This window comes from Aethalodelphis obliquidens, unplaced genomic scaffold, assembly GCF_003676395.1.
Source record: "Aethalodelphis obliquidens isolate GAN/ISIS:26980383/991018 unplaced genomic scaffold, ASM367639v1 scaffold24, whole genome shotgun sequence".
NCBI lineage: Eukaryota > Metazoa > Chordata > Mammalia > Artiodactyla > Delphinidae > Aethalodelphis > Aethalodelphis obliquidens.
The window spans coordinates 14,872,339-14,944,427 of NW_020837968.1; positions in this window are offsets into that span (position 1 = coordinate 14,872,339).

Here is a 72,089-nt window from a genome sequence, read left to right on the forward strand (position 1 = left end):
GTCTCTGTGTCACATTTTTAAAATTCTAGCAATATTTCAGTATTCAAATAATAAATTTTTCATTATTATATTTGTTATGGTGGTCTGTGATCAGTGATCTTTGATGTTACTACTATGGCCCACTGAAGGCTCAGGTGATGGCTAGCATTTTTAACAATAAAATATTTTTAAGTTAAGGTCTGTTCATTGTTTTTCTAGACATAATGCTATTGCACCGTTAATAGACAATGGTGTAGTATAAACACAACTTTTATACACACACTGGGAAACCAAAAGAAATTCATGTGACTCACTTGACTGCAATATTTGCTTTATGGCTGTGGTCTAGAACAAAACCTGCAATATCTCTGAGGTCTGCCCTATAGTCATTAGGCTGATCTAAAGGTATCAAGTCAACTAAAGAGTCAGGTAGTTAATTTATCATCTGAATTTGATTTCTATAAACAAGTAGTTTCAGTAAGCCCAAATACAAAACCCATTCTTTATATTATTCGTGTTACTGTTCTTTTATAAGTAGACTATGCTTTAGAAGAGTTTCAGATTTATAGAAAAATTATAAAAATAGTACAGAGACCTACCATAAACACCATACCCAATTTCCCCCATTATTGACATCTAACAATCTGGTTCATTTGTTACAGTTAGTGAATGAATATTGATAGATTACCATTAACTAAAACCCTTAGTGTATTCAGATTTCCTCTGATTTAATTAATGTCCATTTACTGCCCAGGACACCACATTGTGTTCAGGTGTCATGTCTCCTTAGGCTCCTCTTGGCAGTGAGAGTTCCTCAGACTTTCCTTGTTTTTGATGACCTTGACAGCTTTGAGGAGTACCTGTCAGGTGTTTTGCAGAATGTCCCTATATAACAATTTGTCTTATGTTTTCCTTCATGATTAGACTGGGGATTTATGTCGTTGATTATCTGGCTGAGGTGATGTTTGTCAGGTTTCTCCATTGCAAATTATTCTTTTTTCCCTCTTTTCCATACTGTACTCTTTGGAAGGAAGTCCCCAGGCCCAGCCCACAGGTGAGAAGTCAGGATTTATCCTCTCCCTCTCTGAGGGTGAAGTATCCACATAAATTGTTTGGAATTCTTCATGGGAGATTTGTCTCTTTTCCCTTATTTATTTACTTCCTTATCTAATCCTTTATTCATATTAGTATGAACTCATGGATATTCATTTTCCACTTTGGGTTATAATCCAACACTACTTCATTTATCCTGTTCCTTAAATTATTCCGTCTTTGGATACTACACACCCCGGATCGATTATTTTTGGAGCACTTCTTTACCTCTGGTACTACAAAATGCTTCAGGACCATCTTCTGTATTTCCTGCCCCAGTCTTACAATGAACCATTTCTTCAAGGAGCACTGGTTCCTTTTATTGCAGAATGATAATAGAAACCAGGATATGGGAGCTGGGTGTATTCCTTGCTATTGGAATGTCTTTGCTTCTAGGCTCTCTCACAGAGTAAGGGAGTAGATATATATGAATAGTAACCCATGTGTAGATACACACCTATAAATATTTCTATATGTAACCCCTTTATTTATATTAAGCTAAACGTGAGCACACACTGATGTTTCCAGTTCTAATCATCACAACATAGATTATTCTAGCCTCTCTTACTTATCCATAAAATCCCACTCCAACAGTGAGATACTTGGTTCCCACCATCAATCACTCATTTCCTTAATTGTTCAGTTCCAGTATACATGGATGGGAGTATCAGATTTGTAGATTTATACCCCCATGAAAAACAAGTTCATTTAGTAGAGTTCAGTGATTATATGCAGTTCCTTTTGTCTCTAGTAATATGGACTCAAATCATTCCAAAGTTGCTAGGTCAGCACCATTTTCCCCATCTTCTACAGTGAGGTTGTGTCATACATTTGTAATTCAATTTCTCTTATCACAGTCTGCAGTCCTTTCTAAGATCTCCTAAATGTTTTTTTTTAAAAAACTTGCCTACCTTAAGGTTTACTCTTTGTGCTATGAAGTTCTATATGTTTTAGCAAATGACAATGTCATATGTCTACCATCACAGTATCACACAGTTTTTAATAGTTTCATTGCCTTAAAAAACCTGGGTTTCACCTATTCAGCTCTCTTCCCTCCCCTCCAAATTGCTTGCAACCACCGCAGTTTTCACTGTATATAATTTTGCCTTTTCTAAAATGTTATATAAGTGGAATCATGTGGTGTGTAGCTTTTTCAGATTGCCTTCTTGTAATTAGCAATTTAAATTTAAGGTTCATCCATGTCTTTTCATAGCTTAATTTCACAGAATAACATTCCATTTTTTGAATATACCACAGTTTGCCCATTTATCTGTTGAAGGGTATCTTGTTTCCTTCCAATCTGGGGTGATTGTGAAGCTGCTATAAACATTCACGTGCACACTTTTGTGTGAACATAAGTTTGCCAATCAATTGAGTAAATACCTTGGAACTTGGTTGCTGGATCATTTGATAAGACCATGTTTAGTCTTGTAAGAAATTGCCAAACTGTCTTCCAAAGTGGCTGTATTGTTCTGGTAACAAATGAGAGTTCCTGTTGCTCCACATTTTGCCAGCACCTGATATTGTCAGTCTTTTAGATTTTAACCATTTTAATGTGCATAGTGATAGCTCTTGTTGTTTTAATTTGCAATTCTCCAGTTACAAATGATGTTGAGCAACTTTTTGTACATATTTTGCCATCTGCGTATCTTCTTTCGTCATATATTGGATCTTTGCCATTTTGAAATTGTTTTGTTCTGTTTTCCTATTTTTTTTTAGTTTTAAGAGTTTGTGTGTGTGTGTGTGTGTGTGTGTGTGTGTGTGTGTGTATTTATTTTAGATACAAGACCTTTATCAAGTATGTGTGCTACAAAACTTTTCTCCAAGTCTGTGGTTGTCTTTTCATTACTTTCTAGAAATTTTACAATTTTGAATTTTAGATTTAGGTTTTTGATCCATTTGGAGTTAATTTCTGTGGACAGTATAGGGTCTGTGTCTAGATGATAATTTTTTTTCTGTGGACAGTATAGGGTCTGTGTCTAGATGATAATTTTTTTTTTTTGCATATGGATGTCGATTTGTTCCAGCTCCACTTATTGAAAAGATTATACTTTCTCTACTGAATTTCTTTACTTTTTTTTGTCAAAGATCAATTGACTGTATTTGTTTGGGTATATTTCTGTGCTTTCTATCCTCTTTCATTGATATCAGTATCTCACCTTTTGTTAATACCATACTGTCTTGATTACTATGGCTTTATAATATGCTTTTCTTCTTCAGTATTTTGTTGATTTTTCTGGCTTTTTGCCTTTTTATGTAAGCTCTAGACTCTGTCAATATCTACAAAATAACTTCCTGGGATTTTGACTGACATTGTGCTGAATTAATACATCAAGCTGTGAAGAATTGACAACTTAAAAATATTGCATTTTGCAATCCATAAACATGGAATTTCTCTATTTAGCTCTTCTTTTATTATTTTAACCAGTTTTATAGTTTTCTGAATAGACCTTTTACATATTTTGCTAGATTTATACTTAAGTATTCCATATAATTGGTGCCATTATAAATAATATTATGTTTTTAATTTCAACTTTCAAATGTTTATTGCTGATATACAGGAAAGCAGTTGAATTTTGAATATTAACCTTATATACTTTAACCTTGGTATAATTGTTTATTAGTTTCTCACCATTATATATGATGCTAGCTGTAGATTTTTTTGTAAATATTCTTCATAAAGTCTAGGAAGTTTCTGTCTATTACTAGTTTGCTGAGAGTTTTTATCATGAACGGGTGTTGAATTTTTGAAATGCTTTTTCTGCATCAATTGATATGGTCACATGATTTTTTCTTTAGCCTGTTGATGTAGAGATTACATTAGTTAATTTTGAATGTTGAATAATCATTGTATATCAGGGATAAATTCCACTTAGTTGTGGTGTATAATTCTTTTTACACATTGTTGGATTCAGTTTGCTAATATTTTATTGAGGATTTTTTATTTTTATTGTCATGAGAGATATTGGTGTGTAGTTTTCTTGTAATGTCTTTTTCTGGTTTTTATATTAGGGTGATACTTGCGTCAAAGAATGAATTAGGAAGTGTTCTTTCTGCTTCTTTTTTCTGGAAGAGATTGCACCTAGGTTATTTGTGAACATAGACTTGTTCATAGTGTTCCTTTATTATCATTTTAATGTCATGCACATATTCTTCATTTTTTTCTTCTCTTTTTCTACCTTCTCTGGTTTTGACTGACATTTGATATGATTCTATTTTTTCCCCTCTCTTCGCATATTGGTTTCACTTTTTAAAATTTTATGGTTCCCCTAGGGTTTGCAACATACATTTTACAACTAACCTAAGTCCATATGCTGCTTCATCTGTAGTGCAAGTACCATAAAACAATGGTAATTTTAATTCCTCTTCTTGTCCATGTCCCTTAAACTTTACTTTAAATCATTTCACTTATCCATATGCTACAATTAACCAATACATTGTTACTATTATTTTAAACCTATATCTTTTATATCAATTAAGAATAAGAAAAATAAAAGGTTTTATTTTACCTTTATTTACTTCTCTCTCATGCTCTTTCTTTATGTAAATGTTTCTGACTTACGTTATTTTTCTTCTCCCTAAAAAAACGTCTTTTAACATTTCTTGCAGAGTCCACTGCTGGCTTTGAATTCCCTATATTTTTGTTTATCTAAGAAAGTTGTTATATTTCCTTCACTTCTGAAGGAAAATTTCATTGAATATAGAATTCTAGGTTAGTGGTTTTTGTTTTTCAACACTTAAATATCTCACTTCACTCTCTTTTTCCTTGCCTGGTTTCTGATGAGAAGTTCACTGCAATTCTTATTCTTGTTCCTCTGTAGATAAGATGTTTTTATTTCCTCTGGTTTATTTTAAGACTTTCTCTTTGTCTCTGGAATTTTGCAATTTGAATGTAATATGTCTATGTGCAGACTTTTTTTTCTTTTTTTTTCTGTATTTTTCCTGATTGTTGTTCTCTGAGCCTCCTGGGTTAATTTTGGAAAATTCTTTGTCATTATTACCTCAAATGTTTTCTTTTGTGTTTTCTCTTTCTTCTCCTTCTGGTATTCCAGTTACACAAATGCTATCTCTTTCAAAATTGTCCCACAATTCTTTGATGTTCTCTTCTTCTTCTCTTCCTCCTCCTCCTCCTCCTCTTTCCCTTCCCCTCTTCTTCTCCTTCCTCTTCTTCTTCCTCTCCTTCTTCCTTTTTTTTCCTCTCTCCGTTTCAGTTTGAGAACTTTCCATTCGCATATCTTCAGGTTCACTGATTCTTTTCTTGGCTGTGTCCAGTTTCAGATGAACCTATCAAAGGCATTATTTATTTTCATTTCAGTATTTGTTTTGAAAAAAAAAAACTTGGCTAACATCTCAGGAGCAATCTGCAATAATGAGGGACAGGATTTCTAGCATTTCCTTTGATTCTTTCTTAGAGTTTCAATCTTTCTGCTTATATTACCCATTTCTTTGTGTACATTGTCATTTTTAAAATTAGAACCCAACATATTGGGCTTCCCTGGTGGCGCAGTGGTTGAGAGTCCGCCTGCCGATGCAGGGGATGCAGGTTCGTGCCCCGGTCTAGGAAGATCCCACATGCCGCGGAGCAGCTGGGCCCGTGAGACATGGTCGCTGAGCCTGTGCGTCCAGAGCCTGTGCTCCGCAATGGGAGAGGCCACAACAGTGAGAAGCCCACGTACGGCAAAAAAATAATAATAATAATAATAATCAATTTAGAACCCAACATTTTAATCCTAGTTATTTATATTTTATATATATTTTTCTTTTTCCAATCTTCTGTTTTTAAAAGATTTTTTATATTATTATTTTTTATTGAAGCATAATTAACTTACAATATTATATTAGTTTCAGGTGCACAACACAGTGATTTGATATTTTTATAGAGTATTTTAAATTCTCTGCTTGGTAATTCCAAAATCTGTATCATGCCTGAGTCTGGTCCTTGATACTTATTTGTCTCTTCAGATTGTGCTTTTGTTTAGTTTTATTTTTGTTTTTGTCCTTTGTTTGCCTTTTTAGCATGTCCTGTAATTTTTGTTAAAAGTCAGATATGATGTATCAGGTATTAGGAACTTAAGTAAAGAGGCCTTTAGTGTGAGTTTTAAAGTTAATATGGCTAGAAGTTGGGCTACGTTTAATGTTTGCTGTCTTTGTAGACAGCAGAGGCTTTGAATGCCTCAAGTGTCCTTATTTTTGTCTCTTTTGTCTTCTTTGAGCTTCACTAAGAACTCCTCCTTAAATAAACTCTGTATCTTGCAGTTTTTTCACCTGTAATCAGTACTCTACCAGAGCCCTGCAAATGTGCTGGTAAGGTGGGGGGGAGGGGAAGCATTCTATAATCTTATGATTTCATCTTAAAATTTTTTTGTGTGAGGCTGTGACCTTGGGCTCTTACCGTCACAAGTGTTTTTTAGTGCCACCTCCACCCCACCTTTGGTAAAGCAGGAGGGATTAGGTTTAGGTAAATGCCTTCTGCCTCCTCTGCTTAGGTGGGATAATGTTCTGTTAATTCTTCTTCCTTGGAGAGTAGGTTTTTTATTATGGAGCATGTTCTAAATATATTTCAAAATGGTCACTTTTCAACTCCTCCAGCCAGAGTCAGGGCACGTATTTCTTAGCTCTTCACTATGAGGCCTTGGATTCCTGGAGGTAAAACTCACAAATGTGTAGGGACCTCCTTAGACTTCGGCCTCTAGGAGTTTCTCACTCTCATGAAAGTCCACACTAAGCCTCCAGAAATTCTTCAAAATTACCACCAATGAGTTCGTACCAATTTATTTGCTCCAAGTACGCAGATCTTGGCTGTGATTCTTTAAATTCACCTGTCTCTCCTGCAACCTCAATTCTCTAATGGGTCCAAGAAAAGTTTTTGTTTCCATTTTTTAAATTTTTTTTCTTGTAAGAATGAGAGTGATGATAAGCTTTTCACACATTGGAGTTGAAACTGGAAGTCTTCATGCTACTTTATTTTTGGAAGTCCTAATTATTGATACTTTAAACCCTGAACTAAATAATATTCAACATCTCTAAGATACAGAATAAAGTTATACCTCCTTACCATATTTTACTGTATTATATATAGAACTTGGTTCAGAAACACGAAGTAACTTGCTCAGGTGTCTCACGGTCAGTCAGTTCCTATTTTGGAGACAAAGGTATCTAGTCCAGTGCCATTCCACTCATAACAACATGGTGTATGCTTAAATTGAATTAAATTAAATACAGCTTATTTAAAACATAGATATCTATATTGTATGCTCAGATATCTAAAATATAAAACATAGATATCTAAAATATAAAACATAGATGTCTATGTTATATACTGGTATTCAGGTCAGGGGAGTCAAGACCAAAGTTAGGGTCTCAGCTAGGAATAGAGTAATCCTAACATCTTTTCCTTCTTCCATGCCTATTCTAGGCTTTCCCCTACTTGCTTGGCAACAGCATTGTCCCTTAAGAAGAGGCCATGTGGCCCAAAAAGGAGAAGTAAAAAGAAAAGAATAAGAGGAGGAAAGGTCTATAAGAAGTGTATTTTTTGGGCTTCCCTGGTGGCGCAGTGGTTGAGAGTCCGCCTGCCGATTCAGGGGACGTGAGTTCGTGCCCCGGTCCGGGAAAATCTCACATGCCACAGAGCAGCTGGGCCCTTGAGCCATGGCCGCTGATCCTGTGCGTCCGGAGCCTGTGCTCCGCAACCGGAGAGACCACAACAGTGAGAGGCCCATGTACCGCAAAAAAAAAAAAAAAAAAAAAAATAGAAGTGTATTTTTCTACCCAGAAATAAGAGAGAAAAAGTAGCTTGCAAATATTGCCATGTCCACTTGTGAGTCCATTTTGATGACACCTTAGCATGCCCTTGCCAAAAAAAGTGACACTTAAATGGTCACATCCTTCACTGGGATATGGATATATGTTTGGTCCCTACAGTCAGTAGAGTATAACCATGGGGTGTCAGATTGTCTGAATTTAATCTTGGCTCCCTCATCTAACTGCTGTGTGACTTTGGGAGAGTTACTTGAACTCTCTGTGCCTGAACTCTCTCATTGATAAAATATCCCTCAAAATGTTCTTGTACTGTTTAGATGAAGGTATCTATATCTGTATCTGTTAGAATAGTGCTTGGTATGTAGTAAGCACTCGAGAAATATTAATGATTATTGTATCCATTCCTTCTCCATTTAGTACACTTCATCCCTATCTGTATGAGATGAGTTCAGTAACTTGCTCCCTAGGGCTCATTCTTAGCTTTCCTGACCATAGATATATAACCACAGATTAGGGGAGAGGAATGATTTTTTGGCCAGCTTTTTATCTCACTTAAACTACTGACATATAAATTTAAATCCAGTCTCAGACTTCTAAGGGTTTTGCTAAGTTACTGAGTCCAGCAAATAACTCCTTGTGCCTAGTGCCTACAGGGTGTGGTACAAGATGTACCTTTCTGTTTTGGCATTGGCTCCCCTGATAAAGTCTTTCCACTTCCTACCCACGCACGCTTCTCTTATAAGAAATTATAATTCTTTGGCCATTGCATTTTATTAATTGTGGCATTTAGCTTTGAACCTGTGCCCAGAGACCTGTGGGCTATGGGGATATTCAAGAAATCTAATAAATGAAGAGAAATAAATGTACAGAATGAAAAGTAAATGGGCCAGTACTATTTGGAGAAAAACCCCAGAGTGAATGCCTGCTTGCTAGAACAGGAATAATTTTAGAACAGGTCAGTAATGTGAACAAAGTTAATGAAAACATTTTGCTTAATGAATACACTGGGTGTGTGCTTTCTACCTTTCTCCTGAGTCTTTGCTTCATAAGAGGAGTCTTATGACCCTCTTCTGGTGAGTAAAGTGCCTTGACCAGAAGCCAAGGAAAGTCAGCCTTTGCTCCACTCAGCTCTCAGGTGACCAAGACTATGTGGAAGCTGTAATTTTCTTTTACTAGCACCTTTGAGAAAAGTAATGTGCATATTGAGTCTACAAAAATGGAGGAGCTCTCAATCTGCTTACAAACCTGTCTTTCCTTTGGCTGGCTTTGTCCCTGGATGTGCCTTGGTGGACTTAACTTCTGTCCTGCTCCCTCCTTGATGTAATTAAGTGGCTCCTAGAGAAGCTGATCATATGAATATACTTGTATCCAGCTAGCCACACCAGGGTCAGAAAGCACACATACTTATGTCCTTCATTCATTTTACTAATGGAGTTTAAAAAAAAAACACTATCTTTTTCAGTAAGTGGGACTGGGAAACTGGACAGCTACATGTAAAAGAATGAAATTAGAACATCCTCTAACACCATATATAAAATAAACTCAAAATAGATTAAAGACCTCAATGTAAGACCTGAAACCATAAAACTCCCAGAGGAAAAAATAGGCAGAACACTTTTGACATAAATCATAGCAATAATTTTTTGGATCTGTCTTCTAAAGCAAAGGAGATAAAAGCAAAAATAAACAAATGGGACCCGATAAAAGCTTTTGCAAAGCAAGGGAAACCATCAGCAAAACAGAAAGACAACCTGCTGAATGGGGGAAAATATTTGCAAATGATATGACTGATAAGGGGTTAATATCCAAAATATATAAACAGCTCATACAACTCAATATCAAAAAACCAAACAACCCAATTAAAAATGGACATTTTTCCAAAGAGGACATGCAGACTGGCATATGAAAAGTAGCTCAACATCACTAATCATCAGGGAAATGCAAATCAAAACCACAATGAGATGTCACCTCACACCTGTCAGAATGACTATCATCAAAAACAACACAAATAACAAATGTTGACAAGGACGTGGAGACAAGAGAACCCTCCTACACTGTTGATGGGAATGTAAATTGGTGCAGCCACTGTGGAAAACAGTATGGAGGTTTCTCAACAAACTAAAAATAGAGCTCCCATATGACCCAGCAATTCCATTACTGGATATAGGTCTGAAAAAAACAAAAACACTAATTTGAAAAGATACCTGCACCCCAGTGTTCACAGCAGCATTATTTACAATTGCCAAGATATAGAAGCATCTTAAGTGTCCATCAACAGATGAAAGAAGATGTGAGATATATATATATATATATATATATGTATGTATATACACATACATATATATAAAGTGAAATCTTGCTATTTGCAGCAACATGGATGGACTTGGAGGTTATTATGCTAAGTGAAATAAGTCACCGAGAAAGACACATACTGTATGATATCACTTATATGTGGAATCTAAAAATTACAACAAACTCGTGAATATAACAAAAAAGAAGCAGACTCACAGATACAGAGAACAAACTAGTGGTTACCAGCAGGGAGAGGGAAGGGGGAGGGGCAAGATAGGGGTAGGGGATTAAAAGGTACAAGCTATTAAGTATAAAAATAAGCTAAAAAGATATATTGTACAACACAGGGAATATAGCCAATGTTTTATAATAACTATAAATGGTGTGTAAACTTTAAAAATTGTGAACCACTATGCTGTACACACATTATTTATGTAATACCGTCCATCAACTTTACTTCAACAAAAAATGCTGTCTCTATCTATCTATCTATCTAGATAATAAATAGGACTGATTTTTATTTATGGGCTTATTCCATTGGTGTGACTCCTCTTGAGGGATAACTATGCATTATATTCTTAGAGTACTTTGTACTTAGCAAAGAACATTCAAATATTCAGTGGTGCGAAGAGCCTAGAATTGATAGTTATATACCTGGTTCAAATCCCATCTTTGTTGGTTTCTAGTTCTGTAACGTGAGGCAAACCATTTATCCTTTCTGAGCCTCAGATTTTCATGTGTTACGCAGAGATCATCAGTATATGTATGTACAGTTGACCCTTAAATAATAGGTTTGAACTTCATGGGGTACACATGTATGCGGATTTAAAAAAATAAATACATACTACAGTACTATGCAACCCACGGTTGGTTGAATCCCAGGTTGTGAACCATGGATGCAGAGGGTCAACTCTGAAGTTATATGTGGATTTTTTGACTGCTTGCCAGTTGGTGTCCCTAAACACCACTTTGTTCAAGGGTCAACTGTATAGCATCCTTAACAGAAATATGTGAGGAATGTATTACAAAATGCCTGTGAAAATACATTGTGAGCTATAAAGTGGTGTATAAATATGACTTGTGATTAATTTTTTCAACCACGTCATTCGGTGACTGAGGCAAACATTTTTATCCCCGTTAAAAAAGGAGAAAACAGCATAGCAAACTCTGTTTGTGCTCTATCCAAATGCATTTCATTTCGGTGGGATGTTACCTGCAGATCGTTCTCCTGCCCTTGGTCATTTTCCTGGGTCTCTTTCCGTGTGTGTGAGGGTGTCCTTTGACCTTCGGGCAGGCCAGAAATGCCACAGAGCTAACATGAATTAGGGACAGGAGTAGATGGATAAATACCCCAGTGGGACAGTTCCGAGCTAAGTACTGTAGCCTCACAGTGAGTTCTGGGTAGGGTGGGAGGGTTTACTGTGAGTAAACCCTCACTAACAGTCCCTTCCCTGTCTCACTTCTCCACTAACTCATCGTACTTCTGGGGATCACCCACCGCTGTCACCACCTCAGATGAGTAACTTGCACCAAAATCCTTGTCTCAAACCTGATTTGGGGATGATCCAGATAAGACAGTGAGACTCTCAGAAGTTAGAACTTCACACACAGTCACATAGTACTTGAGGGGCAGAGGGGGTTATAAGCATTTTCTGCTGAAATACACTACAATTTTGTTATGAGATTACACATGCAGAATCCTAGGAAACAATTTTATTTGATTTTTTTATTGAAAAACATAGTGATTTAAAAACATTTTTATTTCATAGTGGGGTATAGTTGATTTACAATGTTGTGTTAGTTTCAGGTGTACAGCAAAGTGAATCAGTTATACATATATCTATTCTTTTTCAGATTCTTTTCCCAGATAGGTTACTACAGAATATTGAGTAGAGTTCTCTGTGCTATACAGTAGGTCCTTGTTGGTTATCTATTTTATGCATGGTAGTGTGTATATGTTAATCCCAAACTCCTAATTTATCCCTCCCCCCACCCCCCACATCTTTCCCCTTTGGTAACCATAAATTTGAAAATATAGTGATAAATGATTAAACAAACCAAAGTTTTTCTTGTTTGCCTTTAGATTTATAAAGCATATTTTGAAAAGACAGGGACAGAAGTACAAAACTTGGGTGAATAAATGAAAGTTGCACAGCCAATACAAAGGAGACCTGGGAGGCAAGGATGGAAAATGAGTTTGTATTTTTAAGAAATTCTGAAGCCATAGAAATAAATTTTAAAACAATTATCTTTATAGTAAGAAGAAAAATAAAAGAATGGCATTTCTGCTTGAGGAAGATGGTCTAAAGTCAACCAAAGCAGAGAAGGCAGAAATGTTTCAATTTTTGTTTCTCTTTCATTTTTTTTTTTTTCCCTTTGAGGAGAACAGTCTTTAAATGATAAAATTTGGCACTCACTTGCTTAAGATTAAATTGGCACAAGTTTTGGGGAGGAGCTACTAAAAATTTATTTAGCAGCTCACAAGGCATTCCTGTCTCAGACTTACACAGAACTCAACTTTGTGTACTGGAAAAACTAGGAGATATGATAACAGAATCATTTCAATAATTATCAACTTACCGTGAAGACTTGGAGACGTGGCAGGAGTTCTCACACATAAATCTGTAACACAGGAACTATGGGTAAATATATCTGAATTTTCTAAATTAAAACAATTCTAAAATAGATGATTAGAAACCAGTTGTTTAATATTTAGACAAAGTAATTTGTCGTCAGGAAGAACCAGGAAAAGTTTACTAAGACAGTTTATTACAATTACACTTATTCTGAATTTGTGATTTCATTATCAGATGTAAACCAGGGATTGTATTATCATATGTGTAGTAAATACTGTTATACACAACATTGTATGTTGATTCACATCTTTGTGTTGATTTGCAGTTTTGTTTATTGATTTGTGTATTAAATAAAGAAATGTCAACTGATTGGCATTCTCTCTTGATGGATTCAGAGCTCATCAAACATGTTCTTAGGCTTATTGTTCAAGGTAGGCTTGCTATTTTTGCCATCATTTAGCTTTGGAACAGTGAGGTTTGTATGGTTTTGGTGTCAGGCCTGAGTTCAAATACTGGCTCCCGTGCTTTCTGAGTAAGTCACGAAACTCTTTGTTTCCTCAGCTACAAAATAAGAAGAAGAAGAAGAAGAAAAACCCAGCTATTTCACAGTGTTTTTTGATATTTGGATGAAATAAAAAACGTCAAAGAACTTTATAAATTGAAAAGCCTTATATAAATGATCATGATTATTTGCATTTAGCAAATGTGTTTAAATTTACAATCATTAAGAGACAACCTAAATCCAAAATACATCTCTGCTTGCTTGTTTTTGTTGAAATAAAAATGCAAAACAGCTTCTATTTAGAGAGAGTTTCATTTGTTAAATAGAAACCCAACCCATTTTTAGATTAGGTACAAAATTACTTGGACTGGTTGTTTTATGGAAAGGCTGCCAAGACAAGGGGTGGACAAACTACAGCCCATGGACCGAACGCCTTCTAAATAAGGTTGTACTGGAGCGCAGCCATGCCTATTTATTGATGTATTTATTGTCTGTGGCTGCTTCTGAGCTAGAATGGCAGAGTGGAGTACTTGTGACAGAGACATTATGGTTCACAAAGCCAAAAATATTTACTATCTGGCCCCTTATAGAAGAAAATGTTTGCCAACTCCTGGCTTACACTAAAAAGTGTGTGTGTAATGTGATATAGCCATCTATATCCATATATACACACACATATACACACACATATATATACACACATGCATACACACACACACACTTAAGGAGGATATTTAAGCAAAGATAAGGGAATTCTGGAGTTTATGCATTTCAGTAATCAGAATGGGAGTCCAAATATTATATACAGCATGTGCATTTTATCTATTAAAGTCATTAGAGAGTTATTAATATCTCTAAGCTTGTAGTTAGAGACAATCACACAAAAATCATGACTTGGAAGCATGGATTTAAAAATGTCATTGGTGTTGGAAATCAAGGAGTTGGTCTGAAGAACCACGTGGGGAGAAAGACTCCAAAGAGAAACTGAGTGTGCTTTGGGACTGCTTGGCTGAGATTTTCCTGTTTAACTTTGATGAAAGTACTGGACCAGTGCTCTCACGAATCCAATCATTTTTGTGAGAGCTTAGGAAACTCTCTCTGCGGCTTCCAGAATCTACAAGCATTATGTTGTTGAAAAATATATTACTTGCAATAATAGTTGCTTTGTGCTAAGAGCCTGGCATACTGAACTTGGTGTACCAGTTCAGCTTAGTCGTATTTGAAACAGGCAGTAGCCTTTACTAAAATAGGAACTAATGTCATCCTATGCCCCAAATTTACACTGAACCCAAAACTTCTTTAAGAAGTTTCAAAATAATTCAATGTATTTCCAAGAGCATTGCCAGGCAAGCAGCCTACTCTGATTTCTGGTTCATTGGTCAAAGCTAAATGAAGACATTATGAAAGGTATTTCCTAAGATTTCTGAACTGGCCAGAGATGGTGGTCTGAATAATGCTGAGAGCTTAGCCATAAGGAAGGTTTTAATGGTAGATTCTGCTCTAAGTTGAAGACGGTAGATTGCTAAATTATGACAATAAAAACTCTTAAGTTAGAATTTATTATGTGTTTTGGGGGTGGATAAATCTTTGATTAATTTTTTAAGTATATGATTTTGTGCTGGTGAAAATTATCTATAGGGATGTGTAGCTACACTGCTTGTTGGTGTGTGAGATACACTGAATTGTAGGAGTGGAGAAAAGGACAGCTTGAAGGAGTCAGTACAAAGTGACATTAACTAGTCTAGAGAAATATGTGGGAGCTTAAGTCAAGCCTAGATAATCTATGTATGCTCTAGAGTTTGGAACATTTATAATGATTTATATTAACCTTTCCAATTTCAATCCCATTTTGTAGGTGAAAAAAAAGGACAATAAAGTGATTTTGCTAATAGTCATGCATCTAGTTTCTAGAAGAGCCCAGTTTACAACCTGACCCTCAAGTTTTGTGCTGTTTCTTCTACACAACTTTGTGCTGTTTCTTCTACACAACTAAGTTAACTGAGAGGGAGAGTGCCTGTGAAGGAATTCAGTTAACAGGGTACAAATTGAGAGAATCATTGTGTATTAAGTGAATATGACCAATTCTGAGGAAGCTTGAACTTAGGACTGAGGAAATGATAGTTTGAAATGGTTCTGAGAGGAAAATTATTGTCATATCAGAAATAATGTTGACAATTTTTTGCCACTGACTGATTGGAAATAGATTTTTTAAAAGTCACTTCAGATAGCAAATTTTTAACAGGCTAAAGTCAAAAGTGAATGCTAATAAACATGTTTGATATCCTCAAACCTGTCAAAATCCTGTCAGGAATGCAGCCAGTGGAGCTCTTGACAGGGAGGCAGTGACTGATTGACACAGGCTGACAAGGTTAGGATGTTAAAAACATGGACTTCTTAGGGATGGATTATTTTTTGAACATCTTTATTGGAGTATAATTGCTTTACAATGGTGTGTTAGTTTCTGCTGTATAACAATGGATCAGCTATACATATACATATATCCCCATATCTCCTCCCTCTTGCATGTCCTTCCCTCCCACCCTCCCTATCCCACCCCTCTAGATGGACACAAAGCACCGAGCTGATCTCCCTGTGCTATGCGGCTACTTCCCACTAGCTATCTATTTTACATTTGGTAGTGTATATAAGTCCATGCCACTCTCTCACTCGGTCCCAGCTTACCCTTCCCCCTCCCCATGTCCTCAAGTCCATTCTCTACATCTGTGTCTTTATTCCTGTCCTGCCCCTAGGTTCTTCAGAACCATTTTTTTTTTTTTTTTAGATTCCAGGTATATGCATTGGCATATGGTATTTGCTTTTCTTTTTCTGACTTACTTCACTCTGTATGACAGACTCTAGGTCCAACCACCTCACTACAAGTAACTCAATTTCATTTCTTTTTATGACTGAGTAATATTTCATTGTATATATGTGTCACATTTTCTTTATCCATTCATCTGTTGATGGACACTTAGGTTGCTTCCACGTCCTGGCTATTGTAAATAGAGCTGCAATGGACATGGTGGTACATGACTCTTTCTGAATTATGGTTTTTCAGTGTATATGCCCAGTAGTGGGATTGCTGGGTCATATAGTAATTCTAGTTTTAGTTGTTTAAGGAACCTCCATACTGTTCTCCATAGTGGCTGTATCAATTTACATTCCCACCAACAGTGCAATAGGGTTCCCTTTTCTCCACACCCACTCCAGCATTTATAGTTTGTAGATTTTTTGATGATGGCCATTCTAACTGGTGTGAGGTGACACCTCATTGTGGTATGGATTTGCATTTCTCTAATGATTAGTGATGTTGAGCATCCTTTCATGTGTTTGTTGGCCATCTGTATGCCTTCTTTGGAGAAATGTCTATTTAGGTCTTCCACCCACTTTTGGATTGGGTTGTTTGTTTTTTTGATATTGAGCGGCATGAGCTGCTTGTATATTTTGGAGATTAATCTTTTGTCACTTGCTTCATTTGCAAATATTTTCTCTTATTCTGAGGTTTGTCTTTTCATCTTTTTTATGGTTTCCAAGTGGGAAGTGGTGTTGCTGAGGAAAGAGGAATGAATTTGGAATAAGTAGATCTGGGTTCAAATCTGAACGGGAAATTATTTTGGGTGTGAATGAAAAATGTTGCCTGCCCAATCAGTAAACAAAGGATGTTGCAGCCCTCAGCCACTGCAGCTACCCCCAGTGGTGCACCCTGAGGGGACCCAGGATGGGAAAGCACAGGATACTGGCCCTAGATAACAAAGGTGCACATCAAAAGAATGATTTCAGTAAGTCCAGACTCTTGCATCTTCCCATACATAGAAAAGTGCTAAATTCATTAACTTGAGATGTCTGGTTTTCTTTAATTAATGGTAACCTTTTGATGTTCAGACTACCTGGTCTTTGTTGCAAAAACCCATATGTATCCTGACTCCTCTCTTACCTCTTCGGAGCAGTCCCTCAGAGCACTCTGAGAGGCTGTCTCCCGGGCTTGAGGCTTCAGAATATCTGCCTAATAAAACATAATTCTCAACTTTTAGGTTGTGCTTTTTTTTTTTTTTTTCAGTCAACAGGGGCAAATTGCTTAGCTTCTTTGAGTTTTAGTTTCCTCATCTTTATAATGGACATAATAGCATCTATTTCAGGGCTGGGGTAGGTTTGTGTGAACTAACAAATGTAAAGGAAGTTCAATTGATGTTAGTTCTTTCTTCCTTTGGTAAAAAAAAAAAAAAAAGGTAGTTAAGAATTTTGCTCTTTTCCTACTAGCCTAGGAATCTAGATTCTCTCCCAACCTTTAGTTGAGAGAGAGGATGAAAAGGGTAGGGGATGAGCTGCTCTGTTCTCAGTGCTACTCTTGGTGTCTGCCAGATTGAGGAAGACAGATTCTCTTGGATGTCCCTGTGTGCCATGTCTTTTAGGGTCTCCTATCTGCTTAGGTCCTTGAGGGAAAGCATCTGCTACTATTGCTGCAGTTTCTACACTGTCATTTGTCTTTAAATTTGCTTATGTTTATTTGAAACTTTTGTGGATTATTTTATAGCCTCCCACTTGACTTTTTCTATATCCTCCTCCTCCCATTTTACTCTTCACTTCTCCTATTTTGTTTTCATATCCTCATCATTTATCTTCTTATCAGGTGTTTTGTTGGGGTAGAGATTTTGACAAATATGTTACCTGTTGCTTCCATGTTGGAATTCCCAGATTTGCACAATGAAACCACATCAGGCACTGGGCATGGTTTCTTTTTCTTTTCTTTTTCTTTCCTTTACTCCATCACTCCTTTCTTTTTTCTCTGGCCCTGCATCAGATTTTTCCTTTTCTGGAAGGAAATGTTAAATGTTGTCATCTTTCCCAATGCTGTCTCCAGAAAGTACTCTTGTTACCCCAAAATTGTATCCCCCTCTTGGTGGGTGTTGAGCCAAAAGACACAACCAAGGCAAAGATTAGGAGAAGGAAAGATTTGTTACCTGCAGCGAGCAAGGAGAACACCAGGGAGATTTCCCAAAGCAGTGTCTCCCCAAACAGCAAAATTGGGGAAGTTTTTGAAACCGAGCAGGGCCCTATGGGGCTCCTGGGTACACAAGCCTTTCCATGTCCCCCGTTGTTTGTAGGGAATAGACTCCAGCTTCTGTGACCTTCCCTGAGTTCTGAAGGGCAGATTGGAACAGTTGCTAAGCAGGGAAGGGAGGGGATGCAGAGACAAGAGAGCAACAGCCATGAAAAAAAGTGCAGCCTTGGTTCAGAGTCCTGGTTCCGCCTCAAGGGATACACATAACAATATCTTTAAGCTCTTCATAGAACTAAGACCCCCAACAAATGGAAGATGTCAGCATTCTTCATTCCAGAGAAGACCACCTGAAGCCAGATTAAAGGAACCAAAGAAGTTCATCAAAAGATTACTTGAGACCAAATTAAAGGAGTGCAGGCCCTGCACACACCCTAATCCTATCAGCAACCCCGTCCTTGTACCATTGCTATAAAATTCCTCACCAAACTCCCCTGGGTTGGGACACATAGTTTCAAGTGCAAGAGCCCACTGGGTCCACTTTTGCCTGGCAAAGCAATAAAGCTATTCTTTTCTACTTTACCCAAAACTGTCTCTGAGATTCGATTCGGCACTGAGGCACAGAGGTCAAGCTTTCAGCATCAGCTTAAGCTAGGGTACATGCATATTCATGAAGGGACCTGTGCAGTAGGCAGAGTCCAACCGTTAGTTGATTGAAGTCATGAGGGTCAGAAAAGGTTAACATCATCATCCCTTAGGTTCCAGTTGATCAGGTGGTTGAGCACTTCAGGTTAATCTTTACTATTGAAACAGAACTGGGGGTCTTTACAACTGATATGTTATCTTTGCTATTGTTACTTCTCTTGCCTGATAACAGTCCTTTGTTTCTGCATTCTTTCATTCCCTTAAGATCATTAATTACTGACACCTGTTCAAGAGCAAGCACTGTGGCTAGGCTTAGATCACAAAATGACTTAGGCCAAAAATGGCTTCTCTTATGTCAAGAAAGCCCATGCCTGGTTCTCTTTCTCCAGGGACTCCCATACCCTATCTGCTTACACTCTGGCTTCTTCCTCCTGGGGCAGTTTTGTTCTCATTGGCTTTCTACCACTGACAGTCCATAGGACTATTGCCCTTTTCATTCTTAGAAGGCATCTCTAGCTCACAACCATTGCAGGGGACACTTTTCCTTTTTCTGTGGACCATCAGTTGATATTGCAGGAAGATTTCTTAGGAAGTAGCACTTAGGGGAGCGAGGTGCCACAGAAGAAGTAGGACCTCACATATTTAAATGTGATAATGTATGTATGAAGCACTTCACAGTTGCTGCCACATGTTAAGTATTTAATAATCAGTACTGTTCGGGACTGGTTTATTATGGGATGGGATGGTATTTGGTATTTTGGGAGGTTGGGTTGGGAATACCTTACAGCATTTGGAAATTGTGAAACAATAGTATGCTGATCTAGTCAGATGACATTTCAAACTCAACTGTAGGAAAACAGAAAGAAATATGATTTTGATGTTGGAAGTAGAAAAAGGAGTGCTTTGCTCACTACGATTTTCGATTAGTTTGGGGCAGAATCATCCCACCTCAGCTTTTGGGAGATTTGGTTAAAAGCTTTATAAACCCGCCTTTTTCCTTATTCCTTTTGACAAAAGTTCTACTTCTATTTTTTAAAAAATTCATTGACCATCTTGAGCTTGATCTAAAACTATTAGAAATAGAGGTACTTTCCTCTGCACCGTTTGCACGGTATTTCTTCCTCTCCTGTTTTCCTATTTAAATCTGTGCTTTTAATATAGCACTTCCCATGGTCAGATTTGTATTATAGTTTCTTGCGTATTGTCTGGGCTTTCTGAGGGACTGTGGGTTTCTGGAGGTCAGGAATCAGGTTTGGATCTTTGCATTTCCCCCACAACCAGCATGGAACCTCATATAGAGCAGGCATGCTTTCATATGAAATAAATTAAAATAAATTGTCTGTGCTGTGATTAAGGACTAAATGCCAATTAGGGTCCACCGTAAGGAAATAATTCACAGTTTTCCAGGTGGTCTGCAGAAAAGTCATTGACAGAAACTTCTGCTGATGTGCTGGAGCCAGTTTGTATGGATTTGAAAGAGCAGATTATTAAATATTCAGGAATTCTTGGAGCCAGTTGCTAAATCATTGATAACTTGAAATTGGCTCTGCTGGGAATATTTATACCGTGGAAATCAGCACACACTATAAATCAAGGCTCTTTCTTTTTCCTTTGAAAGTCATCTTGCCAGCAATCTATTGATGATAATTGCATTGGATACCTGGTGAAAAAGGCAAACCTTGAGGAATTGAAATAACTTAATTTAGTATTGGCTATAGTCAAGACTTTTTAAAAAAAACAACCAAACTGCGAAAGAAAGCTAAACACAAGTGCAATCCATGAATTGTCAGTGGGGCAATTAGACAGTTTTCTAAATTGTGGGGTGTGAGGGCAAGTGGGGACACCATGCTTAGAGTGCCTTCATGAAGAACACTTCAGAGCTTCCTCAAAAACAAAAACAAAAGCAGACCACAGCTGAAGAAGGCAAGATAGACAGCTTCTCACAAGCAATTCCCCAAAATAGCAAAGCACGTTCAAGGTATTTTCAGGTGGTAAGATCTGTATTGTGATCTATTCTAGTGCTTCTTAATATTAAAAAAAAAAATTTTCCCTGCCATAGATGTTATTAAGTCTATGGCAGTATCAAAGAGCACTTAAAGAAATACTGTGTTAGAAGAAAATGTTAGATGTATTTAGAGTTATGCAAAGCATAACTTGCATATTTAGTACATATCAGAATAAAATAGAGAAATTATAAACAACTTCTCACTTTCTAATTTCCAACAGAGTTAATGATGCAACTTATGAGTGATTCCTCAGTGACCCTTATCTGCAAAGACTGTCTTTCTTGTTATTGTACCTGCTCATTCATTAAGAATATTTTCACAGAACTTTGTATTCATTAAAATCCTCAAACAATGGTAGTCTGGAGAAAGAAACACTAATCAAGGCCTTATACTGTTGTGAGGCAGTTTTAAAAGAATTATGAGAAAGCGATTTTAAGACTTTTTGACAACGAATCAAACTATCCTTCACAAGGTATCAGAGTTCCATGATCTGAATATAATAAGATACTGTTGGGCTTAATTTTACTGAAAAAAGTCTTTCAGATGTTGAGATTACAAAATAAATTACACAGGGTAAGCGTAAATGTTTTCCATTATGGGTAAATAGAGTATTTTTGGCTAAGAGACTTCTGGCATCTTACATCTAGTTTAGGAGGTCCACTAAGGAATTATGGGAAAGCTGGAGTTAACGAAGTTCCTTCAAAAAGCTATAGGAGTGTGTAGCATGTAGCTCACATATTACACTAGTCTTGACTGTTGAAAAGCACCAGGCAAGGACATTCAATCACCTAGTGGAGTGATCTCAGGAGATATTTTTCTGGCTTCCTACAAGTGCTCCTTGCTTTTCAGCAGTCCACTGTGTGCATAAAATTAACAACATGCTACCATGGCTTCTTATATCATAAATGGAGCCCCTTAAAGTGATATTCCTTCCCACACTTTTGCAGCCTTCCGGTTAGAATTACTACCGGACTCCACTTATTTGAACAGAAGGTGTGAATTTAAAGGCATGAAGAAACATGCCGGCAATATATTAGCTGCCTCCAGTGATGTACGGATGGATGGTTGAGTTACTCGTGGACTGTATCTGGCTACAGAAACCTATTTCATTAAATGCTAAATCTTCACCAAAACATCTTTTGGGAGATTGAAAGTGTTCTGAACAGCTATCTCTACTGAATTTTTCAGCTGAGCTTTTCATTTTTCACCTGATTGTTTTAGTGCCATGTAGATCCAACCATCATCACCTCCTTCTGTGAGGGTTTTTAGAGCAAACTTCTGTGACTCACCAATAGTGGAATCAGTTATTCCTTTATTTATTAAATTAATTTATTTTTAAAGTTAATTAATTTTTATTTTTAAAATTAATTAATTTTAAATTTATTTATTTTTGCAGTACGTCCTTGTTGGTTATCTATTTTAAATATAGCAGTGCGTACATGTCAGTCCCAAACTCCCAATCCATCCATTCCCCCCACCCTCACCCTTCCCCCTGGTAACCATAAGTTACCACTGAGATGTTTTAAATAAGGAAACAGAGAGCCATCCAAAGGAAAAGTTGAAGCTATTTCAACTATTAGTTGAAGACCAGTTTGTCTTGGAAGTGGGAATGATGAAGTTGACGGTGGTGGAGTTGATAAACCTTTATTGAAAGCTTACTAAAACCACTCTAGTAAATCATTTAATCCTCACACAGTCCTATTTTTATGTCCATTTTACACCTGAGGAGACTGAGGCAAAACGTAAGCACCATGTCCAAGGTCACACAGCTAGGAACTGATTTATGCTGGAGTTTAATCCCAGCAGTCTGACTCCAGAGCCCACATCTTAACTATCACCCTTAAATATCCAAAATGATCCTTCCTTATGGTGCACTCACGAATGACAGAGACAGTGTCTGGGGTAATATGCCTATCTCCTTGAAAAGACAGACCTCACCCAAGGCCTAATCTCCCATTCTTCCTTGGCTTCTATATCTTGCCCAAGATCAATAGGCAAGGTCAATCACATAAAGAATTTTTATTTGCTTGATTTTTGCAATAAACTTAGGATTTCCATACTTAGCAAATAAAAATGCAGAGTGCCCACATAAATTTGAATTTCACATGAACAACAAACACTTTTTTGAAGTGTAAGTGTACCCCAAATATTGCCTGGTACATACTTACATGAAAAATTATTTGTTGTTCATCTGAAATTCCAGGGCATCCTGTATTTTATCTGGCAACTCTAAATAAGCTGAGTTTCAAACCTGAATGTCAACATTGTAAAAATCACTCTTCTATCTCTTGGAGATGGTTGGAGAAAACCTAACTTGCCTGAAGTTTGTCAGGTTAGAGATGAAACGCTGGCCAAGTTTGTCTTGGGACTGATTTAGACAGATCAGACATGGCATTTCTATCCATCACAGCTCAATTCCCTGGTGTCCTCTGTGTTGTGTTGAGAGCTTGGGGAGGTGTGTTTAGAGCACAGGTTATTTTACTTTGATGGTTGCACAGCACTGGAAACCCGTCACTTACATTAAAACAAAATCCCTAAATGTTGTTTTAATGATGTGAGCCCCACATTGCAAATGGTCCTCTTTGCTGTGGCCTTTAAAATAAAGTAATCGACCCTGACGCCATTCAGCTTGGGACACATAACTCACGTCACGGTCAATTATCTTTTGGTGGAGTTTAACACAGTGGGAGCCATTGTCCATGTAATGATTGTGGGGCTTGCAGGGCCTACGTAACTGCAAAGGGGACTCTTGAGAGTCTCACCTGTGATTAAGGAGCCAAGCCTCATTCATCTTGGCATGCCCAGGACTTAGCACTGTGCCTGGTACATTTACCAACACTTACTGAGCATCTACTCTGCACTGGATGTGAAGGTCACAGGAGGCAATGACATAGGTCCTGCCCCTGTTCTCATGGAGTTAACACTTGGAGAAGGTGTTCGATAAATAAGTGAAAGAGTACTTAGTACAGAGATCCAAGTCTTTGAGGACTGGTGGATTCCTTGGCTACTTTGCATATAGATGAGAAAACTGAGCCCCCAGCATGGGTACCATTGTGGCAGTCAGAAGTTTAGGGTTTGGAAACCAGCTTTCCCTGTGAACAAGTCACCAAACCTCTCTTAGGCTTAGGGTGCTCATCTGTAAAATGGAAATAATATTGCTGCCTAGGTGATAAGGCAAAAATGAGATAATGGTCTTTAGACTGAAAAGCATTATGTACTTGTAAAGTTTAATGATAAAACACATAGAACAGAGTTTGCACGGTTAAAACGAGAGATAGATTAGTATGCTGGAGCCAGGGTGCCTGGGTTTACATTCAGGCTCTTCCATTTACTGATGTGTAAACTCTGGCAAATTATTTAACCTTCCTGTGCCTCAGTTTCCTCATCTGTAAAATGAAGAGAATCAGGGTACCTACCACAAAGGATTATTGTGAGCATTAATCGAGTTAGCACATGCAAACATGTTAATCGTTCAATAAATATTATTTATAATCAATATCCATTGCAACATCTGGACATGGGGGATGGATGTGTTGTCTTTAGGCTCTTAAGGCAAATTGCCCATCTAATATTCATCCTTTTGTTTCAACTTCGAGAGATTCATTTTAAGAAAATAGCGAAAAGAGATGCAAATTCCACTGTCTGTTTCTTAAATAATTTTCAGGTCAAGAGATGTTTTTATAATCATGTACTTTGATCAGAGACTTCTGAATAGCCCCCAAATCAAAATAACAGCAATGGAGAATGGAGAGAAATGGGAAACTGATTTATTCATTCCTACTCAATAAAGTAAGCATGCAGTAGCTGGATTGTAAATACCCCTGCAAAGTGAGATTTACAAGACATAATATTGGAAGACAGATTTATCCCAGTTGAAAGTACATTACTGTTGAAGCAAGTTCAGTGGAATTTATAAGATGAAGCCCTTGAATGTGAAGAACTCAGAGGCCTTGTGGAGTCAGACTCAGGAGGTTTGCTGGGCGCAAGTTGGATTTGCATCTTCAAGAAGGCCAGTCAAAGCATTTTCTGAAAATATTGCGGGGAAAGGAGATAAACAACCCAAGGCAGGGGCATCAGCTTTGTTTAAAACTTCCTTTTACTCGGGACTGTTGGGTTTATAAACCAAAATTATGTGTCCAGTGAGGAAATGAGAAGTAAAACTTTTTCCAAAACAAAAAAAGAAAAGAAAGCAAGTGATTCATTTTGGCCTAAATAATTGAAAACGCAGAAAGTTCAAGTGTTCCTGGCTGCACGGTCATGAGCTTATTTGTCGTTTTTGTTGTCATGTAGCAAACTCCATGATGGAGGCTTGGAAGAGGAGCCAGGAGTCTTGGTAAATCTTGAAACTGCTTGGTGAAGTTAGTTGGAGCCCAATCCTTGGAAATTTGCTGGGTTTTTGACTTCCTCTAGGGCAGAATCCTAATGAAGCAATGTGATGATATTTGTGAGAGAGAAAGAAAGAGAGAAGGAGAGAAAGAGAGGAGGGAAGGAAGGAATAAAAGAAGAAAGAGAGCAATGGAAAAGGAAGGAGGAAAGGGAAGGAGGAAGGGAGGAACTAAGAAGAAAATGGGGGCAAGAGGTTGCTTTTCCAGACATACAAGGTCAGATGTCTAAGTCTCACACTTACATGTGGGGCATTTGGTTCACCTTGAGGGCTGAGTCATTTCTGGGTTCAGGACCCTAAGTGACTGAGACTCAAACAAGATATAGAACATAAGCATGTTTATGGCTCTGAACAATTACAGCCCTGAATGATGCCACCAATCAGAGTAAGTTACATGTTTTCTTCGTGTCTAAGAAGCACATCCGTAAGAGGCCAGGGACCAGGATTTCATAGTTACTCAGGCTTTTCCTTCTGGGAAATCCAAGAACCCTTAAAAATATCCATCCTTATTGTAAAACACAGTAGAAGGAGTTAAATGACTCGAGAGAGGGTAGTGCCTTGGGAGAAGAATGAGAAAGAGGGAGATTTCTTTTCTGGCTGGGGGAACTGAGGAATGCTTCCTGCAGGGAGTGGTTTTTGAACTGAGGCCTGGAATGTAGTATAGAATCAACAGAAATTGGTCAGCAGAAGGGCTGATGAAATGAAGAGGGGTAGAGAGGAGTGAACTGGTCATTAAGAGTATTTATAAAACAACAAGTGGTGGTTCTGATAAGTGAGACAAGGGTGTAGTTCTAGTCATTTGCCTATTTCTAATGTGAATGGAGATTAAAAGTCCCTTGTCCCTATCTGCCAACCCTTGATATATTACTGGGGAGAGAGGAACATTCATATTTTGCCCCAAAGATGTAATCGTTTAAAACTGACAAATGTTAGACTCATAAGATGGAAAGAGAGTAAGTAAAGAGATTGCGTAATATCACCCGTTATTCTATGGATAACGTAACTGAGTCACAGAGAAATGAAGTGGCTGGTTAAAGGTCACAAGGCTAGTCAGCAGCAGGGCTGGGACTAGCATCCAATTCCACATGCAGGACTTTCCCCAGTACACTACCCTCCAGTGGAAGGCAGAGATAACAATAAATATGTGGAAGGAGCCATTTGTATGCTAATGACCCAAATAAGGAACTAAAAAGCAGCTACAAGACCAATAACCAACCGTGCCCCTTCAGGACTCAGCAAAAACTGAGAAGGGAATTAAAACACTCAGGCTTTGACATATATGGTTCACCATTGCCAAATCGTGAATGAAAGAGAAATGTACTTGACAAAAGTAGAAAAATACATGCTTTTTTGTTTTCGAGTTTTAATACCTGGGAGCCATTCTGAGAGCAGGATGGTGATAAAGCTTTGTTAGTTGGTAAGTTTTTGTTCTTGGTCGACAGGGCTCAATCTGTCTACAGAATCTTCCTTTTCATTCAACCAAGAGGCAATGAGACCCAGGCTTGCTTAAGAAATGATTTCTGCTGGGATAAAATCAGGTGTGTGCCTACCTTCCAGGAGAGGACGATTCCTTAAACTGTGAGCCCCATGGGGCCACCTCATGGCTTACTGACCTCTGTATCCACAACAACGAGTAAAAGTGTCTCACGTTGCGGCATTCAGTCACAGTTCTTAAATGGATGGATAATACTCCGAGACAATTTTATTCTGAGCTACAAACCCTCATTCTTTCACAACCTGCCTTATTAAAATGACGGCAACCAAACCCCAACAAGAGCGTTGCAATGGTATGTGATGTGATTTCCTGAAACAGGCCTTGTGGTGGATGAGTCCCCCAGCTGGGTTTAGGGCCCCATTGCAATATAGATTAGATAGCATTCCTTTTTTTAGAACCAGTTTAATCAAGTACAACTTCCCCTTTCCTAGTCAGGGACTAAACAAGTCAGAGCTCCGGCTTTCTAATTTATCAGCCAGTAAATTACAACAGCAAAGGTCTGGTGTAGGCCAGGGATTTTCCACGCAGAGTGAGGGGAATCCTGCGGAGCCAGGCATAGCGGATTAGATATGTGACTCAGGGCTTGGGTAGCATTACATGTGAACGTGAAAAGGTCAAGCAGGGAAAAGCTATTTTCCATAAAAATAAATTAAAAATTTAAAAGTGCTCCTCCGTGACACTGGAATTTTGAACTCAGCTGTACAGTTATTAATCAGAAGAGATATTAATTTAAGTAAGACATGAGGAAAGCACAATTAGAAAATAAAGCAGAGCAGCTAGAGACCTCATTTTCATGCACCTCGCAGGTTTTTGTACAAGGAAGTGTCATTTCTTTTCATAGTCTAATATTCTCCATAGAAAACAATAATTATTGTGTTTCTAGCTATGTTCCCATTCTGAACCTGAAACATTAGTTTGTGTAATTATGATGAATTATGTTATGCTTAAGTACATTAAATACATACCCATATTGACTCACAGGCGTAAATTAGAAGAAGTATTAAATTCAGACAAATTTGAAAATGTTATGAACTTGCAGAAAAGCATATACACAAGAACCTATAATTAAAGAAGAATTCTTATTTAAAATTACAGAGATGAGTAGATGGTCTCTGAAGCCCCTTCCAATTCAGTGAATCTGATAATTTTAAATAGTCTTGGGAATACGAACATCAACAGAAGGAAAATTCACACACTTCCTATGGCTTTTTGCTCTTCCCATTGGCATTTTGGATCCATGGTCCACTTGTACAGAGGTCATTATTTCCTCTGCTTTGTTCCCTCCAACTCCACACGGCCTCCTCATGGTAAGCTCCAAGCCTTCTAGCGTGTGGGGTTAGGTTCAGCACACAGTGGGCGCAAGTGAAGATTAATGGAGCAAAGGCGAAGAAGTCTCTGATTTGGACTAGAAGAGATGCCAAACAGGCCGACCCTTACTTATGAGGTCTGTGATGCTTCTCTAACAGGTCTTGAATATGACCTCTGACCACAGGAGGGAATGAAACATAGCAGATGTCTAGGCAATGTGAAATGAAAATAGAAAAGGAGAGAAGGGCTACACGTTGTTCTCAGCTTGGAAGTAGAAAAAGGAGGCTCTGGGCCTTTTTGGAGGAATAGGGATTTGAACTGTTTTTTGTTTACTTGATGAAGCCCAAGTAGATTGTGAAGAGGTCCCTGCAGAAATTGGGTGACAGGGTGTAAGCGATAGCCAAGACCATGGGAGGAGTCCAGCTATGCAGTGTAGCATCTTTTTTGTCTTATTTCCTTCTCTTGCCTTAGGGGAAAGAGATGACGGAGACTTCTGGGCTGATTTTATAGTGATCTCTTGATTTGAATCCCAGAATGTTAGTACTGGAAAGCCATGGAGCTGAGGAAACTGAGATCAGAGAGAAGTTACCCCAGGTTGGAAAAGGAACACTGATATTCAGATCTCCTCAATCCAGTGTTCTTTTTGCCACATTACCCAAGGATGCTCTGCTTGTCCTTAATTTTTATTCTATTTGCATTCAATCTAGGAATCCTTGTTTTTTTTCTCTCCTAAACCACAGATGAATACTCACTGAATTTTTTGATAGTTTTGTTTTGTTTTGTTTTGTCTTGTTCTAGCCCTTCTGGGAGATAAGCTCATTTAACTTATCTGCAATTTAGATCATGAACAACCATCTCTCTTAGATTAGACATGTCTCATCAAAGGTCACCATCCTACAATTTCTTCCAATGAAAATAAGTGCTCTGAAAGGTGACCCAGCCCTAGTGCGGAAGAGGAGCACAGGGGACTCCTATGACTATGATATATGATGATATTTCTGAAGAAAGTCAAAACCATTTGGAAACCAGGTTTTGATGAATTGCAGGAAATGGCAGGTTTGCAACCATTCCAGAATTCCCAGGGACTGATTGTCATTGGGCAACGATAAGAATTTTAACTAGCATGTTATGGAACAAAGACCAAGGCCAGCCCCTGGGCAGAACAGATCTCCTGTTATATAGCATTTGCCCCTGGGAGAAGTGCTTAAAATTGTTTTTGCCTTACCTGAGACTCATTGCTACTTGTCTGCTCAGGCCAAGAATTAGCAGAAAGGAAAAAAAAAAGCCTACTGCAAAATACTTTGCTATGAAGACAGAAAATATGCCTCCCTCTCCCTGCTCTAAGGTGACACTTTCTCCTAGGAAACAAACCCATGTTGTAGAATCATTAACTTGGGCACAAGGCTGCCAGGGAAAGGACCAAAATTTCTTCTACATTAATGGGCCTCTACCCTCCAATACCTACTGATGGATCAAGATACAGCAGGGACATAAATGGGTATTCTGACATTTTTAATCTCTTGGTGGGAAATCAGTAAATATCAAGATGATATTTACATAAGAACAAGAACACAGCTGAGCTGATTGAAGACATTATCCCAGTATAGATTGTGATAACTTGGTTTCATAAGGACAGTTGAGGGTCAAGCTAGTAACTAAAAGGAACAACAGCAAACAGAAGCTTGGGGAGTATCCTGGGACCCAATGTTTTCTCCTTCCTCAGACTCTTTGATTAACCCGAGCCCTGAAACTCCATTTTATCATTTTGAAGGTGTTAGCGATCTCTGCCATCTCCTCTGCAAATTCTTCTCCATCTACCTCTCTGTAAAGTATGGTCTGGGGCACATAGTACATATACCATATGCATTGAAATTGATTCCTTTCTTTCAGGTGGTGAACCCAAAGGTAGGATTTTGTAGGACAAAACGAGGTCTTCCCCTTTCAACACAGTTATTAAATTATTCAAAGCATGAGATATTTTTATAAAAGCCTGTAGCGTTTTAATAAGGCTAGCTATTTAGGAAGTGGTGACCATGTGCAATCTGCAGAAAGGGGAAGCCTCAGAGGTGCTGTGGTAATAATGCAGTTACTTAAAGAACATTTAAACTACAAATATCTCTGTGGTTTTTTATTTAGTTCCACACTACAGTCACTCTGAGAAATTTCTCAAACCTTGGCTAATCACTTTAAAATGTAAGGCTTGGCAAATGACTATACTTCCCCAAAAGCTCTGGGGCCTTTCAACCCCACCGCTTGTTTTATATTTGATAAAGTTAAGGAATTCGATGCCAAGAAGAGCAACTGAGGGAAATGGAGAGAATTTTAACAGATAGATGGGGGAAAAGTAGCTGTGATTCTGAAGTTGCTGTGAAGTTCCTACTGGTGATACAGAAAATAACTAAATTATAATGAAAAAATAAAGGAGTCGCTTCTTTCGAAAGTCAGATGTCTGATCCTTGGAAATAAAATCGATCCATTCAATGTGATAAACAACTACATCTTTGCCATCTCATTTTATATTCACAATAGCCCTCTGTGCTTTGTTTGTGTGACCGGAGAGTCAGGACTTAGAGGGGCCAGAGCCCGAGCGGTCCAGTGTGTGCTGAGTCGTTTTAAAAGAAGCAACTGGTGGGACTTCCCTGGTGCACAGTGTTTAAGAATCCGCCTGCCAATGCAGGACAGCGGGTTCCATCCCTGGCCCAGGAAGATCCCACATGCCGTGGAGCAACTAAGCCCGTGCACCACAACTACTGAGCCTGCAGTCTAGAGCCTGCGAGCCACAACTGCTTAGCCTGTGCGCCACAACTACTGAAGCCTGCGCACCTAGAGCCCATGCTCCACAACAAGAGAAGCCCACGTACTGCAACAAAGAGTAGTTCCCACTCGCCGCAACTAGAGAAAGCCCACGCACGCACAGCAGCAAAGACCCAATGCAGCCAAAAAAAAAAAAAGCAGCAGCTGGAAGTGTTTGTGTGCTTTTAGGTGTGCATTTGTGTGTTTTAACCTGATTTGGAAGGACATTCACCCTTCTCAGTACCCCTTCATTTGGCTGATCATTGCCCTAGAGTAGAAATCTTTTGTACAACCCAGTGAGTGGTGGTGTAGTAGGAACAAATGGATTCGGCTGACTTTCTCAGGGACCTAGAATTAGGCCCATGGACCAGGAGAGACATGGATATGCTCTATAAGATCAGGGTAACTACAATTTTCTGAGCTCAGATTTGACCTGCAAGAGGAGGAGTGACCCAGCGGTTTGCTTGGTCTCATCTTGGCCGAGGTCAGCAGGAGGTTATTATTTAGCTATTTCATGAAGGTTAATCTTGTGTAACCAACTAGATAATGAGTTTCTGGACTGTAGGGGTCATGCCTTATACTTTAAAAATTTAAGATATTTCTTTAAAAAATCTTTTTCTGTACCTGTCTCAGTACAGAAAAGGGACTTAAGATATCCTTGATGAATTAATGAAAGACAGCTTCAGATTGGAGGCTCTCCCATTGCTAAATTGCTATAAACTCACTTCCCAAAAGGTGCACTGTGGGTTCACTCATGAGGTCCTCAGGCTTTCTTCCCATAATACTGCCTTCTCAGGTGTTCACCAGGGTGAATCTTCCACCACCTGCTGTAGGAGATTTATGCTCCTGTGTTTAGTGTAGTGGGCCAGTGGCTAGTAAATCAGACCATCAAAACCAGAATCTTTACTTTATCAGAATCCAAAACCATGACCTGGATGGCCTATGGCACTACTTACACTGACGTGTTGGTATGTGCACAGTGAATACATTTCTGTATAACTCATTTTGATATTAATCATAGTTGACATCTTTTAAGTACTTACTGTGTACAACAGTCCAAGCCTGCACTTACAATACCACTTTTTCTTACAACACCCTTTAGGGTAGGTATGAATGTTCCCGTTTTACAAGTGAAGAAATTGAGGGTCAGAAAGACTAAGGAAGTAATCAAATAGTTCACAGCTAGAAAGTAGTGGAATCAGGATTTGAACTCAAGTTTCTATGGCTCCAAAGGCTGTGCTCCTGTCACCAAACACACTGCTGTCCTAAAAGCAAGCAATCACAAAATAAAATACTCAGTTCATCATAAATATTCAAGTGTACATTTATTGCTTAAAGAGGTTGAAGTTTTGAAGAACCATTCTGAATGCTCTTTTTGTTTTATTTTGTTTTGTTTTTTATACATACGTGGTTGCTCTTATATTCAATTATTGTACTTCCTTTTACCGACTTCAGACTTTCAATTTTATAAACAACTATATCTTTCCCATCTCATTTATGTCCACAATAGCTCCGTGCAGTATATAAGGCTAAGTAATTTAGATTCCAGACACAGATGATAAAAATGAGGTCACAGAAAGGTAGGTAACTTGCCCAAGGTCATCCTGCTGGAAAGTGGCAGACCTAGTAACCTCTTTCATGTCTTTTCACTCTTCATTATTTCATAAACAACTCCCTGTGTAAGACATTTGGCCCAGGTGCCTAAAGACTGATATGAGCCCACTGTGAACTATCAGCCGCCATCATGTAAAAAAGTCAATGGAGAAGCCACTGAGGCCATCAGGGCTCCTATTTCTGTTTATGACTTTAATGTGACTCTCAGGGTATTCTCCCCTCTGGGAGACAATTCATAGTATCATTCTGCATGGATATGGAGATAATGTAGTTTGGAAGTTTGCAGTTCAAGTAGGCTCGGCATTTCTCCATGTTCTGCCTTTTGATTCCTTTGTTGGGATGACATCTTTGAGACAGCGGGAGGCTTCTAAACAACTTGGAATGGAAATGGGCTCCCTGACTGTTTTCACGACCGTGTTTCTTTTTTTTTTTTAACATCTTTATTGGAGTATAATTGCTTTACAATGGTGTGTTAGTTTCTGCTTTATAACAAAGTGAATCAGTTATACATATACATATGTTCCCATATCTCTTCCCTCTTGCATCTCCCTCCCACCCTCCCTATCCCACCCCTCCAGGTGGTCACAAAGCACCGAGCTGATCTCCCTGGGCTATGCGGCTGCTTCCCACTAGCTATCTGTTTTATATTTGGTAGTGTATATACGTCCATGCCTCTCTCTCGCTTTGTCACAGCTCACCCTTCCCCCTCCCCATATCCTCAATTCCATTCTCTAGTAGGTCTGTGTCTTTATTCCTATCTTACCCCTAGGTTCTTCATGACATTTTTTTTCCTTAAATTCCATATATATGTGTTAGCATACGGTATTTGTCTTTCTTTCTGACTTACTTCACTCTGTATGGCAGACTCTAGGTCTATCCACCTCATTACAAATAGCTCAATTTCGTTTCTTTTTATGGCTGAGTAATATTCCATTGTATATATGTGCCACATCTTCTTTATCCATTCATATGATGTTGGGCACTTAGGTTGTTTCCATCTCCGGGCTATTGTAAGTAGAGCTGCAATGAACATTTTGGTACATGACTCTTTTTGAATTATGGTTTTCTCAGGGTATATGCCCAGTAGTGGGATTGCTGGGTCATATGGTAGTTCTATCTGTAATTTTTTAAGGAACCTCCATACTGTTCTCCATAGTGGCTGTACCAATTCACATTCCCACCAGCAGTGCAAGAGTGTTCCCTTTTCTCCACACCCTCTCCAGCATTTATTGTTTCTAGATTTTTTGATGATGGCCATTCTGACAGGTATGAGGTGATACCTCATTGTAGTTTTGATTTGCATTTCTCTAATGATTAATGATGTTGAGCATTCTTTCATGTGTTTGTTGGCAGTCTGTATATCTTCTTTGGAGAAATGTCTATTTAGGTCTTCTGCCCATTTTTGGATTGGGTTGTTTGTTTTTTTGTTATTGAGCTGCATGAGCTGCTTGTAAGTTTTAGCTGATGATTTGCATACCTAGCTTCCAGGACTAATGAGCAGTGCCCTCCCCTCCCACATTTCCACTGCAGCTTTAAATGGAATCTGGAGAGGCTGTGTGGACTATTGACTTCTACTTAACAGTGGGTGGCAGGAACTCAGAAGTCTAATCCCAGACCTGCTACTAATTTCCTGGATGGCTTTTGGTCCATCCATTAATCTCTCTCTATCACCGTTTCCTTCTCTGGAGGAGATAGCAAGAATAATGGGATGTTTTATGCATTAACACATTTATGATCCTAATGTGCCCTGTAAAAGCATGGTTTTCTGGAAATGCTCTGTGGTAGCAGGTAAATCAAAAGAAAACCAGTGTCTTTTTCTCTAATATGACATGTTGACGGGATCTATCTTTTTGTGACTTCCATATTTAGAAACTGGAACTAAGATGGATTAAAGAGCTGAGTGGTTTACTGGATGAAAAGCACTGGCTTTCCAAATGCTCCATCCTGAGTTATCTAATAATAATCACAAAGGCACCTTAAAGTGAGGTTGAGTACATGAGGGGATTTTTCTGGTATCAGAACTAATAAAATTAAAATCTCATACTTTCTCAAGAGGAGCATTTTCATTATTCATGGGGAATGTGAAGCTGAGACTGGTCTCATTAGGGCTTTGGCTGGAAGTACTTAATTTTTTTTATATAACAGAACACTTTGGTTATGAATTTCACAAATATTTTACCACATCAGCATGACTTATATGAGACCAGGGAGGACAAAGTAACCTCCAAGATGTCATTCTGGATGAACTGCATTGCATATTCTCTAAGAAATGTCCTTGCCTATTTTGTCTCTATAAATTCTTCAGTCTCCTAGGAAGTTATGTGAAAGCTCTAAGGAGAACTCAAGTCATGTGTGCAATGACCTTGTGCAAGATAGAATTAAAATGTGGTTCAGTTATAAAATTGTAGTCTAGTCTAGTATTATTTTCAAAAAGTAATTCTACAACTTAAATGCATGGGCTTGTTTTTATTCTTTGGCATTTTCTTTATTCAGGGACTATTGTTTTTGACATTAGAACTGGGAAAAAAACCAAATAAACAAAATTAGTTTATTTTTAAAGAAACCATAAAACTCTAAAAGTTTTTTTCCTTGTAAGGTAAAATTATAGTGTCTGCCTTTTCAATGTGCTGTCATATGAGGAACTATAATCTAAGATAAATCTGAGGAAAGCCTTAAGCAGGTAAGTTGCCCTAAAACAGGCCATTTTGCAAAGTGTTCACGCTGTTCTTTCAAAAATCTCCCATATTGGAAAATAATCTGGAAGGTCTCCATCAATAAAACTAGATATTGCATGATGGGTTACACAATGTGAGAAATACAGTAAATCCAAGAGCCTTTTTGAAGTTTAGTTTTGGGGTTTTCCCAATCCATTTATCTATGAATCATTTATAATTAGTGTAGTCAAGGGTCTCATGTATGATACTAATGTGAACTTATGTACAGTACACTGCAAAGCTCTCTGAGGAGACTCAGAACATGGTGGGAGACAAACAGTTTAGATTCATTTAAATAGATTTCCCATGCAACTTCCAAATTAAAACTGCCCTCTTATAAACCATGTCTGGTCATTGTGGTCTAGTTTAGTCAAATCTTGTCAAAAACAATTAAAACTTCTTGATAAAATTTTTATTTAAAAATCAGCTTAAAGTTTCGGAAGTGCTAAAAAATAGTAAGAAAACTCCAATTTATGGATGAAAGCCAGTATTCAGAAAGGCTGCTTATGCCCTTAAAATATTTGCCCATTCAGCACACTTGGATTTTGGGTCAAAGGCTCAGTGGAGTAAGGGACAGAAGTAAAGCCCCAAGATATGCTGAAGATTAAGAGTTTTATGGGATACCTTCTTTAATTAAGTGGAAACACAAAGAGCTTTATACTTAGCTGAACCAGAACTAAACCCATCTCTTCCCTCTAATGCTAGGGAGTGTAGAAAGGACTGTATCAGTACTGAGCATAGCAGGAGACGAGAAGGAAAAGTGGAGGGGGGAAAATAAAAACCCAAAACACTCTCCCTGACATGGCTATTGACTAGGTGAACCCTAGAACCTCAAGCCTTAGTTTGACGTGGTTTCTGTCTAGAAGTGTCCTAGATATCTGGCAGAAGCAAATACAAAGCCTCTGTGGTAAACTATTCACCCTAAGTTGCAGATTATTTTTCAAGGGCAAAGATCAGCATGCACTCAAAGATAACTAGGCACCTAAGGAAACAAAGCAACATGTGAGAACTAAGCAGAAACAACAGGCAGCAGCAGATATTGGTCAGCACAGGTATCAGATTTTGGAATTATCTGATCTAGATTATAAAACATGCTTATGAAGTTTAAATACTCATGCTTACAAAGTTTAAGTTAATATTACTAAACAAATAGCTTGAAATATCTATGAGAAATAGGAAACCATAAAAGGTGACAGAGAAGAGATTTAGGGTTTCAGGATCTCATAATGTAACTGAAACCTGCAAAAAGGCAGAAACTATATTACTTCTTACTCCCAGAGCTTCCTCCCCAATTTTGATCAGAAATGCAATTCTCAACATGGTTAGTGTCTTTGTAAACCTCAAGGAATCAGGGGATAGAGTAATAACTCCTTTATCCTGTCTATAAGGTAGTTACATCAGCAACTCAGTGAAAATAATCGTCACCCTTTCTCACATAACACAAACCTCTAAACAACCAAGAACAAACCTAGCTCAGTTTACTGCTTTCTGGCACATAGTAAGTGGTTATATAAATGATAACTACTGTTTTGTGTTTCAGCCTGAAGTATATTGTTTTCTCTTGCATGGATGAGACAGTCTTGTAAGATAGTCTTTTTACAAATCTCACTTGGACTCACAAAGAAAGATTAAGGTTAAGTTCTGCATCTTTTGTCATTGAACAGTTCATCTTCTTTTGAGTATTAACTGTCTCTAGATATCTTTTCAACATCTGTATCAGAGTATATTTTTTGAGTATGTGTATGCATGTGTGTGTATGGGTATATATGTATATCTGTGACAAATGTGTGTGCTTGTGTGTATATGTAGGAGTGGCACACGATTGTGTGTATATGAATATGTATATGAGTGGTGTGTGTGTTTATGTGTGCACATGTGTATGTGGTCTGTGTACTCTGGAACTCCTTACATTTCTGAAATGAAACTCAGTGCTTTGGGTCATAAATCAGGACTTCCTTCCTTTTTTTAGTTTTAGACTTACTGCTGACAGCCACTTGTAGCCAAATTCCCCCAAGCACACCCACACAATGAAAGAATGGAGATCTGGACAGTTGGGCTCACTTCCTTCAGGCTTATCAGAAATTTGCTCCAAAATTTATTGAAAAACTTTCTCAAAATGGTCATGAGCCAAAGACAGGGGCTGTTAAAATTTATGTTTATGTGGTCCACTGTTACTGTGATCTCCTGATCCCAGAAATGACCGTGACAAGAATAATACAGACAGCTCAAGAACTTGCACTGATGCTTCTAGGATGGGCTTAAAGAATCATACCATGTGTGTACATGTGTGGTATGTGCATGTGGTGGTGTGTATGCATGCGTATATGTGTGTTTTGTGTGTATATGTACTATGGGGGTGTGTGTATATATGGTGTGGTATGTATGTATGTCATAAGGTGTGTGGTAGTCAGGTGTGTGTGTGTGCGCGTGTTATGGTACGGATATTTCTTCGTTTTTTAGGCTGCACTGGGAAGCAATATCTTTAGGGTTCCTGACATACTCAATCCTTCATACTTTCATTTCCTTCACTTTTAAACTGACTTCTGTCAACATGACAAATAAAGCTGAGGTTGATTTCTTCATTGTAAAATCAGTATTGAAAAAAATAAACTTGTAAGTAAAACAGAAAGCATTGGGAAAACAGTGAGTGATTCTTATCATAGCTAGAATTTTTTTAATTGATTTTTTTAAAAAGTATAGTTTGGACCCCCTTCAACAAAGGGTACAAAGGGTCACTTTGCAGAGGGGTAATTTGTATATCCTCAACAGTGCTCTAAAGCTGGTGTTTAGCAAGTTTCTGACACACAGTGTCAGCTCAATAAATATTTCTTGATAAAATGAATGAAGACATCAGAGCAAAGTAACAAAGAGCATAGAGTTCATCTTGGACAAAGTTACTAAAACTCCCTGTGCCTCAGATTTCTTATCTGCAAAACAGGAGTAAGAATAATACCTATCTGTTGCAGTCATGAAGATTAAGTGTTAGCACAGTTAAAATTCTCATATGGTATCTGAGATAGAAAATACAATGTAACTGTAATTATTGTTATTATGGTTACAGTGATTGCTTCCATTCTATATAAAGAGGAGACTAAAGCATCACAGATATTTTGATTTTCAGATCACATATCCAATCATGTCTTTAAGAAATGATCAGCTTGACTTAGATGTTATCATTTGGGGGAGAATCTCTGCAGTTGGGAAAAGCATGGAAGTTGTGTCCAAGACTCCAATAGTTTGTATGTAATCAAATCCCATGGTGTAAGGAGAGGGTCTCCTGGAAAGCCCTTTTCTGGTTGTTTTCCCAATTTCCCTTAATTCCACTAACCCCTGTGACGAGCTCCCCTACAATCTGGGAAGAAAATCGTTTTCATCTGCCTAGAAGGAATAGGTGTGACCTGAACCAATCAATCTTGCAGCCAGCACATTCTCTGATGTAGGAATGATTCTTCATCTCTTTTCCTAGCTGAGTTTGGAGGCGCTGAGAATAGCAGGCGGTGAGCAACTGGGATCTGCATAAATGTAACCCTCAGGCTCTAGGGGGAGTGCAGCTCAGGGCCGAGGAACACCGCCCTTCCCTCAGCATCGCATTGGCCTCTAGTGGCCCCCAAGCAGCTGACAGACGGCTCAATCATTTCCTCAGGGCCAGAGGGCTCCCGGCACCAGCTGGCTTTGACATTAGTGCTCAGGCCTTGACTGACAGGGGACTTGTCCTTGGCTGAGCCCTGGAGGCCCATGAGAGTCTATTCAAACTCCTCCTTTAGTCTGTTGATTTACTGTCCCCGTTGGCCAGTTGTTGATCCATTTTTCCTCTCCGTTTGCTCACAGGGCACCCCAGAAACCATCCCCTAGTAATATATTTGGTTTATGATTTCCTCAGGAGCTGAGGAAGAAAAACAACCGAGGCCGTGCACCTGTTGGATTTTAATGTGCACAGGGCCCTTCTGCCAGGACGGCACAGAAAGACGGACCATGCAGGTCCCAGGCCCACATGGAGCTCACATTTCTCTATCAGGATCCAAGCAGAAGCAGAATTAGGTCCCTTTGAAATATATTTGTTGTTTTATTTATGGCTCCATTTGGGCCCTGCCGCCTCTACGTCTGATTTTGGCCGCTACGCCGCTGCAGAGTATGATTCCAAAGGGCAAATATCAGGGAGACAGCAGTGGCCTAGAGGCAGCCAGTGTACACTGCAGGTGGGCGGGGTTCTTCGCCACCACTGCTGAGGTTTAAGGCCAGAGACGACAACCTGTTCATTACCCACTTCCTCACAGACACAAAAAAGTTGGGTCATGGGCTCCTGCCTAATGTTTAAGAGACACTTGGTTAATCTTGAAGGAAGGCAGTCTGGGAGAAATTGTCTCCTCTGCCTCTCCTTCTAACCTCTTTATAATTAGACATTCATTCAGGATTGTGAGGCAGGTTGGAATGAATCTGCTCATGGGATACATTTTTTTTTTTTTCTTGTCTAGACTGGACTGTTGAGGGATTGAGGAATATTCCCACATGGCACACAAAGCAAGCTGAGATCTGACTTCCCTGGTTCAGGTGTGGATTTTCAGGATTCCAAAATCTTTCTCTTTCTCATTTTCCCTGAATTTAAAGCAACAACTAATAGGAATTAGGGGCACAGAAAAAAGGGAGCTGCAGTAAATGTGGACCATTTTCAGGTATAAGTGGGAAGCTAGTTAATGTGTATAAAAGGTGGTTTGGCACGTAATTTCTGGGTTGAACACTTACACCAATGGTTCTCAAAGTGTGGTCTCCAGGCCAACAGCATCAGTATCACCTGGAAACATATTAGACATTCAAATTCTTGGCCCCTACCCCAGACCTACTGAAACAACTTTGGGGGTGAGGCCTGGTGGTCTGTTTTGTCAAGCCCTCCACGGGATTCCCAAGTTGAAGGACCACTGCTCCACACCAAGTTTTCTTAACCATCTATTGATTTTGACTGTGAAGTAGAACCTAAGCCAGGGAGAAAGAAGGGTCATGCTGTGCGGGTAGAGGAGGACTTTCAGCACAGGAATGACAACGATACTGAGTATTTTTAAAAGGATTAAAACAACAGAAGCACAAACTATGCAAAATTACTCCACTGCTTTGATCTTGGCAAACCAAAGGTGTTACTTTCTCCATTTATGAAAAATAACAACGGCCACACGTGTGTCTTCTCTACATTTTTAGGGAACTCTACAAGGCTCATTTCTGAGACCTATCCCGTAGGTGATGTTCCTCAAATGAAACAATAAAGTTCAATGAAAGTCTGCTAATAAAGCATCCTTCTAATGAGGCTGGTCCCAGCACATTAGATGTGGAAGGGAAAGTGGGAGAGGGTGTTTTAACTCAAAGGAATCATGTTGTCATGACCACTGCAAGCTACCTTCTAAGCTCTTGCACTATGTATGCCCCCTTGTAAAGTTGGTTGTAGCAGCTTCTCAAAACAAAATAAAGCTGCCTTAATTCCTGAGAAGTCTTTTAACATTGGCAGATGTTGTGGAGGTGGATATTAAGAAATGTGAGCCAAGTTTGCCTGCAGAAGATCTTATTACATATGGAAGCTCCCAGCCCTCAGGACTCTGCAATCAACTGGCTTTGTAACATGGGGTCACTTTATTCCCTGGGCCTTTGTTTCCTCATCTATAAAATGGGGAGGTTGGACAAGAGGATCTGTGAGGGTCTTTGACATTCTGTAACTATCTGATTCATTCTAGAGTCCCTCAGCCAGTGAACTGGAGAAAAATGATCTTCCTGTGTGAGAGATAAGTCTCCTTACTCATCCGAACATGCAAAATTGCCATTCCTACATAGCGTATTTAATTTAGACCCTACAGGTTTCAATAAATATTTAGAAGAAATAGATTCACACATGGTCCTGGACACCAGTGTCATCTTAATGTATAGCTTTGTAACAGCACAGTCTTTATAGGGTACAGTAAGTCCCCTAAACATGAACGAGTTCCATCCCAAGAATTTGTTCATTAAGTCCAACAAAATTAGCCTAGGTACCCAACTAACACAATCGGCTATATAGTACTGTAATAGGTTTATAAGTCTTTTCACACAAATAATACATAAAAAACAAAGCAAACACAAAAACTAAAGAAAGCATTTTTAATCTTATAGTATGGTACCTTGAAAAGTACAGTAGTACAGTACAACAGCTGGCATACAGGGGCTGGCATCGAGTGAACAGGCAAGAAGAGTTACTGACTGGAGGAGGGAGAGGAGGTGGGAGATGGTAGAGCTGAAGGATCGTCAGCAATAGGAAATGGAGGGCAAGCTGCAATTTCACTTAGGCCTGACGTTGATGGAACGCATGTTCGCATCTTTGAACATTCTCAACTTGAAGGTTCGTATGTAGAGGACTTACTGTATCCTAAAGAAGGGTGTACTTACAAGAGTTGCTTTGATCAGAAACCAGCCACTGTACCTGACACAATAGAGGAGATAGGCTGAGGAGAGGCAAGATTTTTCTCTGGGGCAGCTCTGTCAAGTCAAGCTTTCTCCCATGCTTGAGGGTGGGGAGAGTTTGGAAGGCATCCTGCTGAGGTCTTCCCTTAGAGTGTCTACACAGTGGCCTGCAGGTGCTAATCAACACACCTGCAAAGTCTTGTCAACACACACACACATACACACACACACACACACACACACACACACAACAACAACTTTTAATAATCTCCAGCTGAAATGATTCTAGGTCCTGGGAGAATGCTGCCCCCATAACATCTGGGAGGAATCTCAACTGTATCACCAGATCCAAAAGACTCACTCTCAGGAAACTGTCAGGTACTAAATATTCATTCTTGGGAGGCTCTGGTCTTTGCCAGAGTTTGATGTTGATTCCACAAACCTTGGTGTTCCAAATTCAGGCTTCGTCCTTTGATTCTCTGTCTGCAGGTTGCCTAACCATGGCTTACAGTCATCCTGTGAAACTCAATTAGGGAGAGCAAAGGTCATATTAAGGACATCAGTCTAAAAGAAAAAAAAAAAGAGTTGCCCCTGAGATCATGTGGTAGAAAGAAAGAGAGAAAGAGGAAGAGAGAAAGAGAGGAAGGATGGAAGAAGAAAGAGAGAGAGAGAGAGAGGTAAAGGAAGGAAGGAAGGAAGGAAGAAAAAGAAAAAAAGGAACCATGTTGTTCAGGATTAGTGGGCAAGTGTAGCTGGACAATTTTCAGATCTTTTATTGGGCTCGGAAGAAAACCCCTTTAAATATTCTTTTTCATTCTGAGTTTGCCTGTGATTAATGTCTACCAAGAGGTAGGTCAATATTAGAGTGGGTGTGGGTAATTCCTGGGGAAAGGTCAGATCTGCTGCTCTAACGTTTTTACTTGGATTAGTTTCCTGGAGCTGTAGTAACAAAGTATCACAAACTGAACTCCTTAAACAACAGAAATTTGTTGTCTCACAGTTCTGGAGACCAAAAGTCTGAGATCAAGGCACCAGCAGGGCTGGTTCATTCTGAGGGCTGTGACTGAGAATCTGCTTTAATTTTTCTCTCCCAGCTCCTGGTGGTTTGCTAACAATCTTCTGTGTTCCTTGGCTTGTAGATGCATCACCCCCAAACTCCAATGTCATGATCACACAGTGTCCTCTGTGTGTATGTGTGTCTGTTTCAATATTCCTTTTTTATAAGGACACCAGTAATATTGGATTAGGGCCCAACCCAATGACCTAATTTTAACTTGAGCATCTCTTTAAAGACTTATCTCCAAGTAAGGTCATATTCTGAGACACTGGGGATTAGAACATTACCATATACATTTGGGGGGATACAATTTACCCCATAACATTGTCTTTCCATATCATCCTGGGTAAAATGTAGTGGTCACACTCTCTGTCTCTGATCAATCTGAGCTGCTATTGGGAAGGAGTTCTATCTCCTTTAGGTTTAAGATGGACTGAATTTAGTGAAACGGATTGTATTTTTCAATGCCTGCTAAAGTATCTCCTTTCCCAGATGTTCTTCTGTAGTATGGCTTTGCCACTTTCCATTAAGACATGGAATCTAATTCCTCCCCTTGTCAATCATGGCTCTTCTTAGTGACTCAATAGAATGCAGCATAAACATTGCTCTGGAATTTCTGAGGTTAGGTCTCATAAGAAGCCATGCAACTTTCACTTGGATCTCTTGCTACCTTGGATTTCCTCTTCTTGTGAGGAAACCCAGGGATCCAATCAGAGGCTCACATAAAAGGAAATCAAAACCCCTTAGCTGAGCTTCCAGTTGACAATGAGTATCAACTGCCAACCATCTGAGGGAAACATTTTGTATGCCCAGCACAGCTGAGCTTTCAGGCTGCAGCCCCAGCTGACATCTGATCAACCAACCCCAGGAGAGATCCCAAGGGAGAGCCATTGAACTGAGCCCCAGTCAAACTGTAGAACCTTTAAGAGATAAAATTCAATTGTTGTTTCAAGCCGTGATGTTTCATGGTGGTTTGTTACATAGCAATCAATAGAACAGTTGGCCTTTGTGCTTGAAGAAAGAGGGGTAGCATATCAATACTTCTGCATTTTAAAAGACATATTAGGATAAAATCATTTGCATTGACAGAAACTTTCTCATTTTACCAAATAATTTACTACCGGCTTTCAAAACAAGCCTCCTTAGTATATATAGAATGAATGAAAGATAATTGTAGTAAAAATATGCATGGGTCACTATATGGCAATATATATTTTGGTAGGATTAATACTTTAATATTTTATGTGAAATTTTAACTGATTTGTTTCTCGTGAATGATAGTAGAAGAATTCTGAGGCTAAATCCCTGAGAGCCTTGGATTCAGGGTTTGAAATCCAATCCAGAAGTATCTCCACATTTCTTAAAATCTGGAATGGAAAGAGCTTCTCTCTCTCTCTTTTTCTTTTTAATTTAGGATCTAGTTTATAAAGAAATAATAGATTCAAGTGCTTTAAAAATATCATATTTAACTGTCTTTAAAAAGCAAAGATAGGACTTCCCTGGTGGCGCAGTGGTTGAGAGTCCACCTGTCAATGCAGGGGACGCGGGTTTGTGCCCCGATCCGGGAGGATCCCACATGCCGTGGAGTGGCTGGGCCCGTGAGCCATGGCCTCTGAGCCTGCGCGTCTGGAGCCTGTGCTCTGCAACGGGAGAGGCCACAACAGTGAGAGGCCCGCTCACCACAAAAAAAAAAAAAAAAAAAAAGCAAAGATAAATGAATTAAGATATATAAATATATACTTTTGTGTGTCCTCAAGAATTAAACAAGGAGAGAGAGACAGAGAGAAAGGAAAAGTGGGGAGGAAAGATCTCTGGTGTGCAGTACCTTTGAGTTTTATCAAAGTTGAGACATTGGGGTTGGAATTAAGCACTACGCAACTCTAAAATGCCATCTTGGTATGTTTCCTAAGGAGGCAGAGATTCATGACGTACGTTTACAGAGGCAATCCTGACACAGGATTTCTAAGTTCCTGAGCTGCATGATGGGAGGAACTATTAGGTAATCTGTACTTTAGGTATAGAACATTAATCACAGTTTAACAGCAGGCTTAGTGAAATAGTAATCTTTTTTTTTTTAACAATAAGAGGGATTGAATTTATAATTTTCCTAGCAGGTACATTAAAAAAGTGATATGCAATCATCAAATTATGTGTCTAGAAATGATTATTAATATAATGTGGTCCATCTCCTGCATGGAGAGTTATTCAGTTGATTACAAGTTAGTCTCTTTAGCCTGAAGGGTAATTAACAAAAGTCATCATAGGATGTCTTAGAGGAGAAGAGAAAGAGCAAGGGGAGGAGGGTGAAGGAAGAGAAAAGAAAGCATAGAGAGAGAGGCAGAGAGAGAACAGCTTTCACAATAGTCAGCAATTTTGTAAACAGCAAAGCCCAGGAGTAGAATATATAAATCTGAATCTAGTCTGTGAATATACACTGCCCTAAAACTAGGGAATGCCAGATGATGGCTAAGAATCTGCTCTAACTGAAACCAGTTTTCTACTCCTCTATTGAACCATGAACTTAAACTAATCAAGCAACCAACCAATGAAAAAATAAAGTCAATTTATTTTAATCAAGCATTAACTAAGTGCCTGGCACTAGGCTATACCTGTGCAGGCAATGGTGAGAAACACACACACAGTCTCTGTCCTCCTGGAGCTTACAGTGTAGTCGGATAACTTTCAAACAACCAGAAAAAGAAATTGCAAAACTGGAACTGTGATAAGTTCTTTGAAGGGGGGTTTACATGTGTTTATGAAAATATAAGGTTATTAAACATAGCTAAAGAGTTAAGGGAAGATATGTCTCATTACAAAATGACAATGAACCTGAGAAATAGGATGAATAGGGGATAACTAGGTGAGGGTGGGAAAGGGAGAGTGTTTTAGACAGAAGAACAGCATGTGCAAAGACCCTGTGGAGTCAGAAACGGTGGTACAGACAATCTGAAGGCAGGCCCACAGAGGTGGAATTCACTGCATCCCTACCTCCATCCCAACTCTTGCCTCCCTCTCTCATTTCCTATATCCCATCATCTGGAGCTTTTACTAGCAGGAAAGTATTGATCGTAGTGGTCCTGAAACAGTCTGCTTCCAAGCTGGTGGGAGGGAGGAAACCTGGCAGGAATGACTCTGTCCAACTGGTAAGAACTGCATTGGTCTGAGTCAGGTAAGTAAAATCTCTCTCTAAAGGGGCAGCGAATAGCAGGTGAGCCCAGAAAGCCTGGATCACACCTGGATGTGGGGAAAGTGTCAGAGGGTCAACAGGAGCAGGGAGCAATGAAACCTCAGATGACGGTTCCTTTTTTTTTTTTTTTACTTTAGGGTCAAAGGGATGAATTAATCTTAGTCCTCAGATCACGCTCTGGGCAAGGGCTCTCTCTTGCTTTGACCAGTAGAGGTGTATCTATAGGTATTCAGTTATTTTTTCCATTTATCTTGTTCTCCATTCCCTATAGGCCTCCTCTAAGGGACTTGGTATGTGTCCCTGAGATTGTATGTACCCTGTTACAGTGTTTTCTGTATGTTTGTATGTACGTGTTTAAAATTTTTCATAAAGGTCATTATGCTAGAGATTTCATACTGTTAATTTTTTACTAGAACTGTTTTGAAGACCTATTCATGTTGCCATGTATAATATGTACCACTTTTAACTGTTGTGTAGTATTTCATGGTGAGTATTTGTCACATTTTGCTTATCCATTTCTTGAGTGTTAAGCCCTGTCTTAGTTTGTTTGGGCTGCTGCAATAAAAATATCAAAGGCTGGATTGATTAAGCAACAAACATTTATTTATCATAGTTCTGGAGACTGGGAAGTCCAAGATCAAGGTGCTGGCAAATTAGGTATCTAGTATGGGCACATTCCTGGTTCATAAACGGCCATCTTTTGGCTGTGTCCTCACATGGGGGAAGGGATGAGAGAGCTCTCTGAGGCCTCTTTTATAAGGGCACTAATCTCATTTATAAGGACTCCACCCTCATGACCTAATCACCTCCCAAAAGTACAGCCTCCAAATACCATCACACTGGGGGTTAGGATTTCAAAATATGAATTTTGGCATACATACACATTAAGTCCATAAGAAGCCCCTAGATTATCTCTTTGTCCTTGATACTGCAAAGCTCTGGGATAACATCCTCCTCTGTGTTAGTCAGCATTTAATCAGAGAAGCAGAACCACTAGGAAGGGTTAAACAGTTTATGTATGGCTATTGTGTCTGCATCTAGTACTGGGCCTGAAGTCAGCAGAGCAGACAGTTGGGAAGGAAAGAGACAGGAAGTAGGGAGAGCAAGGACAAACTGGAGCCTTCAAAGATGACCAGAACCTGCACCTCTCTCTTGCTACCTCCAAGCCTTTGGTGGTACAAGTGACCTGCAGGAGAAGCTGGAGACCTTTGTCATGGAACTAAATACACCCTGGGCCCAAGATTTGAAGAATTAGAAGGAGGAGACTCAACAAAAGTTGGAGGGGCTGTAGGCTCAGCTGCTGCCCAGGAGACGCTCATTACTAGTATGGGATGGAGAAGCTGAAGTAGGAAATCTGGCAGGAACTTCAGGAGATGCTGCCCAACAAGGTGAGCTAGCAGATTGGCAACAATGGGCATGAACAACTATAGTGTCTGACGCATGGCAATGATTTTCCAAGTGTGAAAGATTACGTTGGCTGCTTCTCTTCTGCCTTCCAAATAGCATGAAATGTCCCCATGACCTAGAGTAATTCAGAATTATACAGAAAAGATAATTCTTGGAAAAGTAATTCTAGGGTGTCACAGTGCAGATTCACAGTGCACATCATTGTGTGTTGTGGACCTGTGTGAGCCACTTTTTGTGGTGGATTTCTCAAAACTGAATTGCTCAGTCACAGAGTGTATATGGATCCAGCTTGACTACACAGTGCCACATTGCCCACCAGAAAGTCTGGACTGGGCTGTACCCCCAGCTGCAGGGGTTAGAGTTCCCATCTCCTAGCATTAAACAGCCTCTGTACTTTGGTCAATCTGAAAATTTTCTGATTACTCAAGTGTTTTAACATGACTGCAAATACTGGTTCACCATTAGAATTTCACATTTTTTGAATTGCCTGTTCATACCCTTTTCCCATTTTTCAACTGGAGTTTCTATCATTTGCATATTGGTTTTCAGAGGGCTTTTTGTATTCTAAGTATTAATCATATATTGCTTTAGGTGTTGAAAGTACCTTTTCCTAATTGTCATTTTCTCTTAAATTTGTTAGTGGTGTCCTTTGTTAAGCAGAAATTCTTAATTTTGTTTTAATCAGATATATCAATTTTCCACACTATGATTTCTGCTTTTAGGTCACTCACATTTCCTTTGACTACCCAAATCTGTGGCTTAGTCTTCCTTTTGATACTATTAATTTGGAAGCATTTCCAGAAAAAACCCCAGGAGAGAGTAGATGAAAATGAAAGACCTATAGATAATAGAGGGAAAATTAAATAATTTTGATTCTAATCTCAAACACTTTTCTATATAGATGAGCATGTCATTTGTGAATAGAGACAATTGTTTTTCTTCCTTTACATTCTGTATGCACTTTGTTTAATTTTTGTGACTTAATGTCCTGGCTAGCACCTTCAAGACAATATTTAATTAAAGTGATGAGGCAGATATCCTTGTCTTGTTCCTGATCTTAGGGAGGAAAGTATTCAGTCTTTCACCATTAAATATAATTTTAGCTATAGGATTTTGTAGATGCCCTTTGTTAGGCTGAGGAAATGACCTTCTATTCCTAGTTTGAGAATTGTTGTCATGAATGGTTGCTGACTTTTTCAAATGCTTTATTTGAATCTGTTGATAATCACATTTTTCTTAATCTATCAGTATGGTCAATCATACTGATTAATTCTCAGGTGTTGAACCAACCTTGCATTTCTGCTGGTCCTTTTTTATGTGCTTTAATCTCATAGATATCTCTTCTTTTAAAAACCTCTAGGTGTGCTTTCTTTGTTCCTAAGCTAGATTATAGAACCTATCAAGTATATAGCCTGAGTATTTGCTGGAGTGGTGTGTGTGTGTGTGTGTGTGTGTGTGTGTGTGTGTGTCTGTGTGTCTGTGTCCGTGTTTGGGTGAGAGAGATGAAGGGAAGAGGAAAAGAGTAAAAAGGGGATAAGAGTTTGGAGAGTGAAGAGGGGAAAAGTGTATACAGATTGGCATTTTAGAACACTTGGTGACTAATGGTGTCTTTTTGTTACCTGTGTCCTTCTGATGAGGTCTGGGTAAAAAGCCTGATTGGAAGTTGAGGTTTTAGGGCTGGCTTCCTAAGTGACCCATGAAAGTTACAATTGTGATTATTATGATATAAAATAAGTGCTTTGAATTTGTTAACAAGAGGCTTACAAATTAAGAAATTTTGGCACAAAAAGGCAACAAGCAAACTATATAACACAAAAATGAATACAACCATAAGGAGAATGCCTACATCCATAACATGGTGGGAGATTTTAACCCAGTTTTCTCACAAAATGACTCAGAGTCAACTAAAAACAAACAAACAAAACTGTATACATAAAGAGAGTATTTGAATAACATAAATATCTCTCTTGGAGATATATCTGTCTTGCAGATATATCTCTTGAAGATATATAAATATCTGTCTTGGATATATATATATATATATATCGTCATGCTAAACACAGAAAGATATCCAACCCTGTTTCCCCCAGAGCATCAACATCATTTATCTATAAATTTAAACATATTAGTAAACATATTAGTAAATTAGTAAATTCATGAGCGAAGAGGAAGTTAAGATAGAAATTTTAAAATATTTAGAACTAAATGAAATTTCTAATATCTATGGGGATGAAGTCAAAATGATTCTTAGGGGAAATTTTACACTCTGAAATGCATTTACAAAAGAAAAAGTAATAAATGAACTAAGCTTTAACTTATAAAGTTAGGGAAAATAAAACCACAAGCAAACAACAAGGTAAACACAAAGTGATTAAGAAGAAGGAAATAGTATAGGTAAAGAGGAAGAATTAAAGAACCAAAATAGAGTTGATCAATAACCCAGAATCTAGACCTCAACAAAGATTGTGGGAACTATGATAAAGAAAATTTAAAAAGTCATAAACTACATAAAGAAGTAAATAAAACATATATAACTTCCACACTCAAAAGAAATTAAAAAACTTGAGTTTACTAAGAATAAAGCAAATTATACTAATAAATTTAATATCTAGATTAATCAGCTTTTTAGAAAAATACACATTATCAAAATTGTTCCAAGGAGAGTGAGAAACCCTGTGACCATAATGACCTGAAAAGAAATTGAAACAGTGAAGATCTGCTCACATACCAGATTTTAATATCACTGGGCCAAGAAAATTATATGTTTGATTAAAATCTAAAAGGCAGCTAATTTTCATCATACAAATCATTTTAGGGCATAGAAAGGATGGAAAATTTCTCAATTATTTTAATGAGGCAAGTATGACCATAATAGGAAGATAGGAACAAGGGAAAACAAAATTACAGATCAATCTCAGTTATAAGTGCAGGTGTAAAAGTTCTAAATGAGGTTGTTAGGAAAAAAGAAACTAGCAATGTTTCAATAGAATAACCTATGGCCATGTAAGGTTCACCCTAGGAATGCAAGAGTTTTTTGATATTGTAGTAAATTATATTTAAACTTTAAAAAAATAACAGATTAAAGGATAATACCATACATTCATTCCATTAGTTGTTACAAAAGGCTTTGATATGTTCTAATATTTATTCATGCTAAAAATTTTTATCATTTTATTTTGGAGTAAAAGACAATATTCTTATGCTAAAAAGAGTATCTACTAGAAGCTTACAGTGAATATGATGTAACAGTGAACCATAAAAGTCCAATTAAAGCCCAGGAGAAAGATGAGGGTGCCTACTGTTACTAATTCAGTATGATACTCAAGGGGTCTAGACACATGCTAAAAGGTACTAACAATTAAATGAGATGTAAATACTTAAGCAAAAAGAACAAAATTTTTATTTCATACTGTAGTGGATGCTGTGGTGTGCCATCCTTATCCTCCTCTTTCATGACTGGAACACTCACTCTCCCAGTTGCTATGACTGTTGATGGATGAAGGCTCATAGCTACTTGAATTCCCCCTCCTGGTGGTTGGCTCTTGGCTGAAGAGTGCTGCCTTACACAAGCTCACATCTTGTTCCTGGGTGTGGGTCATATACAAAGACTGGAAAAATTAAAGATAGAAAGGTCTGGCCCTATTGCCTCATATCTGCAACTCCTCAGGGCTATCCCAGCACAGAAGCTCTCTGGGGGAAAACCCTGTGGCCTTTGTTGTGACAGCATCATAACTTCTCACTCTGCCCAGTCCTGCTACTTTCCCTTCTCCAACAGGGGCAAATCTGGAAAGATCTTCCTAATACACTCTCTTCATGAAAATCTCTACTTCCTAGGGAACTTGACCTGAAACCCATACTGAGGATTTCATGATCTAATATAACCTTTCCCAAATAATTATTAAGATTTATTAGTTATTAAGCAAAATATTAAGATTAATAAAATGGTCTATCAGAAGGACCAGTAGAAAAATACAAGGCCAATGTACAAAAATCTGTAGCTTTCCTTTAATTAGCAAAAAGCAATTAGAACATATCACTGATAAAAATGTATTTCACAATAGTAGCAAAACTATAAAGCAATTACAAATAAAATTAACAAGAATACACAGAATCTTTTTGAAAAAATGATAAAAATGTTTACTGAAGGACATTGAAGACCTGGATAAGTAGAGAGAAATATTCTAGAAAACCTCTGTTCTGTCATGATTGGGACTGATAATTGGTCAGTTGATGATAAAAAGTCTCTTAAGGCATGGAATAATTAAGACAAAGATATATGTAAGCCTAAAATATTTTATTGCAACTTTCAACATATAAATTTACATTTATTCACCAGTATTTTTCCATAGAGCTGAACTGTAAGTCTTACCTTTAAGCAAGGTCATTGATCGGAGTTCCTCATTGACTTTTTTGCATAAATCATATCTGTAAAGGCAGTATCTCAATGTTCAGTTTCATTTTCTTTGAAGTGAAACTAGTAGTTGAAAGTATCAATGAAGCAATCTGAGAGCAGAATCCTTCTAGAATTTCACAGTTTGCTTGTCCTAATATTTGACTAATTTGTCATTTACATCTAATTTTATCAACTTCCCTTCATTGAGTCTTTTCAAAGCATTCAATTCAGCTTTGGGAGAAACACTAATTCTCTCTTTGTGTAATATTTAATTAAACTGCATAACAATATTAACTAGAGCAGATGTCACAAAAGGGTGTGTAAGCTCTCATCTCATTTGAAATATGTGGGCGTTCTGGAGTGTTCTTCCAGCTGGGTGCATTCAGAGCGTAATGCGTGTCAGTGAGTATATTTCAGGTAATTTGGTTATGAAGAGTATGACTCAATATTATAAGGATGTTAATTCTTCCAAAATTGCCTCATAAATGTAATGTGACTGCCAGAATTTTCATAGAACATTATAAACTTGTTCTCAAATTCATGTGTAAGAGTTTTAATAAAGATAAAATTGATAGAGAGCAAAAAAATGAATTGGTCTTACTAGATATTAAAACATTATGAGTTTGCAGTGTTGCTGTGGGACAGCATGAGAGAAATAGATCAGAATAAAGAAGCTAGAATAAAGAAATAAGTACATGCATATATAAGAATTTGGAGGGAATTCTCTGGAGGTCCAGTGGTTAAGACTCCATGCTTTCACTGCCAAGGGCCTGGGTGCAATCCCTGGTTGAGGAACTAAGAACCTGCAAGCCAAAAAAATAAAAAATTTGGAATAAAAAGTGACATTTGAAAGTCAGGGAAGAATGGTACTGGGACAATTGGCTCTCCATATGGAAAAAAGTTTCAACCTCCTGACACTTTATGTCAAAAAAATTCTAAATGGATTAAAGGCCAAAATGTTTACATACATGTTATAAAACCTCAGGAATGATTTATTTAAAAAACAAAAATAAAAGGAAATATTGATAAATTTGACCATATAAAAAGAGAGAAAGAAAACTTCTACATAACAGAAAGATACCATAAGCAATAATAAAATACAAACAACAGACTGGAAGAAGATATTTCCAGACAATATTTCACAGACAACATATTTGCCCCTCAAATATCAATATATAAAGACTATCTACAAACCAATTCAAAAAGAACAGACAGTTCAACATAAAAAAATGGGCCAAATATATAAATGGGTATTACACAGAAGACAAAATACAAGTAGTCAATAAAATATGAAAAGATGATCATTTTAAGTACGTACTGTGAAAATAAATAAAGGAAACTTCATTTACAATGGAGTCAAGAAGCCCTGCAGGGGGAACTCACACACCCAGCCTTCTGACCCAGCAACTAGCTGCCCACCGCTTGCAGCCAGTGAAGAATCACCACAGCCCTCCCCAGTTTCTTCGTTTCCTCTGTAAGAGCAAGCCCATCTCTTCTGTTCTCTGGACTTGCCTATGGTTTACCACAGTTTGCTTGTCTGGAATCACAATCCTCTGCTATTCCCAAACAAACTCATTTTCCTGTTATAATAACTGGCTCTGTTGTTTCTTAGAGGTCAACATTACTAATGAGGAAAATGCAGAATAAAAGAATAAATGAGACACTATTTTTACCCTTCAACTAGGCAGAAATTGAGCAAACAAACATTTAAGTAAAATGTAAAGAATGGCAAGTACCAGGAAGATTGTGGAGAACCAGTACTCCAACAGATTGCTGATGGGAGTGTGGCTTATATACCATTTTGGAGGGCAATTGAGCAGTATTCATTAAAATTAAAAATGCAAAGACCCAGTAATCCCCCTTTTTCATATCTAACCTACACTTGCACATGTGTGTAATGAGACAGGTGCAAAGGTGTTCGTTAAAGTAATAGTGAATTAAACAGCCCACACATAATGCAATGCTCAACAAAATGCGTTGCATTTATGAGACATGCTATTCTGTAACAGTTAAAAGGAATAGACTGGATCTTTGTATCATAATATGGATAGTGCTAAAAAATGTATTGTTGAATGAAGAAAGAAAGTACCAGTTGATACCTATAGTAGTAGTTTCTGTGGGTATGTGTATAATTAGAAAAATAATAACAGTTTAAAAATCATAACAGGATAGCAATGAGTTGAAGAGGAGTTTAAATTTATTGGTTGTGGCTTTTTAAAAGTATACTATATTTATGTTTTACTTGTGTCATTAAAGATTAATTTTAAAAAGTAACAGTGAACATACCTGAATTGCAAGTTCCTTGAGGACAGGACAGATAACTTTGTATTTCCAACATAAGCACAGTGTCTGGCACAGAGTAGCACTCAATTAAGTTTGGTGAAATGTTTCAAGAAATGGATGGATTAATAGATGAATGGTTAAACGGATGAGTCACTGACAGGGTGATCTGACTTGGGCAGAGTTTGTCGGGGGATGACCCGCTTTCGTTTTTTAGGTCTGACAACCTTTCCACTGATGATTTCTTGAGAATAGTGATGGGTGGTGTGTTAGTCAGAATAGTTATGGTTGTCATAACAAGATACCACAGACTGAAGCTGGAAGTCCAAGATCAAGGTGCCAACAGGGTGGGTTTCTGGTGAGACCTCTCTTCTCAGCTTCCAGATGTCCACTTTCTCTCCATGTCCTCACATGACCTTTCTTCTGTGTGTCTGGAGAAAAGAGAGGTTTCTGGGGTCTCTTCTTCTTGCAAGGACATCAGTCTTATTGGATTAGGGCCTCATCCTTAATTCTGGTGACAAGAGTGGTTCTAGAGTCTGTTGTACAGAGTGAAGTAAGTCAGAAAGAGAAAAACAAATACCGTATACTAACACATATATATGGAATCTAAAAAAAAAAAAAAAAATGGTTCTGAAGAACCTAGGGACAGGACAGGGATAAAGATGTAGTGGAACACAGTCTTGAGGATGAATTTTCTAAATTGATTCTGGGTTTTCTGGAGCTGGGTCTTTAATCTGATTAGATTTAAAAACACTAATGACTATTTCCAGTAGTAAAGAGCACTGATTCCATGGCTCTATCTGGCAATAGAGGAAGACAAAATGTCACCACTCATACTCCTGATCAAACACGTTTAAGAAGCAAGGATCTGGGTGACCACGTATAGGATACTTTCAAACATGTTTGCCAAACTACTGAGTATAATGAGATTGGCTGGTTGCTCCTAATGTTGCTGGACTAAGTAGGGGAAAGAAAAAAATGGGATGAGCCTCAAGGATTCGAAGTCCCAGCTCAAGTGCCACATAAGTGACCTGGAAACTTCTACATCTGCTCTGATAGAGACCCTTATCTCCTATAGCCACAGGACTGAGAATGCTAAGAACAAAACCAGAATCTCTCCTGCTAATGGCTGAATCACAATGAAAATTGAATTCCCAGCCTTGTGGAGTATCTACTGGTAGAGTGAGGAAATGGACTGGGAAGGAACAGGGTCCTGGAAGTTGGGATGGGAATGTGTGGGGAGACATTGATGGACCTGGGGACACTGGGCCCTTAAATTCGAATGAGTCTTCTTTGCCAGTAGAAGACTTTCCGCCCCCATTTGAGGGTCTGAGGGGATTAACCCTTAATTGCCTGAGGAAACTTGAATGGTCTTCTCTGAGGCAGTTGCTTTGCAAGACACTGCTGATTTTCCTCAAGACCCACCCCTCCCCAACCCCTCTTTGCTTCTAGACCTATAGCTAGACTCAAGGCCCTGTAGACCCTTAAAGGTGAGGAGTGATGTATGAACAAGAGAAAGAGGTGTGCTATACTCTGAAAGAACTACTTGAGCTTTCTAATTTATACAGACTGAAATCTAGGGAATGCATATTAAGAGAGCCTCATCTAATAGGACCAGGGTCCTTAAAAGAAGAAGAAGAGCCATCAGAGATTTCCTCTTCTCTCCACACACACAGAGGAAAGGCCATGTGGGGACACAGTGAGAAGACAGCCATCTACCAGCTAGGGAGAGTCCTCACCAGAAACCAGTCCTGTTGACACCTTGATCTTAGACTTTCAGCCTCCAGAACTATGAGAAAATAAATGTCTTTTGTTTAAGCTACCAACTCTGTGGAATCTTGTTATAGCAGCTCTAGTTGGTTAATACAGGTAGCATAAGGAAATATTATGGAAGCATCACTGGTATACCAGGCCCATTTCATTTTTCTACTACTTCATTATTTTTTTAAATTTTTTAAAATTAATTTTTATTGGAGTATAGTTGATTTACAATGTTGTACAGCAAAGTGAATCAGTTATACATATACGTATATCCAACCCTTTTTAGATTCTTTTCCCATATAGGCCATTACAGAGTATTGAGTAGGGTTCCCTGTGCTATATAGTAGGTCCTTATTAGTTATCTATTTTATTTATAGTAGTGTGTATATTCTACTACTTTAAAAAAAAGAAAAACTAAGTTTTTTCTTTTTATTTCCAAGGTACTTTGTGAGCAAGCTTTACCTTGACAAGTTGGAGGATCACTAGCCTGGAAGTGTATTCTCTTTCAGAGGAGGTGGGGATGACTAAGGTTTGACTCCTGACGCTGACGGAGGGTTACCTTAGGATCTGGGAAAGCGCAGCCTGCCTCTCTCACACTCCTTGTGTCCACTTATGTTTTGGCAACACGGGACTATTTCCTGCAACCTGTTCTTCCTGATTAATCTGTACTCTTCATGTACAGCTTTGCTCAGCATCATCCACTCCATCCATTGTCCAGGAGGTTGGTCCTCATGGAATAACTTGGACACCTCTCAGCATGGAACTTATTACAATGTTTTGTAATCATCTCTATGTACATGTATTTTCCCCTGTGGACTGAAAACGTCTCGAAAACAGGATTTTTGCCTCAGTTTAGTATTTTCCAAAATTAAGATGCATCCAAATTACCTAGGGATTTTTGTTAAACTTCAGATTCTCATTCAATAAGTCTGAGATGGGGCCTGAGACTCTGCGTTTCTAACAAGCTCCCAGGTGATACCGAGGGCACGCGTTCTTGGTCCACAATGGGTAGTGAGAGTTTTCTGTGTTTTCTGGTGCTTTCAGGATACAGAACAGCATGGCTAATGGTGCTTATGCAAAGGGAGGAAGCTATTAACTATTATTTCATTGGATTTCGATTCTGGCCTCACATTGGAAACACATGAGGAAGCTTTAAACAATTCTATTGCCTATGTCCTACCTGAGGAATTGTGATTTAATTAGATGGGAGTGGAGCCTGGACACTTGTAGGTTTTAAAGTTTGAAAGTGCCTCTTGGGTTGAGAACCACTGGTAGAGTCTGAAGATGGGGATCTGAAGATGGGCATTTTTCCTTCTTATTCCTGGGTCTATCACAGCGCCTGGGGTACTGGAGCCACTTAATGTAAGTTGGTTGAGTAAATTAATTCCTTCATCTTGGTTCGGGTTCCGTGTTTCCCAGACACGTCCATGTCTTCCGGGTGGGCAGAATATTTTCTTCAGAAGGAAGGTGGTGCTGGAAGTGACACATTTATGAGGTGACAAAGTCAAGGGTGAGTGTGTCAGGGGACCCTGAATTAAGAAGGAAGTTGACTCTAGTGACATCTTACAGCTCTGAGTGGGTGGTAGAGGGGCCTCACTAAGGATGCCAGGCTTTTTAAAGTTATTGCAAGAAAGAAGCTTTGCCCAGATTATGTTCCAAGTAACCTTAAGAGTGAGTAACCCACTGCCAGCAATGAGCAGATTTAAATGAAACAATTTATTGTTTAGTCCATTTATATATTTAAAAATATTGGACGTGGATGTAAGTAGTCCAGGCATCTTAGCAAAGAGGATTATTAGGAAACCTCTACTGATCTCAGAAGAATCTTATTATTTTTCTTAAATAAATAAATTAATTTATTTATTTATTATCTAATTTTGGCTGCATTGGGTCTTTGTTGCTTCCCGCGGGCTTTCTCTAGTTGCGGCGAGCGCGGGCTATTCTTCATTGCGGTGCGCAGGCTTCTCATTGCGGCGGCTTCCCTTGTTGCGGAGCACGGGCTCTAGGCGCGCGGTTCAACGGGCTTCGTTGCTCCGTGGTACGTGGGATCTTCCTGGACCAGGGCTCGAGCCCGTGTCCCCTGCATTGGCAGGCGGATTCTTAATCACTGCGCCACCAGGGGAGCCCAGGAATCTTATTTTAATTAATAAGATTTCAAATGCTGAAAAGGTTAGAACAGTTTCTAAGAAAGGCCTTAATAGTGAATAAAGAAAAAGACAACCGTCCACGGCGGCTCATGGCATGAGAAAAAGGGGCAAACGGTTATCTGAGAAGCAGTTTGTGGTAAAGGCTGCCTGCTGCCTGGAGTGGAATTGCTTCTGGGAATTTCAGTGGGCGGGTCCAGCCAAATGTCCAGTGGCTGGAGGCAGGCAGTTGCCAAAGCCAGAGCAGAGCTGCTCAGGAGAGCCTAGGGTTAAATTTTTAGGGGTTCTGTGAGCTAGTGGTTACCCACAGCCATTATTACAATTTCAATTATAAAAGATTATACTGAAATAAACTGTAAGGAAATCCAACTAATAAATACTCAAAACTCTTTATTTCCTAATTATTTCACCACATTTCACTGTTATATAAGCCTGGACAGTAACTTTATGGTGTTAATAATGTATAATGGCGTACGACTTCGTGTTTGTTTCCTACTCCACATTCAACGATATCATCGTGGAAACGAGTCTTTACACCATGGAAATAGATAAATAGTGCAAACGAGGGTTTGATTCATTGTTTTGTTGACGGCATATAGAAAGCCATATGGTGCGTAGACTGTCATCAAAATCCTCAGCAGGGTTTGATGCAACAACTGTAGTCAAATACATGGTTATTTCTGTTGTGAAGTCGATTAATATCCTCACTAGGTCACACAAATAAAGACTATAAATAGTATCACATCAGTTCAGATCAGGCTTCACTATCAAATGAGTTCAGATCAGGTGAAGTATTGCCGCCAAATGAGTAATGAAAAATCTTGTGGGTTTGGAAAATGGATAAGGGGCTGTGGCCAAACCTGGCAAGTCTGACCAGAGGACTGGAACCCTGGGAATGAGCTTGTCTTTGTCTACATGTTGTATAGTTTTGCCTGCCTGCAGCCCAATTCCCTGCCCCTCCCATCCCATTCTCCCTTCTCCCTCTTCCTCCTCCCATTGGGAGATTTCTAGAGGGAACAAACAGAACACACACTTCTTTTCTTTCACATTATTCAGCAGCATTTTATCATCTCCCATTCATATCACATAAGAAAAGAGGTCTGAGATCTTGTGAGAGTTTGACCTGGAAGTTGGGTTATGGATACACTCGCCTGGCATAGTGACAGGGAAATAACAAAGGGATAACCATATGTGTTTGCAGTTCCCCAGGAAAGGTAATGATTCAGTTATGGCAGATGGTTTTTAATGGTTTGCAAAACATCAAGTCTAGATTTTGGGGAAGACCAAATTCATTTAGAAGCTGACTCTGGGGATACATCTAGATTTAGCCAAAAATCTCAGGGAATGGAGTTTCAAAGGCAAGCATCATTTCCAAGGATTTGCCTTTAACAAAATCAAGAAACAGCCCATTTTAATGGGCCCTTCATGTAGACATGCCTTTATTAATGACAGCTCTAGCTACCCAGGCCTTGGTAGACCTCCATCCTATTCTGGGGTTTTCTGCTCTCTTAGAATAAAATTCCCACTCAGTGACTGCCAAGGACTCAGAAAGAAAACAATACAAGAGTATACCTGTCCTCCAAATATCACCATTGACAACTTCACATAATTTTTTACCAAAGAACTCCTACTGCAGAGGATATAAAGTATATCTAAAGAACCACACCCTTAGTGACCAACCTCTCTACTGCCTCCTGTTTTGTCTTATATGTCTGTGAGAATTTAAATTCCACACCATAAATTCTTCATTTTGACATTAAAGAATGGATTTTCCTCAAACATTTTAAAGAAAAATCAGTACACCAGGAAGATACTTCATGCTTTTCTGGGGCGTGCGTATTTGCTACCAGGATGCCAAAGACCCACGTGGGCCCATGTTTTTCAGTGTGAGAAGCATGGTATTGATATGTTCTCCTCTGAGTTGTCCTTGGAGGAGTGGACTTCAGGTACCATGTTGAGTTCATCTATATCTCCCCACTGGATCAAGCAGCCACATATCTTGGTTGCAGAAAACAAGGATGTGAAGGGACCCCGTTAGCAGTTAGGTTATGATCTAACACTTTTATTTACGTGTGTGCAGAGGCTGACACCCAGAAGAGTGGAAGGACTCAAGGCCACAGAACCAGGACTCCTTGCTGGATCTCCTGACTCTGGTCCTGTTTGAATTTGGCTGAGAGTGGAGGAAGGGCTGATATCAGTGAGAGAGCAGTGGATTACGTGCATGAACCAACCACCTCTCTTCCCTCTTCATGTGGCCTGGACAGTTTAAAGGAGTTGGAGATGCATTTGCTGCGTTTAACCTTTTGCAAAGGGCAAGTGTCTCTTCCTGACTTTTAAAAATTTGAATAATGATTCAACCATAATTCAAGACCCTGGCACAGGGCTTATGCAGAGATTAGAGAGAAGGCTTATAAAGTCTCTGGCATGTATCTGCTAGCCAAGAAGTGGTGGAAATGATTATATTAAAAATAGGACCAGTTAATTGTTTTGCTGTTTGATTGGTTGCTTGTGTGTGTGTGTGTGTGTGTGTGTGTCTTTAAAAGATTTTCCTAGATAGAATATCTGGAAAATTGGGAAAATGGGGAAGTTTCTTACACTGTCACTGCCTACTGAGACAGGTAGTCTAATGTCAGTGAAATAATTATGATTATTAGTCTTTTAGAAAATGTATTGCCTTTCTCTTTATATTAAATTGCACTGAGGATTGTTGTTATTCTGGCTTACATGATAGAATTACTCAGATTTTGATAAATTATCATTAACTACATCATTATTTTTGTCATAACTCTTTGTAAGTCATTTTAGATGATTTGGATTCGAGCATTTCAGAAATGACACTGATGTTTGTAGGATCCTTTGAGAGCATGAAGTTGCATCATCATGGGTTGAAGTCACCAGAGAAGAGCCAGAGAGGGGGTGACGGGTCTCTCACCTCCCCAGCGAGCTGGCGAGCCTTCCATTTGGTCTAGGTTCGTTCTCCACCCCCACTGCCCTCTTTGCCAGGCTCCTCAACAGGAAAGAAACAAGGAGACATGGGAGAGAATTTGCAAGTCTTCGAATAAAAGCCTGGAGGCAGCTATATGACTCAGTAGATGATTGGCCATCAAGAGAAAAAACTGACAGGATTGGACTGAATTTGTTAATTTATCAGACTTTTTATTGAACACCTATTATGTGCTAGGTGCTAGCCATAGAGTTGACTGATTGGTTCATCAAGTTCACAAATAGTCCCACAGAGTATTCTAAGCTAAGGATATAAGCGAGTTAAAGGCATTCTCTCATACTCATCCTCTATGATTAAGACTGCACTAATTTACCACCTTGCCCTGTTGATTCTTCCTCCAGATTGACCTACAACCATAGGAGATAAATTGGGTCTTCTTCTCCAGTCTTGATCAAACAGATCAATAATAAAGTGATTTTGAAGGATATCTGAGGTGACCACTTTGGTTCCCAGGTTATGCTAACCTATGAAGGACTGATTATCTGGGATCTACAGTGCTGCCCTTTTCAGTCTAGAATGGTGTCCAGCTCAGCGCTTGACTCTGGGACCAGTGCAGTGGTTTATCTGCTGATTTGTCTAGAATAGTCCTTGGTAGAGGTTTAAAAGCAGAAACAGGAGTAGATTCTAACTTTAGAAGGACCGACTTCATAGGAACTGGGTAATCTATAATTTTTATAGAAAACTATTTTAAAATCTTACTTTCAAAGCTATCCACCCACTTCCCTTTGATTAGCTATAGCGTCTAGGGTTTGAGATAGATTTTAGGAAAATTCTACATTTTATTTTTCTCATACTCCAAGACATCATTAACAAGGAATAACTTTGTCTCATTTGAGCATGAAAAAAAATTTGTGAGGTTATGTGTGTTTTGAAAACTATTAAACTATGTAGAATACATAAGGAGAAGAGTGAGAAAAATTAAAATAGGGTCAATAAAACAGAAATGTTTGAGGAAATTTAAGTGTGTGAAATAATGTCATATTTTTACAATTATTAGGAATTATGCCCTTTGGCCAGTTCTTCTATCATACAAACAATTACCTTCTAATGTATTTAATGTGTTAATTCTGATTTTATATGTCAGATTTTATTACGTGGGCAGAGTTTTAAGAAGGAACTTTCTACTGAAAGGAATTTATGGCTCATAAAAGTTATTTATTTTGGAGGAGTCAGCTATTTAAAATAGTGTGTACACATACAAACAACAAAAAAGGAGATGATCAATCGTGGATCTTTATTTTCAACGTGGGGCTGTTCAAGATGAGAGTGAAGAAAATAATATTGGATTATATTTAGATTTTTGTGATATGTTTGAAAGCTGAAAAGAAAGTATAGGAAATTAAGACATGCTTTTTCTACCCCCATTTAATATTTTAAAAGGAATTCAAGTACCTTAAAAAAAAAAAAAGTTGCCTTTTGACTGTCCATAATCTCTTCGGCAGGCATGGAAAGGGGAAGCCTTTATATCTTTGTATTTTTAGTTTCTAACAAAGGGCGACTGTGCATGAATGGGAAGAACATTAACCCCCATTTGCCCTTGAACGTAATCTGTGGTCATACTGTGCCAACTATACCAGTGAACACTAACAACAATTAACATCTGAGGTTTCTCAAACATCTGGACTTTTGGCACCCAGAACCAAAACATCTGTACATTTGTTGGAATTCGACACTGTTTTCCAAGTTTGACTTTGTGTCAGAATAATAACAGCCACCGAGTACTTCCTATGTGCCAGAGCCAGGCTAAATAATTTACCTGCATTCGCTTGTTTAACCCTCAACAGGTGAATGAGTCCCGAATGATGAATATATTCATTTTACAGATGAGGGGTCTGAGGCTCAGAGAGGGAAGAGCAGAGCTTTGGTCTGATTGTAAACCCTGTGCTGTTAACTGTGTCCCACATTGTTGTCAAAACAACTACAGAGGATTATAGCAACAAATGGTGCATATCCAACTTGTGGCTATACTATTCAAAGAAAGGGAGACTACATAATATCTAAGTGAAAAATACTACTCAAAAATATCACTGTTCTTAGCCAATTTGGTAATTTGGGGGAAAACTGAATTTTCTTGAATTACTCTGATTGGCAACACAGACACATTCAAATTCACCCAATAATTGTGTATTCCATGTAGTACACTTTGGGTAATAACAAAATAACTAAAAATAGTTACATCTACTTTGTCAGGTTAAAGAATTGAATGAAAAAAAGTGCATAAAAACAAATTGATTCAAGTTGAGAATTGATGCCTGGGTTAAAGACGAATATTCCAGTTCTTGTTCATAATCGTTATAATTTGAACTATGTAACCGTGAGCAAGTTATTTAATATCTTAAGCCTCGGTTTTCTCATTTTTCAGAGACAAATAAATAACAGTACCTACTCATCCTGCTTTGCTGAAGGATGGGATAAAATAATGCACATAAAGCGCTTAATGCAGTGCCTGGCTCTGAATATGGTCTCAAAATATTAGTTACTATTATTATCATAAATATTTGTTACAAACTAAGCTAGTACGTGACGGAACTGGAATTCAGAACTACACCTGACGCTTAGCCCTGCCAGTAAGAAGCCCCTGGAGAATAGGGAAATCTCAGGCAACTTTCACCCTCTCTCCTTGTTTATATATCTTCACGTTCAGAGAAAGCAAGCTTCACTTCCTCTGCTACTTCTGCCCCCTGCTGGCAGGGGAGGGAAAGAGGCGATGGAAGAGCTAAAAGTCAATTTGCCTTCCTGCCTACTCCCTTCCACTTCTCTCTGCCAGGTCTTCAGATTTCTTTAAATATTAAATCTGAATAACCCTAGCTTCCTATAAAAGGATGTGAGAGCACGGATATAATCATTGCCTCTTTAGTGCTGTAAAAATTTATGGTTATGTAGAAATTCAATGTTAAACCCCCCTATCAAAACTCTCTGATGAAATTTCTCTGGATACATAATTAGTTATGCCTGGAGACACATTGTGCGGGTAATGTATTTTTTGACTTTTCAACACAGACAGATGGTTTACGCATCTTCAGCATTTAGAGCTTTCCGAGGAGCATTATATAATCTCAGTGCAGTTACCAAATGAAATAAGAAATTCCTCATTTGGCAGATGGAGCTTGCATATCGAGTTCATAAACTTTAATACTTCTCCCAAGTCCAAAATCAGAGACAACCTGCTCCAAGTCAGTTTCCCATTTGCACTTAATTAGGGAGTGTGTTTTGGAGGTCAGTGAAAAGCAGTGGAGTACATTTTCATAATAACTTTCCTCACAATAAAATCATTTGAGAGGCAGCTCTCCAACTTTTTCTGGAATGAGGGCAAGAAAAACGGGGACACGGAGTGAAGTTATTGGATACCTTATCTGGAACTGCCCAGAAAGTTGTCTGGGATCCAAAGAACACACAGTACCTTCTGGATCAGGGGAAAGGAGCCAAACGCTTTTATATTCCCAACAATTTTCATAACTGTGCAATTTCACACAATTTTAAGGATTCCAAACACTAGAGAACAAAAGCCTCCTCAGGGTTGTAATCATGCTGCACTTATAGAAGTAGAGGCAGCGAGCCTCCTGGTTAAGGAAAATGTAAGTGTGTGGGTTAGAAGGATGGTTGGTAGGGAGAATAGGTAACCAGATTGTCACTTAAAGCCTGGATGATCTTATGCATTTGGATTTCTCAAAGATAACACCATGAACCCCAAACATGTCACACTTCACTTTACGGATATGTGATATATTTGTAGCCATATGAAAACATATTATGCCTATGTTAGCCTTGTCCTAAAACATTCTAGAGAATCAGAAGATGAATTCTAAGCGACAAGCTCTGAGCAGAAAATCAAATCAGAGAGAGTAAATTTACTTAATAGATTAGGAAATCAAATTCTGGTAGGCTAGTAAGTTCTCCATAGTTGTTTATTTTTCTTTCTTTTTTAAAAATACTATTTTAGCTACTTCTAAATTCCATTTGGTTTGTATAATCCCCACTAATCTGGGAAGACATGGCCAAGATCCTCAATTTCTGAATTGTGGTTGATAAGCTTTTATCATAATATAGAGCTGTTGGCTGCAATAGGTTGAAAAGATCTTCAACTTCATATACACCACACAGTTAACCTTTTTGCCTTTTACACACACGCACACACACACACACACACACACACATAGGCAACTCGAGGTAGGATTGGTTACATTTATACTGTGTAGGTTTGGTGATAAATTGTTCTGAGATGAAGTCTTGAGGCTTCTAAACCAAATTTCCCTCCAAGGCAGTTCATATGTCAAGTTGCTACATTCACCAAATGACTGAAGTGTAACCATAACCAATGTAGTATGACCAACACATCAGAGTGAATGCACTATTTCTCTTTAGTCTCTTAATTTGATAGTGATAACAGGGAATTTGTCATATTTTGTTTCCAATAGTTGGCAGATCATTCAGATTATGGCCTTTACAAGTTACCTATCTATAAATCACCCTAAGTTCAGTTCAGCTGCTATTTTTTCTGTTAATAGAAGTTGCCCCATTGATATATTAATTCTAGGAAGCTTTAATGTTTCAAGCTGCTGCTGTGCGTCAGGGACTGTGTGGTAGGCAGCCTCTAGGATGACCCTCGATGATCCCTTCCTCCTGCTATTGAGGCTCTCGTGTAATTCTCTCCCTTTCTGTGTGGGTCGAACTTACTGACTCACTTCTAATGAATAGAATATGGCAGAAGTGATGGGCTGACCCTACCGAGATTAGGTTGCAGAAGGACAGGCTTCCACCTTGGGTATCCTCTCGAGCTCTCTTTCTTGTAAGCCTCATGCTGGGGAAAGTATACTGCTCTATTGTGTACAGCCCCATGGAGAGACCCACATGGCAAAGAACTGATGAAGCTTGCCAACAGCCGCGTGAGTGAGATTAGAAGTGGATCCGCCCACAGCCAAACTTTGAGATGACTGAAGCCCACGCTGACACCTTCATTGCAGCTTTGTGGGAGACCCTGCACCAGAATACACCCAGCTAAGCCACGCTCGTATTCCTGACCCACAGAAATTATGAGATATTATCCAAACTGCTAACTGTTGAGGTAATTTTTTACACAGCAATTGATAACGCATACATACTCCTACCTCTATTGGTGGTTAAATATCACAGAGTATACTATTCCTAGGCGTGGTCAGTGTTCAGATACTGACTAGGGTGATCCGTACTCTTTGGCAGGCACGTAAGCCAAGACTCTACCCAGTAGAAGAAAGGCTAGAGCTTTTTGGGTCTAGAGTTAATGAGCCTATTGTGCACGTGTAGTGATATAGCCTCCTTTTACATGAGATTTAGGTCATCCCCGACACCATATAAAGAAGGGGAAGATGACTGAACAATAAATGGAAGGAAAACTATTTTTGAAGTTTTTTTTTTCTTATTGATTTCTGATGACTTTTCCAGAATGATATTTTTTTGAGCATCTACAAAATTCCTTTTCTATAAAGTCAAGTCAGATTGTCTTTCTCCGATCCCTTTAACTATATACAGACTCAGTGAGAAGGGAAATGAGGCTTTTGGTTTTGTCTATTCATTCCTCGACGAGACAAATGCGTCAAAGTACTAATAGCTTAGCCTCCTTAAATAGTTTGTTGTGAAATAGAATAACTCAGGGTGTTGTGTCCAAAGCAGATTTTTTTTCTTCTTTAGAAAATTTAACAATACATGTCTCGGGGTCAGAAGGCTGCAGTTGATCAGCGCTGAGAGCCCACAAAGATTGTAGCAGTCGCATTAAAACAATATTGTTTGTCCTCCCCTTCATTTCCTCAGAGGTGCACAATACTCTTTCCTCCCCGCCCTGCAGCTCTTTTTCTAAAATTGTTTTGGACCTTTGGGGGCTTTCTATATTAAGACTGAAGGAAACTGGAACCGTTATTTGTTCTTTCTTCTGGACATTTTTCCTGGATGGGATAAACTGGGTGAATGTGGGAGAGGAGCTTCTCATGAGGCTCTGAGCTTGCCTCTCCCTGACCCCTCTCTCTGGCCCTGAGCAAACTGTCTTCTTCCCTCTTCTGTCCTCTGCCCCCCATCTTCACACTCTCTTTGACATCCCTGAATACCCCTCCCCACCGCCAGCTTCCACAATTTGCCAAAGAGCTGACTGGGCTAAGGAGAAGGAAGGGAACACCACAAACAACAGAAGTCCATTGCGAAGTTTCTCATCTGCTCTGAAAGCGAGAGGCAGCTTCCTCACGCAAGCACAGTTGGTGAATTCTCCCAGGTAATAAGTTTCTTGGAAATTTGCAGGGTTGTAGAATCTTCTACCCTTGAATCTTAGGAATGTCTGAAATACCAGACAAGCACTCTTCCCACAAAGTTATGTTAAGAGGTTTAATTACCAGAAAATAATGAGTGTCACACATATCAAAATTTCAATGAGAGGAGTGAACCTGGCCGGTAAGGTTTCTGAGAAACTCAGTGTTGCCAGAACCTATTTTTCTGTTTCCTTAAGGGAAAATAAAAGGTATGTTTCTTCCTGCAGTTTCCTCTGGAATTAGGCTGGTCCTGTCACTTTCTCCGGTAGTTACTTTTGGTGAATCTATCATTATCTATTGTTAATGTGGCTTTTCTTTAATCCACAGTACAGTTAATATGCATTTCTTGATTTTTCCACGGGTTGGGGAGAACCTCGTTTATTCGCTGGAGGTTATTTTTTCCTCTTCTTGTATTCTTCCTGCCTTTTTCCATCTAACAATTACTTCCTGTGCCTACTGTGCTCCCCAGAAGCTTTTCTGTTCTTGAATCGAGTTTTCTACTGACTGTAGTAGAGCCTTGAATTAGAGTTTTATTATAAATTGCAATTAAATCTCACCCAAGTGTAACTAGAATTTCATCTCTCCCAATGCCAAGCCCTTATGTCTCTCCAGTGTCAACAGAGAAGTTTCCTTTTTCAAGATTTTGCAAAATTTAAAATCATACCTTCCAGATATAAGGGGAGTTTGCACAGTGACAAGAAAATGGGTGGATGGAGAGATTCATTGTTCTTTCTCCCCTTCCCCCTCCCTCTCTTTTCTTACCTCCCAAGAGGAACACTGCCCTTCACTTTGTATAGGCCTTTAAGATCTCTCTGCAGAAACAGGAGCAGGTCGGCTAATGGTTCAAAGGCATTTTCATGCTTTCGTCATCAGGTGTATCTCATTCTGCTCCCTTCTGTAAAACAAAAGGCATGTCACCTCAGAGCACACGTTAGGATTGCCTGATGAATAGTGTGCTCCTGAAACAAAATATTATGAACAGATGACTTATGAAAATCGTCCCTGCAGTTCTGTGATGGAAAACAACTGTTATGAAAAAGCTAAGCCAAAGATGAAATTTTTATTGAATATATATGTTCCACAAATAAAATATATCGAATATATATATTCAATAAACATATACATTCAATTTAATCAATGCTCGCTATCAAATATGAAATGACTTTTTTGCTTTATTCTAGCACTTATAGTGAGTTCTGTGACATTGCCACATCCCTTATGCTCTCTGAGCATCAGTTTCTACATCTGTAAAGTGTGAGGGACTGAAAAATAATTCTGCTCTGTCTCCATAACTCCTCATTCTCTGCCCCTGTGACTCTCCTTTTGGTTTGGATGTGGATGCTATGGGCAATCAAAATCCACCCATGACCTGTCCTCAAGCCAGCCAGTACATTCAACATTCTCCTCTTAACACACTTCAGCTAGGATGACCCAGAAGAAACAATATAGACTATATGAGTTTATTTTTCACCTACTGCTTCAACTGACCTCATAGAGCTTTTGTGAACAATTAGATGACAAGGAGGGAGGACAAGAGGGGAGAATCAGTGACCTTAGTCCATTCACACGCTGGTTAGTAAGCTGTCCTTCATTTCCCATTGCCTGTGTACAGCTTCAACTCAAGCAGTCCCACTGGACATTCTGGATTTCCTCTCAAGAGGGGCAGAACTTCTGTGGGTTCTGAAAGCTCAGTGTGGTGATATGCTCTCCTCTGCAAAGGTGAGACAGTTAAAAACCATCTGTAGGAGCAGCCCTTTCAGTCATGCTTCTGGTCATAGTGATGACATAAGTGGAGCCATGCTTTCTCTGCCCCGTCTTCTGGTGGGAATGCTTATGAGCATTTGTGTAAAGATCTGGTGACAGAGTCCCAGAGGGTGTCACATCTGTGGTCAAGGAGCAGTGTTCATCTATTTGTGGATTGCTCTTTTTTTTTTTTTTTTTTTTTTTCTGTACGCGGGCCTCTCACTGTTGTGGCCTCTCCCGTTGCGGAGCAACAGGCTCCAGACGCGCAGGCTCAGCGGCCATGGCCCACGGGCCCAGCCGCTCCGCAGTATGTGGGATCTTCCCGGGCCGGGGCACGAACCCGTGTCCCCTGCATCGGCAGGCAGACTCTCAACCACTGAGCCACCAGGGAAGCCCTATGTGTGGGTTGTTCTTATATGAAGTAAACTGGCTCTTGTAACTGAACAGCTTTTTAGTACCTTGACCCAAAGAAATTAAGTAAATGTGCACTTATTTCCTACCTGACTGAAGGACCTATTGGCCATGAGAATGAAATTTCATTAGTATGATATAAAGAATTATGAAACTTTATCCATATTAATACTCAGCCGTCAGGGTGAACCACACTAAAGCTCTCCTTGACTGAGAAAAATTAATAATTTTATTATTAGAATCTTATTTTTCTTATTTCAGAATCTTCAAGAGAAGTAGAGCTCATGACCCACGACCTCTGCCATGCTGAGGGATACATGATAGATGTCTGCCATGTTGAGGGATACATCTTTGTCAAAAGAATCTTTCTCATGTCCAAGGAATCCACAAATTACGCTAATATCAACACCTTCCAAAAGAAAATGTTTCAAGAGGGTTTTTCATCATTTCCTTGTGACTTATTGACTACAAAATAGAATGTCATCACTGCGGTTAGTGCAGACAGTCCTGAGAACACAGAGTCAACGGGTCATGTGCAGTTGCCTGGGGAGGAGAGGAAGACTTGCAGAACTTGGTGACAGCTCAGGCTCACTCTCCAAAATCTGCCATGTCCACTGTACAGCTTATGAAGGCCTCTAAGCCATGGTGAAGTCTCCTTAGAGCCCCAACTTCTTTCTTGGGTTTCCTTAATTTTCAGGCCATCACTTATTAGCTACGGGATCTTTAAAAAGCCACTGTGCCTCTAGGAGATCAGTTCCCGGTTTAGAAACAGGGATAATAATTCTGGCCCTACCTACCTCACAGTCTCACTATAAAGGTCAAAAGGGATGATGTACATGATTTTTTTTTTTTTTTTTTAGGTGTTGGGGGTAGGAGTTTATTAATTAATTAATTTATTTTGCTGTGTTGGGTCTTCATTTCTGTGTGAGGGCTTTCTCTAGTTGTGGCAAGCGGGGGCCACTCTTCATCGCGGTGCGCGGGCCTCTCACTATCGTGGCCTCTCTTTTTGCGGAGCACAGGCTCCAGACGCGCAGGCTCAGTAGTTGTGGCTCACGGGACTAGTTGCTCCACGGCATGTGGGATCCTCCCAGACCAGGGCTCGAACCCGTGTCCCCTGCATTAGCAGACAGATTCTCAACTACTGCGCCACCAGGGAAGCCCCATGATGGGATTTTGAAAGGTAAAATTTGTGATACAAACACAAAGTAATGGATTCTGGTGATGTTAGCATTCCGATATGAAACCCACCTGGTTCAGTAACTTAATTAAAGAGAATGAAATATATCTTAATATGCTCAGGAGCTTTTGAATTCCTTTCCCCCAAATTACCAAAACTCATACACTTTGATTAGATTCTCTGTGTCCCAACCTTTCAATAAGCTGACATCACAGCAGAGGTTAAAATAAGGCAAACAGACAGTGGCCAAGATATGTGCGTTTATGTGTGTGTGAGTGTGTGCGTGTGTGTGCATTTAAGAAAATGCACGTGTACCTTTGGCCTAGCTACTACATATGTTCATACAATTAAAAAAGGAATAATGACTCATTAACCAAACAAGTCCTAGAAAAAGAAAATACTCATTTAATACAATCACAGCGACTTCCTCACTGTTTCCACTTCATTGCTGCTTATGTGAGTAAAAACAACATGCTAAACGGAGACTTTCAGGACCCCGTGGGACCAATTAATGCCACGTGACTTCCTCCTTGCCTTCCATGAAAATAACTCTATTATAATGGTCTGTGATATTAATATCAGCTTTGGAAAAGTCAGGCAGCGGCTCCATAGGGAAGGAAGTGGCCTGAGCAAGGACAGTGGAATGTGCAGTATTTGACAGACTAGAGGCCACATCTTTTTATAAGCTGCATCACGCAGTTCAGTGAGGCAGGGGCTCCAAATGGGCTCCTCGGTTAATTAGGGTTCAAAGGCCACCAGGGTAGTCAACCTCTGATCTCGAGCTCTAAGAAAATGCGGTTATGGGGGGAAGATTGGAAATTCAAGAAGTTCTCAGAAATAAAACCATTTCTAAAGCATTTTTTTCCCCCTGAATTTCTCCAGATTTCTGCCCACCACAGAGGCAGGATGTATTTTGACAGCCTCTGTTTGTGTTGGAATATAGACCTGGGGTGAAGACTGGTGGGTACACCTCCCAAGTGGGTTGAGTGGTTTGGTGGGATTTTCCAGTGATACCAGAATTCAGGGCAGAACCAAAGGGAATATGAGCTACCACATCAGTAGCCCTGCTCCAGGTTTCCCTCAGATGCAATTGTAAGGATACCCGTCCCACTCACTGCAGGTTCTTGCAGAGATTGTGTCCTGCCTGTGGCAAGTCAGATTCTCTCTAGCATATGGCAAAGGGCCAGCCAATTTTCTTGGTTGTAAATTGCTGCAGGGCATTCCCCTCAAGGGTGGACCCAAAGCACAGTGGAGAATAAGAAGTCCCCTGGGAGCAGATGTTCAGTGGTATGTCCAGGAGAAATTGCCTAAGGCAATGATCTAGATCCAATTCCTAGACAGTGGCTAATGGTTTGGCCAGACAACCTGAGGCTCAGAAGGAAAAATATTGGAAAACTGGTGATACAGAAGTTTAGGGAGAAAGCTGGATACACTTCTTAGAATGAACCCAGAATATGAGAATATTTGTACCCAATCTGCATGCTCATCAAAAGTCCTCTATGGAAAGATTTTTAAATAATCAGGAGGACAGAATGACTCTCACTGAAATTATCCATCAGGGTATTTTCCTGGTGTTTGATCAATGGACTCATAAATAAAACAGCTATGTTGGCAGAAATCGGTCTAATGACACGAACTAATGACAAGGACATGCTCCCATTATGGTGACTTATGGCTAGTACCTCAG